General features: G+C 44.0%; 1 protein-coding gene, 3 long non-coding RNA genes and 1 pseudogene across 5 annotated transcripts; 1 reads left to right on the top strand and 4 right to left on the bottom strand.

Annotated features, from left to right (window-relative positions):
* Nucleotides 1–11,095: 11,095 nt before the first annotated feature.
* LOC145428404 (uncharacterized) lies at nt 11,096–12,235 on the bottom strand. The gene is made up of 2 exons (XR_013908698.1): nt 12,090–12,235; nt 11,096–11,531 (listed from the first exon to the last, which is right to left on the bottom strand). It is a non-coding gene; the product is annotated as an uncharacterized LOC145428404 (long non-coding RNA).
* Nucleotides 12,236–34,701: 22,466 nt separating this feature from the next.
* Nucleotides 34,702–35,354, bottom strand: LOC145428403 (uncharacterized). The gene is made up of 2 exons (XR_013908697.1): nt 35,199–35,354; nt 34,702–34,964 (listed from the first exon to the last, which is right to left on the bottom strand). It is a non-coding gene; the product is annotated as an uncharacterized LOC145428403 (long non-coding RNA).
* Nucleotides 35,355–42,476: 7,122 nt separating this feature from the next.
* On the bottom strand, nt 42,477–50,760 carry LOC145428401 (uncharacterized). 2 transcript variants are annotated; one of them, XR_013908695.1, is made up of 2 exons: nt 45,089–50,759; nt 42,477–42,535 (listed from the first exon to the last, which is right to left on the bottom strand). XR_013908695.1 is itself a non-coding variant. In XM_080300544.1 (2 exons), exons 1-2 carry the CDS (start codon nt 50,213–50,215, stop codon nt 45,236–45,238), a joined length of 4,764 nt encoding a protein of 1,587 aa, XP_080156670.1. In that variant the 5' UTR covers nt 50,216–50,760; the 3' UTR covers nt 43,428–45,235. The 2 variants fall into 2 exon arrangements, 1 of the variants encoding a protein (XP_080156670.1); XM_080300544.1 differs by lacking the exon at nt 42,477–42,535 and having other exon boundaries at nt 43,428–45,252; nt 45,469–50,760.
* A 2,993-nt stretch (nt 50,761–53,753) lies between these two features.
* On the bottom strand, nt 53,754–56,491 carry LOC145428402 (uncharacterized). Its single transcript, XR_013908696.1, has 2 exons — nt 56,336–56,491; nt 53,754–54,063 (listed from the first exon to the last, which is right to left on the bottom strand). It is a non-coding gene; the product is annotated as an uncharacterized LOC145428402 (long non-coding RNA).
* A 9,071-nt stretch (nt 56,492–65,562) lies between these two features.
* Nucleotides 65,563–68,745, top strand: LOC113017329 (uncharacterized; annotated as a pseudogene).
* The last annotated feature ends 3,344 nt before the right edge of the window (nt 68,746–72,089 follow it).

The raw sequence follows: 72,089 nt of genomic DNA, 5'->3' as shown, positions 1-72,089 counted from the left end.
TAACTGGCTTCACTGTGTTTGCTGTGCTGCTCACATGTAAAGTGGAAACAAATAAATCTCCTTTCTGACAGTTTCAGCACATTTCTTCTTCTCTTAGCTGCTCCTGTCTGTATGTTTCAGCCTGTATTTTTGTAAGAACTATAACAGTGTGGACAGCAGGACCCTATGATTGTCTGTTATTAACAGTATTGAGTCTGAACTCTGTGGGAAGAACATTGTTATTCAATATTTAACCCCAGTGCGTGCATTATGATAGAAATGGACAATGAACAGGACGCTGGACGCTCCTTAGAGGCACAGGCTGACACTCGATGATGTCTCAGACAAATCTGTGCTATGGAAACAAAGATCGGCATCATTCACTTTCAAATCAGCACATTTTTGGAACATTTCCTCCGATTTCAATGTCTGAAAAAGGACTAAAAGTGGGTGGAGGGACCATTTTAAAAACATATATAAAAGTATTTAAAGCAGAAAATTCACATTGTTATGAATATAAACATTTTCTACCGTATAATTTTCCTACCATGTTGGAGCAGGAGGGTGGGTGACCCACCATCCTGTATTTGGACCTACTACATCAGAGCATCTGCGTTAAAATAGTGATGTCGCTCTATAATGAGTGACTTTGAGTTTAGTGAAAGAAATGTTCATTCTAATTGTAATTATGAACTATGTGCAGATATTCTTGATGCCATTACAACTGCTGAGCAGTACAGGCAATGTTTAAATCGCCACGCCTCACTGGAAGTGTTTTATTTGTGTTTTCTTTTAAGTGCTTCACATGTTAACTGTGTTGTGTTTCATACATGACTTCTGCTCTTTTGTTTCTTAGAGTTCTCGTTTCTACACTGTGAAGCCTGCATCAGCATTAAAGGATTTCTTCAGCCTGCTCGAGCTGCAGGTTCTTGCTTGGCAATAATAATCTTATGGTCGCCCGCTCGCTGTGTGTGCAGTTTCTTTCTCACAGCTCATCACTGGAGTGAATACTCACTCACTACTTAAGTGCATGGACGGCTGTTTATGTGTATCATAGCTTTCAGTTATAAACCACAGACTCGTTTATAATGAAGCAGCTTCTCTGGTTGAATCCTGTCATCCTCCTGAGGTATCAGATTTCTCCAGAGAGCCGCTGTCTTACAGCCTCCGACTACCTACGTGGTCTCCGTTAGGGGGGGCAGAAGAGGCCCCAGCCCTCCATGCACCAACAATCTGCAACAGCTGATCCCGGGAAAAACAGACGTTCCCAGCATAGAGACAGAATCTGTCCACTGTGATCTTAGTGTGTGCAGTAATGCATATTGTGGGATAGATGTGATACCAAGTAAATGTATGGCCAGTATTGCTGATACCAATGCTGATACTATAAAAACAGCTTATGCAGGGGAGAGCAGTGTATCATAACTTATGACATGAATCATAAGTTTGCAACTTCTGCAGACGTTTTTAATGAATCACTGTGATTCTGCAACACTGAGTTAATAAACACACCTGTGAGCTTTTCATTTTAAACTTTTTGTAGACCTGAAAGGTCCGTGTGCCTGTCTGCAGAGCACAGTGTATGAAATGTGCCTGAGACCTGAAAATATTGCCTTAACTGTTCACCAAAGCCTGCTGTATGTGACAGTGAAAGAATGATATCGATGCTCCAAATAGATTTAGACTTACAAACCGTTGTTTGAGGGCAAGTCAAGGCAGTTCAACTCTACTCAGTTATGGTGCATTATAAGCCATATATCTTTAATAATTTATATTTTAATTATGAACTATCAACACTTGAAGATTCCCCCATCTCCTCTGAACAGAACGGTCTAAGAATGACCGCTCCAGCCCCTACGGTTAGGAAATTATGGCCAGTCGTTTGACAGGAATCCATAAAACCAGGAAGATTCAAATTGAATATTCAGAGTGGTTGACTGACATCCTGTGTGTCTCTGTGCATTTGTGTTTCCATATGTGCTCATATTTCTAATTGTGTGTATCTGCTGGCTGTTCTTTCGTGCGTTTTTAACATTTCTGCCAGTTTTTCACAGTTGAACAACAAGTAGTTTTGAGTGAACGTCACCTTATTCAGCTTTTTTCAGCTGCTCATTTTCCAATATTTCTGCTTAAGTTGTTACTTTTCTGCTGAATTGTCGTGTTTCTGCTCTGTTTTAGTTATTATGTTTCTCTTAAGTCACAATATTTTTCAATATTCAAAATGAGCAGATCCAGTTTCACTGGCATAGATACACACAGGCCACACGCTTAATAAGATAAGATAAGATAAGATAAGATAAGATAAGATAAGATAAGATAAGATAAGATAAGATAAGATAAGATAAGATAAGATAAGATAAGATAAGATAAGATAAGATAGAACTTTATTAATCCCTCGGGTGGGTTCCTCTGGGAAATTCGACTTCCAAAAAAAGCACAGCAACGACCGAAGTTACAGTTACAGAACTGTTATATATATATACACACACACACACACACACACACACACACACACACACACACACACACATATATATAATACAGAGACAAATATAAATAAAATATACAAAGGGGATAAATAGAATAAATAGGAATAAAAAATAAAAATACAAGTGAATTGCACATTTCAAGTATTGAGTCTATTGCACTGTTGACTATTTACAAAAAGTATTGCACAAAAGGTATTGTACAGTGAGGTGAAGAGGCACTACAGCTTAGTTGTTCCCCCCTCCTTTGTCCTCCTGTTTCCCCTCCCTCTCCCCTCCAGAGAGGAGTTAAACAGTCTGATGGCGTGTGGGACAAAGGAGTTTTTAAGTCTGTTAGTTCTTGTCTTTGGGAGAAGCAACCTGTCACTGAACAGACTCTTCTGGTTGTTAATGGCCGTGTGCAGAGGATGCCCAGCATTGTCCATAATGTCCAGCAGTTTCTTTAATGTCCTTTTCTCTGCCACTGTCACCAGAGTGTCCAGCTTCATGCCGACCACAGAGCTAGCCCTCCTGATCAGTTTCTCCAGCCTGGATGAGTCTGTAACCCAACTTGTGAATTATTATTAAGAATGACCGAACTCCCACTAGCCAGTATCAGAAGATCTAGGATCGGCAGGAGCCCAAGGTATAAACACCAATAAGAAGAGACCACACCACAATATACTGTTCACAAATTTGTTATATTTGACACACAGCAGCTGCAACAATGTAATGAAAAAACAATAAAATAAAATACAAAATATTTCCCCCAAAATAACAAACTAAATAAAAGTGCGCGCATACAGCTTTCTCTGAGTCAATTATATGAGTGGATAATGTCTGATAACTGATGGATCGTTGGGGCCCGTTCAGTTTGTTTAATGTTTGTCCTACCACACTCCGATGAAGGAAGAAAGTTCGTAGTCCTGCAGGTATCTGAAGCTTCAATGGGAACGAAACTTTGGCTTCAATAAAACCTTGGCAAATCCTTTTCAATTTCGGGTTGGCTCGCCATCCAGTTAACTGGAACTGTGGAATCACTGCTCCTCGATGGGGCTTGCTTCAGACTGGGTCCGTCTGTCGAGTCATCCTTTTACCAGATAACAAAAAAACCTGACCTATAAACAGGTCACAGGTCCATATAGTCACATTCACCGTTGTGAAACAGCCACACTTACTTAAAACATTCAAAAATGAACAATAAGTATTAGTGTAACTCTATATCTTAATTCAGCTAGCTCTGTTGTACAACAAAATTATATCACTGCAGCATCATATCCTCTTAGATGAGCTATAATTTTATCAACCTGACGGCTGACAATGTTCTCAAAAAAAACACAGCTTCTATAGTTAACACTGTAGCTGCAGTCAGCAACTCACAGTAGCTCACCAGACTTGTGCATTATAACCAACTCAAAGAACACAACTGAAAATCTGAGAATCGGCGTACAATTGGATTAACTTGTTAAACATAAAACTGATTAGCACCATTTCTTTTGTTTTTTTTCTTAAACGTAATATGATTGCAGTCACTAGCCATTTCACACACAGAACACAGTCAAATTCTGCTAGCGTGAGCGCTAGCAGTTAGCTTAGCGGCTAGCGGACTCGCCGTCCCGTTAAGTCTGCCCTTTTTATCCTTAACAAATTAGGTTTTCCCCACTTTTCGTACTCACCGTTGACAGGGTGAAACTCTGAACAACCAAAAACAACTGCAGCAGACTTGCTTTTAACTCCTAGCGATTCGACTTCGGGAACATTAGTTTCTCTGGCACATGGCATTATATGAACAGGAACGAAATGGCAACACAGGAAATCATGTGATCAAGGTCAACAGCAAGGGTCACTGGGAGCTCATTGCTGATTGGCCAAGTTAAATGACAACAGATAATCTTATTGGTCCACATCTTCCTTTAAACATAAAAGAAAAAAGAAATGACTAAATTCTTTACATTATACATGAAAAAAAACTACTTTCCACTGCTCTTTTTTTCTAGCTGGGCTACAACCTCCCCCACTGAACTCATGCACGCCCCGTTGCATGGCAATGGTTGGGTAATTACTGTCTGATGGGTCTGGACAGGGCAATCTAATGGGTGATAACCCTCATCCAAAATGTCTGTAAAAGCCGTGGTTAAACCCTGGAACAGAGATTGCACCACCGCTATAAGTGGATGCCCAAGTTTCACATACTGAAGGCGTTTAGGCGGTTCTCGCTCCCTATTTGATCGTCTAGCAGAACCAGGTTGGTCTTGGCTTCCAATCAGTGTCTGGTCTACTGAGAGCTCCTCAGGAGATTCATCTGTTGGTGACTCATTTGACAATCCCATTTCAGTTCGACCTGCCGCCTCAACATCCGTAGACAGGTTTGGAGCAAGAGAAGATAACCCGGGATTCAAGTCATGACAATCACTTCCAGGTGCAATCCTTTCGGTCTCCATCTCTGCTGGTGGATTTTGGTCATCGCTCACGATTTCTGTGTCATGACAGTGACTCTCAGACACTGGAAGAGTTGCTGAATCTGGACTGTCAACAGGTAAGTTACATAACTGGTCAGTCTGTGGATTGCAGCTTGGATATCGAGCAGTAGAACCTTTAACTGAGGGACAAAATTCTGGAAGTTGTGCATCTTCCCCAGAAGACACTGATAAATAAGGGTGCGTTTCTTGATGAATGGTGACCGTAGGTATCTCAGAACTGGGGGCGTCTCTGAACCAGTAATTGGGGAAAATCTCATCCTCAGCCTCTGAGAATTGATCGGAGTCTGCAACTGGACTGAGACGTGTTGCTGGCCTGCGTCTTTGTGTCTGCCCTACAGGCTTGTCACTACTCTCGTTGGGGAGATAGCCACAAGGGAGTAATAGGTCCCTATGCAATGTCCGCAGTGGACCATCTTTCTTCTCAGGTCTCACAGTATACACTGGAAGGGATCCTGCTCTGCTTACGACTATGTAGATGGCTGCCTCCCACTTGTCTGCAATCTTGTTTTTTCCACGAATGCGGACATTTCTGACTAATACTCTGTCCCCTACCTCCAGATCTGAAATAGTCACACGCCTGTCAAATCTGGATTTATTCTTTTCTGCTATCTTGGCAGCATTTCCAGTAGCTACCTTGTAACTCTCTTGTAAGTGGGATTTCAGATTTTGCACGTACTGTGAGTGTGAAATCTGTTGCTCCTCTTTCACCGGCAGCCCAAAAGCCAAATCCACCGGCAGGCGAGGCTGGCGACCGAACATAAGCTCGTACGGTGCAAATCCAGTCACCTCATTCCTGGTGCAATTATAAGCATGAACAAGGGGCTTCACAAAATCACGCCAGTGAGACTTGTCTTTGTTTTGAAGAGTGCCTAGCATGTCCAGCAATGTGCGATTGAACCGCTCCACTGGATTTCCTCTGGGATGGTAGGGAGTAGTTCTAACCTTCTGTATGCCAGCCATCTGACAGAGCTCTTTTATTGTGCGAGACTCAAAATCAGGTCCCTGATCACTGTGCAACTTTTCTGGGAACCCGTAATGCACAATAAAATTGTCCCATAGGCACTTAGCTACTGTGCGAGCCTTTTGATTGCATGTTGGTATAGCAATTGCATACTTAGTAAAGTGATCAGTGATCACAAGGATGTCTTTAGCTCCACTTTTGTCTGGTTCGAGAGAGAGGAAGTCCATACAAACCAGTTCCAGTGGCCTTGTGGTACTGATGTTGACTAACGGTGCAGCTCTGTCAGGCAACGCCTTTCTGCGCACACATCTACCACAGGTCTTTATTTTCCTCTCTACATCCAAGGCCATTCTGGGCCAATAGAATCTGGCCCTAACGAGATCTAATGTGCGCTCAATGCCCATATGACCTATATGGTCATGCAGACTGCTCAAAACAGTCTCTCTGAGCTCTGGGGGCAGTACTAGCTGGTGAGATACCCGAGACCCGAGCTGGCGTCTCCGGTATAAGATGCCATTTATAAGCTGAAACCGACCAACCTCTCGAAGTAGGAGTGGAAGATCTGGAAGTTCACCCCTTAAAGTAGGCGGTGGGCTTACCCCATGCTCAAGTTGGGATATGACATGCCTTAGACATTGGTCAGCTCTCTGTTTATCCATCAACTCAGCCTCAGTCAGTTGAGGAATAACAGGCAATCCTCCAAACTCATCTTCTTGTCCATAGCAGTCAGGCACAGCATCAGAGGACATAGCAAGAGTTTCAACAAGAGTAACACAGCCATCCAAACTCGGATTAACAGAGCTGGCGCTATACACTGACTGTCTTTCACAAATGGCTTTCACAACCGCTTGGTTGGCTTCCTCGAGATTTTCAAGATCAGCGAGATGACCCTGAGTGAACTGGAAAATGCGCTCCCTCTCTTTCTGGGATTTCAGATCATCCACAAGAGCTCCGTGGGGTCTACGGGATAACCCATCCGCATCCCAGTTTTGCTTCCCAGGACGATACAGCAGCTTGAATGTGAACGTAGACAAAGCTGCGAGCCATCTGTAGCTCGTTGCATCAAGTTTTGCAGTCGTCAATATGTACGTCAAGGGATTGCTATCAGTGACAACAGTAAAGTGATTCCCATATAGGTAGTCACTAAACTTTTCTGTTACTGACCACTTAAGCGCCAAAAACTCTAATCTGTGCGCTGGGTATCGAGACTCGCTATGCGACAGCCCTCTGCTTGCATAGGCTATGACACGTAACTGCCCTTCCTGCTCCTGGTACAAGACAGCACCAAGGCCTGTAGTGCTAGCATCAGTGTGGAGCACATAAGGCTTTTGAGGGTCAGCGAACCCTAGGACAGGGGCAGTTGTCAGCTTTTCAATAACTGACTCAAATGCCTGCTGGCAAGCTGATGTCCAACGGTTCCCAAACGGCTCTTTGGGATGGTGATAATGCTCTTGGCTGTCTCTTGATCTACCCCTTTTGGTTGATTGAGGATAGCCCTGAGTCAGATCATTGAGGGGCTTCACAATGCTGGAATAGTCTTTTACGAACCTTCGATAATAGCCAGCGAACCCAAGAAAAGATCGCAATTCCCTGAGGGTCTGAGGAACTGGCCAAGTACGAAGGGCAGAGATTTTCTCTGGATCTGTCTCAACTCCATTTCTGGACACTATGTGTCCCAGGTACCGCACTGAGGTCTGGAAAAACACACACTTTTCAGGTGATAACTTTAATCCAAACTCTCTCAACCGAGTGAGCACCTCCAACAACCTTGTTTCATGTTCTTCCAGGGTCTTTGAGAACACTATCAAGTCGTCGAGGAAAACTAGCACCTCTTTCAAATGCATATCCCCCATGCACTTCTCCATTAATCTTTGGAATGTGCTTGGCGCATTTGTCAGGCCTTGCGGCATGCGGTTAAATTCCCAGAAGCCCAAAGGGCAGACAAAGGCCGTCTTGGGTTTATCCACTTCATCTACCTCGATTTGATAATATCCAGACTTTAGGTCAAGCACAGAAAACCACTGGGAACCAGAGAGAGCCGCGAAGGTGTCTTCAAGCTTAGGAAGCGTGTAAGCATCCTTTATTGTCTGAAGGTTGAGTTTTCTGTAGTCTATGCACAACCGGACCTGGCCATTCTTTTTACGGACTACCACAATGGGCGAAGAGAAGGGAGACTCGGACTCTCTGATTACACCTGTATCAAGAAGCTCTTGAATGTGCCTACGGACAGCCTCAATGTCTTGAGGGTGTAGCGGACGAGCACGGTGTTTGAAAGGAGCCTCGTCTGAGAGCTTGATGTGGTGAGTCACCTTGTCGGTTCTTCCAAAGTCCAAGTCATGTTGCGCAAATACATCTGGCATGTTGTTAAGGAGTCGTGTGATACGACCCTTCCACTCGGGAGGGATTGGGGACTCTCCAAAGTTGAAGTTACAATTGGCCTCTTGAGTGAGATCTGCCTTTTGCAAGTTAACCACACTCTGCTCCTTTGACAAAATACATTGGTAAGCGCTAATGTCAGCAATTTGACATTTAGCAGGAATGACAATGTCATGTTCAGATTGGTTGGTAATCACAACTGGAAGCCTAAAGGGTCGTTGTTTGGACAGGTCAACCAGACAAGTGTTCACTAGCAGACCACCAGGTAGAGAGGAACTGGAAGGCTGCTCAACAACAACTGATTGTTCATGCTGAAGACCGCTGGCAGTAGAGACACCCTCCAAAACCACTGTGGCCCCTGCTGGGACAACCTGAGAGATTCTGCCCTTCAGTTTTACAACACCATGGTGACTGACGTTAGACTGATTGTGTCTGAGTTCAAGCACCTTAATGACCGCTTTGTAGCCGTGAGGAAATGTCTTGGGATCTCCTGGATTAGCTTTGCAATAAATGTCATACAACACATCAAGTGTATTTGTCCCTATGAGTAAGTAGGACCCTGAGGTAGCTCGAACGTCAGGAACTATGAGAGCTAATGTGGGCACCTCAATAGACATACCAAGAAATTCTTTTGGAAAAGTGACAGTAGTTTCAATGTAGCCCAAATAAGTTACAGCCTGTCCATTCGCCCCTTCAACCTCCAAGAGGTCATAGAGAGGCTTGATGTCCTGCACTGACATGTGTTGTTCATAAAAGGATTGGGGGATAGTAGTCACTTGCGAGCCGGTATCTAGCAGACAACTAAATGTTTTACCTTCAATTATCACTTCAGCAGTGCTCCTGGTACCAATCAGACCCTTTGGAAGCCTGAAGGATTGCTTTTCACTACTGGAGTGCTCTAGATCCACACACTTGCCTGCTTTGCTGACAATCTTTACGTCTGTGGGACGCTGCGCATGTTCTTCAGCCTCTGTCTGTCCCACAACAGAGACTGGATCTAGTTTAAAGGTGAACTGGAGTCGCTGGGACAACTTTGACTTTCCCACGCGTGCTGCCTCCTCTCCAACTGCTTCTTCTTTTCAATAACTAGTGCAGAATTTGCAGGGTTTGTACAAGAAGTGGCAATATGCCCATCTTCCCCACAGTGAAAACAATACCAAGGCCTGGGCCTGCCTGTCTGTTTTACTCCGGCTAATCGATGCACTTCTTGATGTGTGTTGTCCATTTTCGATTTACAGGTTGTCTTTTTAACCGGTTTCTTGTTGGCACGCTCACTTAGCTTTTCCTGTGATGCAAATGAGGCTAGCTGACTCTGCAAGCTAGCTATCTGCTTTTGAAGTTCCTCAATAGCTTTCGGACCACACTGTGGGCTTTCTCTTACGCCTGCACAAACACAGGAACTCTGAGCATGGACAGATACTCGTTTTGATGAACCAATGTGCTTTTTCATCCTATCAACCTTTGCAGCTTGTCTATCTTCTTCGGTACGCAACATTAGCAAGAGCTCTGAAAATGACGGTGGACAGTTTTTCTTGTGTTCAAGTTGCAGACTGGAGAGCAATCCACTATCCCAACACCCCCTACAAAACTGCTTGAGGAGATGTTTGTCTACATCATCAGGTGGAATACCCCCCCTTTTTACTGCTAAATTTAGTGCTAGCTGTAAACGATGGAGGAAAGCTGATGGTTTCTCGCCTGGGTCCTGAAGGGTATTCATGAACTGAGCAAAAAGCTCCTCACCATCCTCTACAGCGCCGAAGGCTGAATCGAGCAACTGCAGATAGGCTACTGGGGGTGCGCTGGGACTCAAGCACTTCACCACATCAACTGCAGGTGGAAGCAAATTCTCTAAAATCTTCCTGGACACCTGCAGATGGGTCATACTGGGGTCACTTAAAAGCAGCTCAATGTGTGAGCGCCAAGTCTCATAGTCTGTCTCATTGTTAGGCCTGGGAGTTTTCCCTGAGAAGGAACGGATGCGCATTGAAGAATGGATCTGTGATCCAATGTCATCCTTCCTTAAAATATGCTCAACAACGACCTTCTGAACTTCAGGGGGATTTACATCACTAATCACTATTGAAGGCTTCTGTACACGCAAGGGTGGAACTGGAGTTGAGACACCTTGGTCACTGCTTACCCTTGAGGGACCTGAAAGCAACTGGGGCTGTGGTATTGGTGTCTCATCAACAATGCTATCATGTAAGACAGAAGGTGCCTCATCTGTATTCTCAGTTGTCTCACAGATTTGTGATATCATCTCTTTCAATACTTCCTCATAGGTTTTGCCACTGAGCTTAGCCAAGCCCTTTAATTCAGCCAAGTATGACTTCGTGACACCTTCACCCACCTTAGCAGTGTAAACGCTTGCCAAGGCCCTCACACAGTAAGAGACATTTGGTTCACCCTCTGCAACATACTTGTATGGCATAAGAGGCTCTAAAGCTTCTACAGCTGAGCCACTTGAGTACTCAACAATCAGGTTTTGATGAAACTCTGAGGTAGCATCATCCACTGGCAAAAGGGTTTTAACACCACCATACTTTTTCAAAAACTCTAAAACTTCTTCATCTTTCTCTGATTTCGTGATCCCACTCACAATAACTGCATTGGGGATTTTTACACCTGAGCGCTGGACAAAATCCATGTCAGACACAATTTCTCATTACTGATGTTTAAAAATTCTTAGGCTCCTGGCTGGCTCGCCACTTATGTAACCCAACTTGTGAATTATTATTAAGAATGACCGAACTCCCACTAGCCAGTATCAGAAGATCTAGGATCGGCAGGAGCCCAAGGTATAAACACCAATAAGAAGAGACCACACCACAATATACTGTTCACAAATTTGTTATATTTGACACACAGCAGCTGCAACAATGTAATGAAAAAACAATAAAATAAAATACAAAATATTTCCCCCAAAATAACAAACTAAATAAAAGTGCGCGCATACAGCTTTCTCTGAGTCAATTATATGAGTGGATAATGTCTGATAACTGATGGATCGTTGGGGCCCGTTCAGTTTGTTTAATGTTTGTCCTACCACACTCCGATGAAGGAAGAAAGTTCGTAGTCCTGCAGGTATCTGAAGCTTCAATGGGAACGAAACTTTGGCTTCAATAAAACCTTGGCAAATCCTTTTCAATTTCGGGTTGGCTCGCCATCCAGTTAACTGGAACTGTGGAATCACTGCTCCTCGATGGGGCTTGCTTCAGACTGGGTCCGTCTGTCGAGTCATCCTTTTACCAGATAACAAAAAAACCTGACCTATAAACAGGTCACAGGTCCATATAGTCACATTCACCGTTGTGAAACAGCCACACTTACTTAAAACATTCAAAAATGAACAATAAGTATTAGTGTAACTCTATATCTTAATTCAGCTAGCTCTGTTGTACAACAAAATTATATCACTGCAGCATCATATCCTCTTAGATGAGCTATAATTTTATCAACCTGACGGCTGACAATGTTCTCAAAAAACACACAGCTTCTATAGTTAACACTGTAGCTGCAGTCAGCAACTCACAGTAGCTCACCAGACTTGTGCATTATAACCAACTCAAAGAACACAACTGAAAATCTGAGAATCGGCGTACAATTGGATTAACTTGTTAAACATAAAACTGATTAGCACCATTTCTTTTGTTTTTTTTCTTAAACGTAATATGATTGCAGTCACTAGCCATTTCACACACAGAACACAGTCAAATTCTGCTAGCGTGAGCGCTAGCAGTTAGCTTAGCGGCTAGCGGACTCGCCGTCCCGTTAAGTCTGCCCTTTTTATCCTTAACAAATTAGGTTTTCCCCACTTTTCGTACTCACCGTTGACAGGGTGAAACTCTGAACAACCAAAAACAACTGCAGCAGACTTGCTTTTAACTCCTAGCGATTCGACTTCGGGAACATTAGTTTCTCTGGCACATGGCATTATATGAACAGGAACGAAATGGCAACACAGGAAATCATGTGATCAAGGTCAACAGCAAGCGTCACTGGGAGCTCATTGCTGATTGGCCAAGTTAAATGACAACAGATAATCTTATTGGTCCACATCTTCCTTTAAACATAAAAGAAAAAAGAAATGACTAAATTCTTTACATTATACATGAAAAAAAAACTACTTTCCACTGCTCTTTTTTTCTAGCTGGGCTACAAGTCCCTCTTTGCTGTGCTGCTCCCCCAGCACACCACAGCATAGAAAAGTACTCCAGCAACCACCGACTGGTAAAACATCCTCAGGAGCTTCCTGCAGATGTTAAAAGACCTCAGCCTCCTGAGGAAGTACAGTCGGCTTTGGGCTTTTTTATACAGGTGCTCTGTGTTGCATGACCAGTCCAGTTTATTGTCCACCCACAGCCCGAGGTACTTGTACTTGTTGACCACCTCCACCTCCTCCCCCTCTATCTGAACCGGCAGTGGACCTTCTCTGGACCTCCCGAAGTCCACAACCAGTTCCTTAGTCTTTGAGGTGTTGAGTTGCAGGTGGTTTGTGTGACTCCATGCGACAAAGTTCCTCACCAGACTTCTGTACTCCTCTTCCTGATCATCCCAGATACACCCCATGATGGCCGTGTCATCTGCAAACTTCTGAATATGGCATAATTCAGAGTTGTAGCAGAAGTCAGAGGTGTACAGGGTGAAGAGAAGAGGGGACAGCACAGTTCCCTGTGGTGCTCCTGTGCTGCTGACCACAGTGTCAGACGTGATGTCCTTCAGCCTGACGTACTGTGGTCTGTCGGTGAGGTAGTCGGAGATCCAAGCCACCAGGCAGGGGTCCACCTCCATCCTGTTCAGTTTTTCTTGAAGCATACAGGGCCGGATGGTATTAAAGGCACTGGAAAAGTCAAGAAACAGGATCCTGACCGTGCCTTTTCCCTCATCCAGGTGTGAGTGGGCTCTGTGTAGGAGGTACAGGATGGCATCCTCCACTCCGACACCCGCCTTGTATGCAAACTGTAGTGGGTCCTGGGCATGTTGTACCTGTGGTCGGAGGAAGTTGAGGAAGAGCCGCTCTAGAGTCTTCATAAGATGTGACGTCAGTGCCACCGGTCGGAAGTCATTCAGCTCATTGGGCCGGTTCTTTTTAGGGACCGGGACGATGCAGGATGTCTTCCATAGGGCGGGCACTCTCCCCAGTCGCAGACTGAGGTTGAAGACTCGTTGTAGCGGCTCCCCAAGTTCAGCAGCACACGCCTTAAGCATCCTAGGACACACCTTGTCTGGGCCTGCTGCCTTTCTGGGGCGAAGCTTCCTCAGTTGCCTCCTGACCTGATCCACTGTGACACTGGGAGATGTTTGGGAGGAGGGGAGGGGGGGAGATGTCTTGCTGCTGATTGGAGGAGGGGGGTGTCATGGTGTCAGGAAGGGGGGGAAGCGAGGGAGGCAGGAGAGTGGGGGGAGGACTCTGTAGTGAAGGTGAGGGTGAGGGTGGGGGGGTTGTGGGCTGGTCAAACCTGTTGAAGAAGTTGTTGAGTTCGTTTGCCTTCTCCACAGTCCCCCCCCCCCCCCCCACTGTGCTTTTCTTGGTGTTGTGGCCTGTGATGGTTTTCACACCATTCCAGACCTCCCTCATATTGTTCCTCTCCAACTTCTGCTCCACCTTCCTCCTGTAGGTGTCCTTTGCTTCCCTCAGGCAGCGTTTCACCTCCCGCTGTGCTGCCTTCATCTCCTCCTTCACTTTGCTCCTGAAAGCCTTCTTCTTCATGTTGAGGACAGCTTTGACTTCCTGTGTTACCCACGGTTTGTTATTAGGATAACACCGTACCGTCTTAGCAGGGGCGACTGTGTCCACACAAAAGTTGAGGTAGTCTGTAAGACAGTGTGTCGCCCCCTCTATGTCCTCACCATGTGGGCTCAGGAGCACATCCCAGTCTGTGGTGTCATAGCAGTCTCTCAGAGCATCCTCCTTTTCTGGGGTCCATCTCCGGATGGAGCGCGTTGTGACAGGCTGCCTTTGGACGAGGGGTGTGTATTGTGGCTGTAGGTAAACCAGGTTGTGGTCTGACTTCCCTAGTGGGGGGTGGCTCTGTATGCACCTCTCACATTAGCATACAGTAGGTCAATTGTCCTGTTGCTCCTTGTGGGACAATAATAGTCCCTGTTCACTCTATGCTCTGTGTGTGCGTGTCCTAAATTAAAGGTAAGAACACACACTCTGACACACGGATGCAAATATAAGTCATCTTTATTCATATAGCACATTTAAAAGACATCAAGTGTCGGCCAAAGTGCTGAACAGAGGGATGATATGGTGAAAAGAATTAAAATAGATAAGATGAAAACATCATAGAAACAGTGAGACATCCGTATATGTTTGTAAAAAAATATGTGTACATGCAAATATGCACATCCATATACAAAAATGTACACATTCACACACAAGCACACATATGTGAACTTAAACTACACGTACACGTGTCTACACATGCAAACATCATCCAATGAGATAAAAGAGCAGAATAGCTGAAACACAATAACAGAGGTGTCAGAGAGATCCGTGGAAAATAGGAGGGGCTTCAGATTGGATTTGAAGACTTCCAAGGATGAAGAGGATTTCATGAAAGGGGGACGACAGCAATGGAGAAAGCTGTCACCTCTAGATTTGAACTGGGAGCGTGGAACTAATGACAGCATCTGACTGGAGGAGCGCAGAGTTCGAGTGGGGCGGTGCGGGCTGAGAAGACCTGAAATGTAACCTGGAGCCATAATAATAAACGCACACGCATGCGTCTTCAGCATTACTGGGTTTCTGCAGCTCCTGGTTTCCTGTTTAATACATTCACACAAGCAATTGTAACCTGGACGTGTGTCCCTCTATCTATAAAGAGATGATCTATACTGCTCGCCCAAGTGCAATGTCTACAATATCCGAATCTAGGTTTGGGAAGGAGATTGGCGGTAGCAACTCTGTAAGAGCAATGAGACTTCCAACCCACATAACACGCACGACCACAGGTTTATGAAACAAAGTTTGCTTTATATATTTCCTTTTGGATCAGTTCCCTTTGCTCATCCTCAATGTAGGGATATCTTCAAATGCAGTAACCATCTCAAATGCATCACAAAAATAATTGAAACAATCAAAATAGATGTAAGACAAGAAACACAATATTTCAACACCCCAAAGAAAAGGAAAAAGAAAAGAAAATAGCACGTGAGTGTCCAGTTCCTTATGGTGTCAGTTTATTCAGTTACCCACTGTCCTGGGTTAAGAACTGAAAACGACCTGAATCTCAGGCGGAGAAAAAGTAGCAAAGAAAATGATAAGGTATCTCTCAGGTGGGCTTCCTTTTGTTTTTTTCCCTACCGCCCTCCTGGTACGGCAGGCATCAACGTGTCGGCGTCCTGACACAGAGAAGGCCTCCACAGCAGCAACAGTGTCTTAGACCCACGATACCAGCTCCTCACTTGGCACCCATGGAACTGTACCTCAAAAAAAAACCAGTCTGCACACAAATATGCAGAATGTTAGATGTCCACATTCCTTAAATGTCCTTGTTCCTAATGTCCTTGGTTCTTTTGAAATATTAAAATAAATTTGCATCTTGTGACACATTAAAAGTAAATACACCGTATTACTGTGCATCACCCGCAGTTACAGTAACAGCACAGCTATTGCACGTGAACTGCGCATAACCACTTAGCTGGCCGCGGCTGAACTAGCAGGCCCAAGAAAGTAAAAACATTAGACACTCATAATAAACAAAACTGTCACAACATTGCAATACTATGAAAACACATCTTAAACATCATTAAACACATTTACTACTATTCTGACTGGTTAGTTATTTTTTCCAGTGCATTGAACTGCAATAGCGGTACTAAGTGAGCTAGGCTAACTCACCAGAATAGTTCAAAAAAGTTCGAAGAAATACTCCGGCTCCTTTCAGGTAGGTACCCGTCTGTGGTTCACCGCTAACGACAGCTCTCTCACAAATGTTAATTAAACCTCTTTCCTCTCTTTCAACTGGAAAAAACCGTGCTCCGCGGCAGCATGGAGTTTTTCCTTGCCGTCCTTTTTCCTCTACACCACACCTTCACGCGCACGGAGCTGCAGACGGTGCCTTCAGGGCAAGCCCGGAAATTAAACTATCAGACAAGGACTACGATGCATTCAAAGAACCCTGTACTTCTGATTGCTGTAAATCTTACCAGGGTTACATTCTCCCCCTCTAGACTGCATGAGTCCCAGCATGCATACCTGCCCCTACCGGTACAGACACATGTGAAATAGCAGCCCCTAAAGCCTGAAAGAATGAACTAATGGCCAAGGTTAAAGGCTCCCCCAGCTCATCGTAGGTGAGTTTCCGAGGCGGACGTCTCTCCCTAGTAGAACGCCGGACACTTGCGTTCTCGGACTCTTGACTCTCAGATACTACATTGTCAGTGTCTGCAACTACAGGGTCTGTGGTGATGAGATCTGTGTTCTCTTCATCAGGTGAGATTTGTGTCACATCAGGTTCAGGAATATCAATGACAATATGGTCCGGAGTCCTACAGTGTGAAGTAGGATGTGTAACTGAACCACTATTCTCAGAGCTAACATAAGGAGTTCCTGGTTGAAGCTCGTGAGTAGGTCTTTCAGGTAAGTGTGCGGAACTTTGGGGCAGAAAAGAAGGGGTGTCTGGGTTTAATACCCTGGAAACTGGCTGAGGCTCATTGAAGCCTCCTTCCCTCTGCAGGAAAGGACCCTTCATGATGATTTCTGGCATCCATGTATTAGGATACAGTTCATCTTCATCACTGTACGACTCGTCCTCCTGACAATCAGTGTCCCCTTGCACGCCTTTTGTTGTTTTGCCCCTCAGTCTCATTTTCCTCGATGCGTCAGTGGAAGAACTTTGCTCTCTGATCTCAGTTACAGGTAGGAACCCGCACGGCAAAAGAAGGTCTCTATGCAACGTACGGTGTGGCCCCTCCCCTGTCTCAGGTTTGACTACATAAACAGGACTGTCGCTAATCCGTCTGACAACAACATGGATTTTCTGTTCCCACCGATCTGCCAGTTTGTGTTTCCCCCTGATATTCACGTTTCTCACTAAGACCCTATCCCCTTCTAAGAGTTCAGCTGCCCTGACCTCCCTGTCAAACCTAGCCTTGTTCTTCTCTCCCATCTTCTTGGCATTTTTAGCAGCTAATGAGTAGCTCTCCTGTAGGCGTTGACGAAGGCCCTTGACATACTCTGAGTGGGTCTTGTGACTTGCCATATCAGGTTGGATTCCCAGGACAAGATCAATCGGCAGTCTGGGCTGCCTACCAAACATTAGTTCGTAAGGCGAATAGCCTGTTGTACTGTTTCTCGTGCAATTGTATGCGTGGACCAGAGGTTTGACAAAATCTCTCCAATGATATTTGTCTCTTTCTTCCAGGGTCCCTAGCATACCAAGGAGGGTCCGGTTAAATCGTTCCACTGGGTTTCCCCGGGGATGGTACGGGGTGGTACGAACTTTGTCTGCTCCAATCAGTGTGCAGAGTTCTCTGATCGTCTTAGACTCAAAGTCCCTGCCCTGGTCGCTGAGCAGACGCCTGGGGAACCCGTAGTGAACAATAAAGTTCTCCCATAAAGCCTTCGCAACAGTTCTGGCTTTCTGATCCCTAGTCGGCACCGCCACAGCAAATTTTGTAAAGTGGTCGGTGATGACTAAAATGTTTCTCGTGTCTCTATCATCCGGCTCAAGGGATAGATAATCCATACAAAGAAGTTCAAGTGGATAAGTAGCAGAAATGTTTTCCAAAGGCGCAGCCCTCTGAGGCACAGCCTTCCGCCTGAAACAGCGTTCGCACTTTTTGCACTTCTCCTCGATGTCTCTGGCCATTCTCGGCCAGTAGAACCTGGCACGAGCAAGCTGAAGTGCACGCTCAGAACCGAGATGGCCAACATCATCATGCACTACTTGCAGTGCCCTCTCTCTGAACTGTTCGGGTAAGACCAACTGATACACCAGTTCGCCTCGCTCAGACCACTTCCTGTACAGGACACCATCCCTGAGTTCAAGTTTTTTCCACTCCCTAAAAAGAAGTTTGACATCGGGATGTTCAAGGTTTGTCTCTCTGAAACTGGGTTTTACAGCTCTCCTCACAAAGGTGATGACACGTGAGAGAGACGGATCATTATTTTGAGCATTACACCAGTCAGAGTTAGCCATGGATGGTAAAGTGTCCTCATCGAAAACATCAGGCACTACAGCAGGGTCGACAACAAGAGACTCCGCAATGACAGGCTGCTCTGAATGAGGGTGACGTTCATCTTTAACCATCACAAGATGACGTTGACATAATGCAGAGAACACCTCATGATCCATGTCATCTCCTGCTTCCATGAACCGTTTTTTCATGTCCTCTATTCTCTCTCTTTCTTTAGTGAAAGCTTCATCCTCAAGAGGCGGACCTTGAGGCCGCCGGGATAACCCATCTGCATCGCGGTTGGCCTGCCCTGCTCTGTACTTGATGGTAAACTGGTAAGTAGAAAGAGCGGCTAACCAGCGATGACCAGCAGCATCTAACTTCGCAGATGTCAAGACGTATGTGAGGGGGTTGTTGTCGGTAAGCACAGTGAAACTTGACCCATAAAGGAAATCACTGAACTTTTCACAAATGGCCCACTTTAAGGCCAAGAATTCGAGTTTGTGCGTAGGGTAGTTTCTCTCGCTCTTGGAAAGACCTCGACTGGCATACGCGACAACTCTGAGCTTCCCCTCCTGCTCTTGATAGAGCGCTGCCCCCAATCCATCGCGACAAGCGTCAGTATGTACAACATATGGTAGTTGTGGATTCGCAAAAGCAAGGATGGGCGCAGACGTCAGTTTCTTGATCAGGGTTCTGAATGCACTCTCACACTCTGAAGTCCACTCCTCACCGAGCGGTGCATTAGGGCTCACAAGAGTCGTGAAGCGTTCCCTCTTGTACACTTTGCCCCTTTTCTTTGGTGGATAGTAGCCTGCTGTCAGGCTATTAAGAGGTTTGGCTATCTGGGAATATCCTTCGACAAACCGCCGATAATACCCAGCGAAGCCTAAGAAACATTTAAGCTCTTTCCTATTTGAAGGACGAGGCCAGTCCCTCAAGGCGGATATCTTGTCAGGGTCAGTATGAACTCCTCGTGCATCCACGACATGACCAAGATACTTTACTGACGTCTTAAAGAAGTGACATTTCTCCGGAGAAAGCTTTAGACCGAAATCTTTAAGACGGTTCAGCACCTTCATGAGTCGTGCTTCATGTTCTTCCAATGTGTCTGAAAAGACAATCAAGTCGTCCAGAAACACCAATACCTCATTGAGATGCAAGTCACCGACACACCTTTCCATAAGGCGCTGAAAAGTGCTTGGTGCGTTCGTGACACCCTGAGGCATGCGATTGAATTCAAAGAAGCCGAGGGGACACGTGAAAGCGGTTTTAGGCTTGTCTTCTTCGGCCATCTCAACCTGGTAATAACCAGATTTAAGGTCCATGACGGAGAACCATTTAGCACCGCTAAGGGCAGCAAAGGTCTCCTCAATGTTCGGAAGAGCGTATGCATCTCTGATGGTTCGAGCATTTAGCTTCCTGTAGTCAATGCATAACCTGATAGAACCATTCTTCTTCCGGACCAAGACCACTGGGGATGCAAAAGGGCTCTGTGACTCTTTAATGATTCCTGCATCAAGCAGTTCTTTAAGATGCTCCTTGACTGCCTCCCTGTCACTGGGATGAATAGGCCTTGGCCTCTCCTTAAAAGGAGTCTCGTCATGTAGCCTGATGTGATGTTTCACTGCAGTGGTGTGACCATATGACAGGTCATCCACAGCAAAGACTTCTGGAATAGATCTAAGCTTGGTGGTGATACGATCTTTCCATTGTTCAGATATTGGTGAATCATCAAGATTGAACTCGAGGTTGTCACTGTCAGGCTTATTGTGATGAGAGTCACCTTTCACTGGTCCAAGTGATGTGACCTGCTGAGCTGCACATATTTGAGCAATGATGCATTTTGGCTGCAGCGTAACATCATGGTCACTAAGATTGCGCAGGACGACCGGGACCTTGCAGCTAGACTTAAATGGAATGTCCATCAGAGCAGCTTCAAGGAACACGCCACCTGGCAACCTGTGATGTTCATTGGGTTCAAGCACAAATGTGGTCTGACTGTTCCTTTTCAACCTGACATCACCTGTGATGCAGCACTTTTGTTTTGCAGGGATGGTGATGGGGTTTCCACCATGTAACCTGACAGGATGAGCATGGTTGTTGAGGTCATGGATCTGGGCAATATGCTGGAAGATCACTGCAAAATCTCTAGAGAAGAGTTTGCAAACAACCTCTGGACCATCCTGTTCAAGTACTTGTTCATAAAGTCGTAATAACACATTGGTACCAATCAACAGGGGGGTCCTGCTGTTGAACTGACACTCTGGCACCACAAGTGCTAACACGACTAGCTCCTCTTTCCTGCCAGGAACAGACAGCGGGAAAGTGACACGCGCTTCTATGTAACCAAGATAGGGGACCTGCTGTCCACCTGCTCCTTCGATTTCAAGAAGGGCATGAATTGGATGTATAGGTAAGTGAGACAGATGGTTCCTATGGAAACACTCGGACACTGTTGTAACTTGTGAGCCGGTGTCCATTATGGACTCACACTGCACACCCTCAAGAAAGACAGAAGCCGCACAACGAGGACCTACAAGCCCTGCAGGTATAGATCGCTCTGTGCAACGGTAGGTTTCAGTCATTGTGTGGGTTATGACTTTCTTCTGTGTTCCAGCACCATCAACTGATCTGTTGGGACAGGGGTTATCATCAACTACAGCTCCTGGACGTCCCACTACAGGAGCTGCTACTAGTTTAAAGTGAATGGGGAAGCAGCCTGCTGAGCTAAAAACTTATCCTGCCTCTCCCGGAGTTCTGCATTTTTCTTGCGAACCAGTGCGGGGTTGGGTTCATTCGAGCAATGAGCAGCAATGTGGTTGTCTTCCCCACACTTAAAACAAAACCACGGCCTCGGCATTCCAGGCACCTTAAGGCCCCTCTTCATGTTACTACTACTGATTGCAAAGCAGTCGGTCTTTTCAGTACTCTCTCTCTGATTTTGTGCTAGTTTTTCAACTTGCTTTGTCAGTTCAGCTATCTTGTTCTCAATATCAGAGGTTTCATCTCGCTTTGCTTTTACCACTAGGGGAGGATTACTATCATGAGTGAGGCTCGGTGGCTTTTTGTTTAGCTTTTCCAACTGTTTAGTTAGCTCGTTTACTTTCTTTTCAAGCTTTGATGTCTCATTCGGCTTTGAGTTAGTCAGTGGGACAGGCTCACAGTCATAAGAGGGCATATCAAAAACATGGTGGGCATACATGTTAGCTTTCGAAGCACCTAAATGCTTTTTCATCCTATCTAGCTTTGTGGAACGGCGGTCTTCCTCAGTTCTCAGCATGAGGAGGAATTCAGGAAATGTTGGTGGATTTCCCTTTTTGCACTCTAACTGTAAGCCGATGATGATGCTCTGATCCCAACAGCCCCTACAAAACTGTCTGAGCAAATGATCATTGGAATTTCCAGCTGAGGCTCCCCCTCTAGAAATTGCTCTTGTGAGGAGGCTATGGAGCCTGTTCAAGTATGTTGATGGCTTCTCTCCACTATCTTGGTTAGAGCCGAGAAATGCCGCAAACAACTCCTCTCCATCCTCCACAACACCAAAAGCAGAGTCAAGTTGAGTGATGTAGACACTTGGTGGTGAAGAGATGCCAAGAGGCTTCACAACATCAGCTGCTGGACTCAGCAAGCTCTCAAGAATCCTTCTCACCTTGTGAGCATCATTCAAGGAAGGATCGTTAAGGAGAAGATCAACTTGGGTGTGCCATGTTTCGTAGTCCACCTCACCGTTTGGCCTTGGCATCCGCCCAGAGAAGGTGCGCAACCTTATTTGTGGGGATGGTGAAGTGGTGGACTCACTTCGGATGACATGCTCCACAATCACTCTCTGGATCTGGGGGGGGGTTAAAAACATCCTCACTGATGTGGACTGGGCTCGTTGGTAAACTAGCAGATGCACTATAAACATGTGTGGGCTCTGCAGGCTCATTTTGATCATTATTAGGTGTGTTAGCATTTTGAGCTGCATAGGGCTGTGTAGCATTACTGTGTACGTCATGTGATGTGCCCTGGTTCCCATGCAGTTCCTCCTGAAGCACATTCAAGAAACCTTTCCTGCCACTGCCTGCGACAGACTTTAGTTCGTCCAGGTATCTGCAAGCTATCTCCCTCCCCACCACTTCCTGACAAACATCTCTAATGGTCCTCGCAAACCACATCACAGCTGGGTCCTTTGGACTTGGTACGGTACCCAAAGTAATGGGGTCGATTCTAGAGATAGACCTGTCAGATGCATACTGGACCAGGGCTCTACCCTCTGGTTGTCCTGATTCGTCAGGGATCCTCACTAATTTAGAAATATCTCCATTAACTTTGAACACAGCAGTTATTTCCTCATCTGTGTATTCTGGTCCTATACCTGTTACATACAGGGAGTTTTGACCATTAACCTCAAAACGATTGCAAATATCCATACCTGACTCAGTGGAACAAATCTCAAAAATCTCAAACGTGCGTAGTGTGGGGTGGAAGATCAGAAAGCTACTATTAACCAATCTCCTGGCTGGCTCGCCACTTTTTATGTAACCTGGACGTGTGTCCCTCTATCTATAAAGAGATGATCTATACTGCTCGCCCAAGTGCAATGTCTACAATATCCGAATCTAGGTTTGGGAAGGAGATTGGCGGTAGCAACTCTGTAAGAGCAATGAGACTTCCAACCCACATAACACGCACGACCACAGGTTTATGAAACAAAGTTTGCTTTATATATTTCCTTTTGGATCAGTTCCCTTTGCTCATCCTCAATGTAGGGATATCTTCAAATGCAGTAACCATCTCAAATGCATCACAAAAATAATTGAAACAATCAAAATAGATGTAAGACAAGAAACACAATATTTCAACACCCCAAAGAAAAGGAAAAAGAAAAGAAAATAGCATGTGAGTGTCCAGTTCCTTATGGTGTCAGTTTATTCAGTTACCCACTGTCCTGGGTTAAGAACTGAAAACGACCTGAATCTCAGGCGGAGAAAAAGTAGCAAAGAAAATGATAAGGTATCTCTCAGGTGGGCTTCCTTTTGTTTTTTTCCCTACCGCCCTCCTGGTACGGCAGGCATCAACGTGTCGGCGTCCTGACACAGAGAAGGCCTCCACAGCAGCAACAGTGTCTTAGACCCACGATACCAGCTCCTCACTTGGCACCCATGGAACTGTACCTCAAAAAAAAACCAGTCTGCACACAAATATGCAGAATGTTAGATGTCCACATTCCTTAAATGTCCTTGTTCCTAATGTCCTTGGTTCTTTTGAAATATTAAAATAAATTTGCATCTTGTGACACATTAAAAGTAAATACACCGTATTACTGTGCATCACCCGCAGTTACAGTAACAGCACAGCTATTGCACGTGAACTGCGCATAACCACTTAGCTGGCCGCGGCTGAACTAGCAGGCCCAAGAAAGTAAAAACATTAGACACTCATAATAAACAAAACTGTCACAACATTGCAATACTATGAAAACACATCTTAAACATCATTAAACACATTTACTACTATTCTGACTGGTTAGTTATTTTTTCCAGTGCATTGAACTGCAATAGCGGTACTAAGTGAGCTAGGCTAACTCACCTAACTAACTCACTAGTTCAAAAAAGTTCGAAGAAATACTCCGGCTCCTTTCAGGTAGGTACCCGTCTGTGGTTCACCGCTAACGACAGCTCTCTCACAAATGTTAATTAAACCTCTTTCCTCTCTTTCAACTGGAAAAAACCGTGCTCCGCGGCAGCATGGAGTTTTTCCTTGCCGTCCTTTTTCCTCTACACCACACCTTCACGCGCACGGAGCTGCAGACGGTGCCTTCAGGGCAAGCCCGGAAATTAAACTATCAGACAAGGACTACGATGCATTCAAAGAACCCTGTACTTCTGATTGCTGTAAATCTTACCAGGGTTACACAATCAAACGCTATGAATCCTTCCACAATGTTTGCAGTCACTTTGTAAAAGTTGTACAAAGGCAGTCACGGATCAGCTCATGATCTGGATTCATTGTGGCTGCTACACAGATACTTCTGGGTCACTTCTCTCAGTTAGGAACCTTCCTCACCAAACTGACTGTTGGACCACACCCCTGGTTTCATGAGAAATTGTTTCAGCCATGATTTCTCTTCCTGTATTTCAGAGTAAAGACTGAAGTGACAAATGGAAGCATGTTTAAAAAACACAATGTGAGAGAGACGTTGAGGTCCTTAGAAGTTACCCTGGGTTTTTCTGTCACCCTGCTAGATGTTACACACCTTGTTATTGGACTGATTTCTACTGCTGGACTACTCCTGCGGAGAGTAACAATACTCTTACTAATTAGCTCCCTTTCACACCTTTGGGGATATTTATTTTTGTGTTTGCAGCGCTGTGAGCCAGAACAGCGAGAGAAAAATCTGCAGCAGCGACGAGCCGAATGCTTACGTGAATCGCAGCAGCTGCTCATGTGCTACGCTGAATTAGAGGATATCTTTGCTCTGGATTTCTATTTCTACTTTTTCATTTCTATATGATTCTTCTTGCATCTAAACAAAGATGATTCAATTTGCTAAATGTTGATGGCTCTTCGTGCTCAGGTGTAAATGAGACGTAATATTTGCTCTTGGTTTGGTTCTCCTGTACAGAACCTTGCAGTACAACAGAAACCTAAAAACATTATTTGTAGTTGTTATTCTTAGTTGTTCTGCTGCCTAAATACCACAGGGTCTGATTATGAAGTTATTGAGCTGCACATACTTTATGACCTGCTTAAGTTCGAGGTCACAGCGTCTGTAGAGCAGCTGGAACATAATGAAGTCTACAAGGTTAAAGTTTTCTCTTCAGTTATTGTTCTTTCTGCTGCTTGGTTTGATGGATCTGAGAGCTTTTGTTTTTATTATTGTTATTATAATTGTCATTAATATTTTACTCTCTAGAAGCTTTAAAATAGTGTTTGTGTTTGAAAAAATTGATTTAAGAATTGAACAGAAACATCTGTCCTTCTGAAAATGGCCCAAAGGCACGGAGACAAAGTCAAAGGATGCAACCTGTAACTTTCTCTTCCTTCATGTCAGGACCATCATCCATGATTTATATAAAATGCATATAGCAACAGTAGCACTTTAGTTTGGACTTTATGATTTCTGTAACTGGAAAATATTATTTTGTTTAAAGACAGAAGTGACCGCATAGTTGCAACATCAAAGGGAAATATTAATTAATTAGCATCAAGTATATTTGTTGCTTAAGCGTTTGCACTATAACTTAAGTAGGATTATAACTTTTAAGGAAGGAAAGATTTCAGATATTTAGTTCACTGCTTCAGTTATTTTATATGAAATTAAAACATTTACGTTGGTCAAATATGATGCTCTAAATCCAATAAAAGTTTGAAAATAAATGATGTATTTTTAAATGCTGCAACAAATGTTCACAAAAAGTAACTATAATTAAAACCAGTTAAACAAAATCAAATGTTTGAATCATGCTTAACCAAATGCCAGGCTGGAGAGCTGAACCTAAAGTATACGTAGAAAGATTTCAACATGTGAGCAGTTTTTAATGTTTTTATCACATATAAATGTCACAGCAGTGGGTCCTGGCCCAATGCTTTGTGTTTTTGCTTTTCTTTGACTCTTGTTTTTCTTGGTTTTTGTTCTTCTTATTTATCAGGCTCTCAGTAATCTTAGTTCTCCCTCCCTCAGTGTTCATTTCAGCCTGTGTTTAGTTTCTGTTCCCGTGTCCCACGTTTCATCGTTTCATGTCGAGTCAGCCCTGTCTCTCTGTTTCCTGTGTCTCCCCAGTCAGCCCCGCCTCCCTCGGGCACTCATGTGTGATACAGAGTAATAAACCTGACTACATTTGCTACACTCTCTTTATTACCTGTTACTTTAAAATTCATACACTAATTATGTCTGCCCATCTCTCTAATGTGAAGGTCAAAGGTCAACATCCCAGTGACATAAGAATAATCCCAAAGGGGCAAAGGCAGCGGTTAATTTAGCATAAATAGCATTAAGGGTACAGCAAGGATATACTTTTACCAACCCGTTCTCACTCCCGACGCGTAAAATAATGACGATTTGTCACGTCCCTTAACTTCTCATGCTGACGCCTAAGGTACCCTTCCACCTTTTTATGTGACGCTGTGGGTTGTCAATTCATTCCAATATGAACGCGCTCGCGGCGATCAGAGACGCTTCGAGCAGAGGCTCCAGCCATCCATTTATTCCAATAATAACCCCGTCACGGCGAAACATGACGTCGTGTAGCACAATCTAACTGGAGACCCGGGGACCCTCTCCGCGAACGGGTTTTTCTCCCTAATTTAATGCTTTCTTTTAATGACATCGTTAACATTTCTCAACAAAAACACGTGAAAGTATCACTGATAATTCAACAATAAAATGGCTTCATGTTGTGGCCATCACACAGTGTTTTCCAAACTGATTCACGATCTGAAAGTGCTCAGATTTAACGTACATAATCCTTTGTTAGGTTTATTATTTTCATTTCACACGTAAAACACATTTATAGATTCATTCACCACTCCTGTTAGTTTTGGATGCGCTCGGCTCCAGCCAATCAGACCAATTTACGCAGACGCACTAATCCCGTAACTGCACACTACCCATAATCCTCGACCGCCGTCGCTATGGGAATGAAGATAACAACAGCTTGGTGCTACCCGTTATTCCTTTATTTACTCTAAAATAATAACCAGCGATAATACGAAATTAAACTGGCCCAGTGTTTAATTATGTAATTAAAAATTGCAAATTTTAGTATTTTATTTTTTACAAATTGCAATATTTATCTACAGCGCGCCTTTAGCGACACGTCAACAGATCTTAAGCAAGGCGATTGGATGGTTTTTACTGCAATGCATCTTGGGAGTCGCAGTAAATGTATCTTTCAACTCACGGTCCTGCAGCGAAGTTTTCGACTGGACACGAGGCAGATCCTAGCTAAGTAAGTTGTGATAAACTGTGGGTAATTTGCATGTTCACTGAAATATTAATTTCAGTGATATTAAACTGATATTAAACTTGAAATGTTTTCACAGAGCAGTCTGTGTACCAAGAGAACTACTTCTGCAAAAGTTTATTTAATTTTTTTTGTGATGTATTCTCATGTGTAAGACACTTGCTTGGCCACCCAGCTAATGTTAGTACTGCTCTATTTTAGCAATGTATCTTTTCTGTAATCAATTCAGGTTTTTTTTTAACCCTATTCACGTAATTAACTCAATATTAACGACTTTAATCTCGTAATTGATTTTTTTTCTAAATATGGTGTAATACTGCCTCGTAACATAAGTTATTTCTTTGGTCATAAATTATTTTTGTAATCGTTTCACCAAAACAGACCTGAAATAATCCCTACATGTTCCATTTTCATTTGCAGAAATGACAAAGCCAAAAACCAAACCATGCCCTTCCTGTCAGGCCCCAAACACCTGCAACAGGAAGACATGCAGTGGATGCCTGGGCAGCCTGAACCTAAAGGAGGGATTGAAAAAGAAACAAGAACAGTTTAAAAACAGTAACTGGGCTGCCTCTGTTAAAAAAAACAGAAATGCGAGCAGGGTGGTTAATTCAGCCCAGTTGTCAGTAAGTTTAAAAGTTCTGATCTAATAAGTGGTTGGTCTGCTAGACAATTCTTTATTAATCACAGTTGTCAATGTTTTCTTGTATATCATGAAGTAAGAAACTAACAAGACATGTATATACACATAAAATATTAATTTATAAAAGAGCATAAATAAAAAAGTTATTCACATCAGAATAACATCATCACACTAAAGACATCCAACTAGAAAAAACTTGTTAAAAACTATTTTTATTCAAGCTACTTCTGATTTTTAATTTAATCGGCTATTAACTGAGAGACAAAACATTTCAAGATGGATTTTATCATACATTTACAGGTTTGGTCACCATAAATACTTTTTAACTATCGACAACAATAAAACAACAAAGATGTGAAACTTAAAGGTTTGTTATACATCCGTTTGCTTACATGAAAGACTGGCTGCATGTTTTTCTTTGTTGTTCTTGCAGGTTTCAAAGCTACATGCCCTGGGCTACCAACCAATTCTGTTTCTTGGACAGTTTGACCATAAGGGCCGTATAGTAGGGGACGTGATCACTCAGATCGAACCAGCGGAAGGTGCTGCACGTGACATCCTCATGAAGATGAGGAAGCTTTATGAACACCTTCTGAGAAGTAAGATGTGCTTTGTCCATTATCTGTAACCAGGTGTCCTTATCAGGTAGCCTATCCTAGCTGTCTTTGGGTGATACTCATGGTACACCCTAGATAAGTAGGCAGATCATCACGGGGTACATAGAGACAAACAAGATGGTGAGGATGAGGATAGTTAACAGTCACCAGCTATTCTATTCTACTTACTCTATTCTGTTCTGTTCTATTCTATTATTCAGCCAAGTTTCAGACCAGTAACCTTCTTGCTGTGAGGTGACAGCTGCCCTACATGTCCTGTTGCTAACATGAAAATAGTGTTATATCTGCCTTATTACCTCCCCATGTGTCGGTCACATCACCAAAGCTAGCCATACTGAACCTCTGGTGTTACCCACCTGAACAATTTTGTATGTGTGTGTGTGTATAGTATGGTCTTTCACACTCATGTATATACAAATGTAATTTTAAAAATCTTCACAAAAACCAGACCTGATAATTCTCTTCGAGACTTTCTAGTATAACAAATGTTATAATGTTACCAATATGAACACCAAGATTCTTAAATAACTTATATACTTCTTAAGAGGTCACCTGATTACCTCCCTGAGGTAGTTAGCATCACCATTGTACAAAACTCCTAAGTCACAGTACTAGCTTGAAGTGTCAAATGTTATTCACTACAAAGTCAGGAAAGTAGTGTCATCAGAGGAAAAAGTCATTATCTATCTGGATTTATAGTCACACTCATTAATTTATTAATGTACAATGTAGAAAAGCACTACAGATGTCACACTACCCCCGAGGGCACTTGTACTGAATGATTTGGGTCAGTGAGTGTGTGAGATGACTTATTTGATGCCAATATTTACCAGTTGTATCTTTAGTAAAACTTAACTGAAAACATGCAAATCACTACTTATTATGTGTTTATGTGTACTGTACATTTTTTCAACCCATTTTAATGAATGTTTAATATTTAAAATTTTTCAGAATTACAAGCTTCACCTCCTGCTAAACGTTCTACACCAGCAGCTGGACCATCCTCTGCTGACAGTGTCGATGCTGGACCAGTCCCAGACCCAGAGGCTCTAAACGAGGAATTTATTCTTCATTTAGAGCCTGAACCAACATCTTCCCTCTGTCAGCCTCCTGCATCCTCCTCTTCATCTCTGCTTCCTCCTGCATCCTCCTCTCCAGCTCTGCTTCCTCCTGTATCCTCCTCTCCATCTCTGCTTCCTCCTGCATCCTCCTCTCCATCTCTGCTTCCTCCTGCATCCTCCTCTCCATCTCTGCTTCCTCCTGCATCCTCCTCTCCATCTCTGCATCCTCCTGCATCCTCCTCTCCATCTCTGCTTCTTCCTGCATATTCCTCTCTGTCTCTGCTTCCTCCTGCATCCTCCTCTCCATCTCTGCTTCCTCCTGCATCCTCCTCTCCATCTCTGCTTCTTCCTGCATATTCCTCTCTGTCTCTGCTTCCTCCTGCATCCTCCTCTCTGTCTCTGCTTCCTCCTGCATCCTCCTCTCCATCTCTGCTTCCTCCTGCATCCTCCTCTCCATCTCTGCTTCCTCCTGCATCCTCCTCTCCATCTCTGCTTCCTCCTGCATCCTCCTCTCCATCTCTGCTTCCTCCTGCATCCTCCTCTCTGTCTCTGCTTCCTCCTGCATCCTCCTCTCCATCTCTGCTTCCTCCGGCATCCTCCTCTCTGTCTCTGCTTCCTCCTGCATCCTCCTCTCTGTCTCTGCTTCCTCCTGCATCCTCCTCTCCATCTCTGCTTCCTCCTGCATCCTCCTCTCCATCTCTGCTTCCTCCTGCATCCTCCTCTCCATCTCTGCTTCCTCCTGCATCCTCCTCTTCATCTCTGCTTCCTCCTGCATCCTCCTCTTCATCTCTGCTTCCTCCTGCATCCTCCTCTCCATCTCTGCTTCCTCCTGCATCCTCCTCTCCATCTCTGCTTCCTCCTGCATCCTCCTCTTCATCTCTGCTTCCTCCTGCATCCTCCTCTCCATCTCTGCTTCCTCCTGCATCCTCCTCTCCATCTCTGCTTCCTCCTGCATCCTCCTCTTCATCTCTGCTTCCTCCTGCATATTCCTCTCTGTCTCTGCTTCCTCCTGCATCCTCCTCTCCATCTCTGCTTCCTCCTGCATCCTCCTCTTCATCTCTGCTTCCTCCTGCATCCTCCTCTCCATCTCTGCTTCCTCCTGCATCCTCCTCTTCATCTCTGCTTCCTCCTGCATCCTCCTCTCCATCTCTGCTTCCTCCTGCATCCTCCTCTCCATCTCCACATCCTGCATCTCCCTCAATTTCTACGGTGTACACCTCGGATGTCCCAAACAAAAAAAGGACAAGGAAAGGTTAGACGTTATGGTATTGTAAATGTACGAAACACATGACAGGTTCGTTAAGTTTGTTAAGATTTCTTTTTCTTAATTTTTGCATTTTTTCCAGTTTTACAGAACTCATGTAAATATTTCATTTGTTATTTTTCAGAATGCCGAAAACACCGTACACAGAAGATTTTCAAATATGAAGAGATAGTAGACAGGAGAGTTGTAAATGTAAGTAATTTAGCCTGCTGTTGTGCAGATTTGTTTGCGTCTTTGGACTTCCCAGATTTGAACTGTGCCTGACTGACTATCCATAAGCTTTTGTATTTGATGAATCTTCACTAATTCAGCCACTGAGTCAGGATTTCGCTCCAAATAGGAAATTAAATAAGAACAGACCACCTGATACGACCTGGTCATGCTGCCTTCCTGATGTTTACGTTCTTTAAAGTCCTCCTGACATCATGCTCATTATGAGTTTTGGAGGTGGACATGGTCAACACTTTTAAGAGTAGGCATAAGACTTTACTTCTTTATAGAGCTTATAGTTAGGGCTGGTTCAGCTCAGCCCTTAGTTATGCTGTAATAGGACCAGACTGCTGGGGGTTAGTGTCCCCCCCCTCTCTCTCTGTCTCTTTCAGGGTTATGCAGGCTCAGTATTGGTTGAAGATGCAGTCACGTCTCCTTTTACTGAAAACTCTCCCCCTCTCCCTCACCACCATCTGTAAACACACATGTCTCAGTAATGCAGTTCATGCATGTTACTAACTAAACTTCTTCCCTGGAGTTTCTGTGCTCTCTCATCCAGCAGGTTCCGATGGATCGTGGCTGCTGCTGTGGTCCTGCTTGACGTCTGCTTCATATATTAATACTCTCTGACTTGATTTGATTAATTTATATTACAATGAAGGTGTATAAAGCATGACATGAATATAGAAGATATTTCATCCTAAAAAATTGTCATATGTCACAACCTAAATTGTCCTATTTTGTGTGTGGTTGTTGTTTGTTATGTTTTTCTCCTGACAGTGGCAAAGTGTGGGATGACACATGGGAACCTGCGCAGTTTTACACACAGTAAACCAGGCACCACAGGTCGCAGAGATCGCACAGTTCACAGCTTGTAGTTCAGCATAAAAGTTCAAAATAAAATATTTACTATACATTTCAACCAGTGTCTCTGTTTCACTCTCTAATTGTGGCTTAAGTACCTAACATATTCATGAATCTGATCGATCAATAATATCTTCCCTGCACTCGACATCTCATAGTTTTACATATCAGCCAACATTATTGTCTACATGCTCATAAATATAGAAGTGACTTGCTTATTATAACATATTACTGCACGTATAGTAAGTAACACCTACTGTGTATGGGAGCCTAAAGCAAAGTTAACTGCACCAGTACCAGCTTCAGAACATATTGTATATTATATGTTTCTACCTTTTTGTAATATGTCATGTTTAGATGCAGTGACAATTGCACATTTGGAGTTGTGGTCATATGTGGTTTTTATATACAGGGTATTAAAAAAATTGACATTTTTTGCTATTTTTCTTGTTTGTTTGCACAATATTATTGTGTACATATTACATATGTAACATTATGGTTAATATTATTATTAGATATCAAAGATACAATTTGATTGAGGGTTTTCCTGTCATAATTTCAATAAAAATGCTATTACACACGTAAACAATAGGATCAAAATAAACTTTTAAAAAGTCTGTTGATCAAATGCTGATTTTCAAAACATTCTAGAGGAAAACAGAGATAAAATAATCTGAACAGTAACAGTGATCGTGGATGATGATGGAGGCTTGAATGGATTATTCTGTTTCAATCAATAGGTTCGTATCTATGACAATAATTTGATAAGTTTAACAGGTTGGTTTAGGCCTGGCAAAAAAGCAAATATTCACAAACTTTTGTTTTTGAAGAATGTTGATCTTTTTTGGGATGAAGCTATCTGGCAAAATGAGACAGCCCTTTAACCTCATCTGTACGTCTATCATGTGGCTGTGGTACTGGATTTTGGTTAGATGCATATGCAGGTTACAGCTGGGGAATGGCAGTATGTTGTGGATTGATTTGGCATGTTCAACCACTGTTACACCAAACTCTCTCACTTATAACATGATCAAGGCCTCTTACCCAGTGTCATGGATTCTCTGTAGTTTTGGGGACACGGGGCCAAAGTCTGAGGCAATAAGTCAGATCAAAGAAGGCAATGATTCTAAAATGGGAGTTTACTTATGTCATTGTATATATCCAGGAATATGTGCCTGAGGATAGTTGTGATGAAATCAATATTAAATCAAAGTATTCCTTAATTACCACAGCTGACACGAGTTCTCCATAGCTGCCTGCTGTCTCAGGATCTGTCTCCAAAAAGGACCAGGGAGCGCTAACATGTTATGTTCTAAACTGATGAAGAAAATGCACATTAAACATAGTATAAACTTATTGAGTGAAGTAATGTCAAGAGGATTCCTTTAGCTCCTATTGGGTTGGTTCCTTGATCAATGCAATACAGAATCATTAATCTGGTTTTATGTAATGTCCTCAAAACATGTCAAAATGAGGCTCACTAGTCTGTGTGGCCTCCACATGCCTGTATGACCTCCCTACAACACCTGGGCATGCTCCTGATGAAGTGGCAGATGCTCTCCTGATGGATCTCCTCCCAGACTCCAGGACTAAAGCATCTGCCCACTCCTGGACATTTTGTGGTGCAGTTGGTGGATGGAGCGAGACGTGATGTCCCAGATGTCCTCAAATGGATTCAGTTCTGGGGAATGGGCGGGCCAGTCCACAGCATCAATGCCTTCGTCTTGCAGGAACTGCTGACACACTCCAGCCACATGAGGTCTAGGATTGTCTTGCATTAGGAGGAACCCGGGGCCAACCGCACCAGCATATGGTCTCACAAGGGGTCTGAGGATCTCATCTCAGTACCTAATGGCAGTCAGGCTACCTCTGCCGAACACATGGAGGGCTGTGCAGCTCCCCAAAGAAATGCCACCCCACACCAAAACTGACCCACTGCCAAACTCATGCTGGAGGATGTTGCAGGAAGCAGAAGGTTCTCCACGGCGTCTCCAGACTGTCACAAGTGCTCAGTGTGAACCTGCTTTCATCTGTGAGGAGCACAGGGCGCCAGTGGCAAAGTTGCCAATCTTTGTGTTGTCTGGCAAATGCCAAACATCCGGCACGGTGTTGGGCTGTAAGCACAACCCCACCTGTGGACGTCGGGCCCTCATACCACCCTCATGGAGTCCATTTCTGACCGTTTGAGCAGACGTGCACATTTGTGGCCTGCTGGAGGTCATTTTGCACAGCTCTGGCCTTTCTTTCCTACCCCACAGTACCTTCCCTTACCATTTGTTCCCTACTCTTTTACTTCTTCTTTGATCACGGTTGTCTTTCTAGATAAGCAATTTCATTTGCTCTGGGGCGAGTCACTGGCTCGGGTGCATTCTGGGACTGTCAGTTCACCAGTGTGCTGGCATGCTTCTTAACAAACACACCACTACAGCAAACATCTCAGTTGTACTTGTTGATTTCTTCGACAAAACACTGAACAAAACATGTCCTTGTGAGTGTGCTGCCTGGTGCTTTTAAATTTTGTGATAATTTGAGCAGCCCAGAAAGCATCCCATAAATTAAATTATGTTATCGTATCTGAACATGTACACTAGTCATTAAATTAGATGGGAAATAATGATTCAGGGTAAACAACTGCACCAAGGGAATTCCATTTTTCTTCTCAAAATGTAAAATGTCTGTTGAAAAATCACATTGAACAGAGATGTGATTAACTTTTTATTTTACCAAACATAACATCAATGATGACACAATCAGTCTTCATCAGAAGTGCTCAAATCACTCTCAGTGGCATCGTCTGGAATGTCCTCCTCCTCCTCCGAGTCCATTTCCAGGAGTGGTTGGTGGCTGAGGATTCTCTTGTACACGTCCTTTACTTTGAGCATTTCAGCTTTCAGTTCACTTTGTTTTTTTAAAACCAGGCTACAGAGTCCCTTCTGTGCATCCTCCGACATGCCAACAAAGGAGGCTGTAAAAAGAACAAAACAAATAAATATGAGAAAAGTAAAAAAAACAAACAAAAAAAAACATCACCTCATAAACACAAGGAATTAGGATGCTGTAATTAAACATTTTTTTAAAAGGGAGAAGGCAGTGTTAGCTAGCAATCTAGATATAGGTAAAAGATCCAGTAAGACTTTAGCATCTGCTCTTATTTTCAATCGATTCATCAAAAAAATTTATAAATAAATAAAGTGCTTACAGTCTGAGGAGATTGTCCCCAACACCACAGAACGCATTCGCAACACTGTCCAGTGATGCTGCATCTCCCTGCAGAGCATCATCTCCTCCTCTCTCAGGCGCCTCACAGCCATCACCTTCTCAAAGACCTTTCTCTTTGTCCGGAGGTCAGCAGCAGCTACAGTTTAACAACATCAGATGGGAAAACATAGCAGCATATTATGATTCAAGAACAAAACATTCAACTACTGCTCAGATACTGGGAGTTTGTTTAAAAAGGATATTTAGAAATCAAGAGCTTACGTTCACTTGTGCTCTGCCAGGGCCAAATATCGGTCTGCATGAGGGCATCACTGGATACGATTTGCTTTGTTGGTTCAGCGAGCTTGTTGTAGTCGTCAACAGCAGCCGCCAAGCGTTTCTTCTCAACTAAGATGACCTTGCGAATTCTGTGTCGCCTCTTGTTGCTATCTGTAAATAAGCATAAAAAATTCACACCTTCACATAATGTATATAGTTACATTTTAATCTACACTCATCAATTTGTTTGCTGGAACAAATCACATCCAGCTCAAACAAACCTGGATCTGATTTGATTCTGTTTACAAAGTAGCTGCACAAGCTGTACAAACTCAGCATCAAACGGTCCGTTTCAAAGAAACTGGGACACCATTTTGTCTGTAAAGACTTTGTGTTCGCACTCTGATGATGACGACAAGCTCCTCTATTCGTGCCTGCAACGCTCCAAGGCTGCCATCAGTTTGATCACTTTCTAAGTGAGAGGAATATTAATCAGAGCACAGGATGAGTAACAGTCACCAAACTACACTGGACTCTGTAATCACTGACTTGATGACATTCATTATAAGACATCTGGAGCCTTCATGTGCTGCCATCTCATGATAATCATGAGATAACAAGTATGTTGGTGTTCAGGTTTATAAAACCAACTAGTACGACATTATTTCAACCCAGGTTCTATCCAATTTGATGAAACGCAACAACTCTGCCATAAATTTGCTTTTCCAAGGCTTATTTTTCATTGTTTGTTGACACTGTCAGAAAGATCTTAACTCTAAGTTCTTTAATGAGGCCATGGTGGGTCCTATTGTTATACATGAGTGCATTATATTGAGACTCACCTTCAGCCCATTGCTGCAGTGTGTCGTCATCCACACCCAGCTCATTTCTGCTCGCATTCAGGCTCCACTTGTTCTCTAAGGATCCTTATGATCTAAGAATGCATTCATAAATGTCATTCATATTGACATTAAAAGAGTACTGGTGTTTTCCCCCCATTACCACACACATTAAAATGGGTGTTGAAAAAATGACCTTTAGATATCGCTGGCTCAAAGTGCGGCCCAGTTGTTCCACTTTCCTTTTGTTCCACCCCAAAGCCAGGAGGGTCAGCATGTCTGTTCGCCCTGCATTTCAGTTAGTATACAAATAAGAATGAATGAGCAGGAGACTGAGTGGAATCTCAGACACGGACACACACCTGCTTTAGACATGTACTTCGTTGTGATGGCCGCCCTAGACAGGAAACTGTTTACTTGTTCCACCTCTTCTCCAACTGTTGAACCGGCCCCATCCTGAAACGCACCTCCCCATTTGATCTATAGAAAGGAGGTCACAATACATGACTGCTGAATTCATTCAACCTTATAACAAAATGTCTTAAACGTATCCAAGACTACAAGCTGCAGTATACCTCGCATTTCCAAGTGTGAGCTTTGCATGCATGACGGAGAGAAGAGGAAGCATTGACAAGAGGTTCCTCAGCTCAGGGCACTGCTGAGCCACCTTGGTTAAATAGGGGAAATATTTACAGGCCACATCGGAGCAAAGGAACGTAATATGTCCTGGGACGCTAGCTGCCAACTTCCTCTGGAGAAAAAGGGGGTAAGCAAAGATCTCCCCTCGAAACATGTTCAATGCAGCTAAGAGGACTCCGTGGCGACAAACAGCTATTTCCATGCCCTCCTCATCCAACTTCCCAGTGGACTTTTTGGACGACTCCTTTGCTGCAGTCCAAGATGAAGATCCGCACAACCCTTTCCCCGGGACCTATACACTCAAAGATTTTAACATAAAAGACATGACATGATGAAGCCCTATCAGGGACAAACTTTTTAAAACAAATGCATAACAATTAGCTGAATTAGCCTCGAGTCACACAAGACCTCAGATCTCCCCAGGACAGCACTGATAACACAAAATAAAAATCACAGGCAACAGCCGAACTAACATTAAAACACACAATATATATAAAAAGAATTAGAAATTAACTGATACACAATAAATATACAATAACAGCACCCACTCATACTCATACATAGCAAGAAATGCACAAGACTTAAAAACTGTACCTATTGGCTTGTGAAACTCTGATGAAGGCTGCAAAAACCCTCCTGTTACTGCCTCTCTGCTGTGCAGGACAACGCGTGTGTGAACTGCAATATCACAGTCAGCACAAAGGAATGGAAGAGACAGGCAGTCCAGGCACCTCACAACTACTTGTTTGCCACACTGACACACACGGTGTGACTGTGGATCCAGAGTAGCTAACATACTGTCTATAAGACAAGGCCTGGCCTCTTTCCACTTTTGCGAGGACACCATATTTCTGATCGCCCAGTGAGTAGCAGCTGACTCAGACGACGTCTCACAAGTCATGGCTGCGTCCTCTTCTCCATCCTCCAACAACTGAAGGAGCTCCTGACGAAGCACCTCAGTTCCACACACTAACAGAAAAAAAATAAAGAAAGGAAGAAACTCTTCCACAAAGTGAAAAACACTCTGGGCAGTATGTTTCTTAGGACTCCACAAAAGCCCTGCATAACTCAACTATAACAACAAATATAAAAGTAAACAGAAATCACAACATATACAAGAAGGTAAAGTACCTTTTGTTGGGTTGACACTGGCAACATAACCAGGTTCTTCACGTGGACATTGATGCTGCTCTCTGGACACTGGGGGGGGGGGGGGGGGGGGGGGGGGGATGAAGAATATTTACTTACTGAAATTCTTCGGTGAAAACAAGTTGTGAGATAAAATCAATGGTTGTGTGAACACTGACCACGTGGCATGCAACTAGTACTTCGACTGGTTGATGGTCTTTGAGGAATAAAAGCTCCCTGTCTGTCACGTGTTTTCCAGCGCACTGGTCTTGGCTGAGGTTCACTCCGTGCATCATTCTACGCAATTAACAAGGAAAAAAGGGAACACCTAAAATACAGTCCATGATTAAAGCAAAGATTATCAAACATCTTAAGTTAACCAACTTAATTTGACATAAACTTTAAACAACAATTCAAATAACATAACGTTTACCTCTGTTTGTTTGAAGCGTTTATGAAAAAACAAACTTTGAAACACACATCAAGGTATTATGTTAAATATATGTATTTTTTACATACCTGCATTAGAATCAATCAGTTCCGCCTCATTTTCTTATTCTTATAAATGGGTCTCTCCGTTCTCCCGTCAGCCTTTGCTTACACAGGTTGCGTCTGATTGGCTGGAGCCGAGCGCATCCAAAACTAACAGGAGTGGTGAATGAATCTATAAATGTGTTTTACGTGTGAAATGAAAATAATAAACCTAACAAAGGATTATGTACGTTAAATCTGCGCACTTTCAGATCGTGAATCAGTTTGGAAAACACTGTGTGATGGCCACAACATGAAGCCATTTTATTGTTGAATTATCAGTGATACTTTCACGTGTTTTTGTTGAGAAATGTTAACGATGTCATTAAAAGAAAGCATTAAATTAGGGAGAAAAACCCGTTCGCGGAGAGGGTCCCTGGGTCTCCAGTTAGATTGTGCTTCACGGCGTCATGTTTCGCCGTGACGGGGTTATTATTGGAGTAAATGGATGGCTGGAGCCTCTGCTCGAAGCATCTCTGATCGCCGCGAGCACGTTCATATTGGAATGAATTGACAACCCACAGCGTCACATAAAAACGTGGAAGGGTACCTTAGGCGTCAGCATGAGAAGTTAAGGGACGTGACAAATCGTCATTATTTTACGCGTCGGGAGTGAGAACGGGTTGGTAAAAGAGGGAATTTTACTTCAGCCACAGAAATCCTAAACAGGAAGGAGGAGCAGAGTTACAGTGGATCACTATCCAGCAGGGAAACAAGGTTTATTTCAATTTCTTGGCCATGAGTGAGATTTACTGAGTGGGCAAATTAGGGAGACGACACCATCAGATCCCGAGCCCTCCATGTGTTAATCAAGAGACGGCTGCTGTGCTACATCCATAAATAATGAATAAATTAGGAGCTAAAGCTGAAAGGACAGTTTATTTGTACCATCTTCACGTGAACACATTCAAGAACATCACAGATGAAGAAACATTAAAAACTTCCACACTACATAAAGCAAGAAAAATAGTTTTTCTTTCAGGTGGTTTCAGAAAAACAGAAACATCAAACATCTCCAAGACTCTCTTTGAAAGAACTAAAATCCTTTGTTCTCATGGTCCAATCATGAGTGAACTCCCCGATGAAGCCTTGTGTGCTAAAACATGTCAGAGTTTCAAAGGTTAAACATGAGTTTCCAAAACGTTTTGCTGGAGAACAATGAACTATTTGACTGAGTTTCAATCATTTACAGACGAGCAAAACCAGGACAGAGAAAAAAGGACAAAACTGACTCAGTAAAACAACAGAAAAGAAGATCCCATGTAGATCTGTATTATGTAGAAGTTCAGCCCAGCAACCAGTTCAGTTCAACACAAGTTTAAATGATTCTATCTGAACTCTGTGGAGCCTGATCTCAAGCTTTTTGAGTCTGACACAGAAACCAGAGGATCTTTCTGTGTCTTCAGATTCACTGTGATCCAGTGATGGGAGTGATTTCAGCCCTGAGTGATCGCGCTGATGTTTGCACAGAGCAGACAATGAGGTGAATGTTTGGGCACATTGGTAACAGTGAAACAGTTTATTAGTAACGTGGGATCGTTTGTGTGCAGAGTATGAACTGAGATTCCTGAAGCTCTTGTCACACTGGTCACAGCTGTAGTTTCCTTCCATGTGCGTACGTTCATGCCTGTTACGACCATGTGAATGTGAGAAGCTTCTCTCACAGTGTCTGCACTTGTGTGGTTTCTCTCCTGTGTGGACTCGTTTGTGTCTTTTAAGTTCACCTTCAGTGGTGAAGGATGACCCACACTGATCACAGAGGTGCTTTTTAACCCCACTGTGAATCAGTTCATGTGTTTTTAATCCACCTGATGTGGGGAAGCTTCTCCCACATTCTTTGCAGTATTTCAGTTTGTCTCCAGTGTGTCTACGTTGATGTACTTTTAGGGTATTTTGCTGACTGAAGATTTTTCCACAGAGGTCACAAAGAAAGTCTTTCCCACCACCACGGTGATGACAGGGTTGAGAACTGGATCCATCTGTGTCGCTCTGCTTCTAAACAAAGACACAAAGACAGTGTAAGTCAGTCCTTCAACATTTGTATCCTGAACGTCGCCTGAAATAAAGAGCATCTCTGCAGACGTCCAACTACATTTGACTGTTTCAGTTAACACACTCAGTTTACTGGGCTGCAATAACTACAATACTACCACCATAATACTACAGTAATACTAAAATGATAACTGAAAGGAAAATCTGAATAATCACTCAGAGCTGCTTTTCCATGCAGTAGAATTGCTAACATGCTAACACAGTTTAATGAGCAGAGTTGTTCCAAACAGTCAGGCTAAAATGACAAGATAACAATATAAATACATACCTCACAGTAGCTGCACTTGTAGAGTCTCTTTCTGGTGTGGATCTGTTGGTGTTGTCTCAGGTGACGTGGAGATTTAAAAGTCTTCTCACACAGGTCACATTGATAAGGTCTCTCCTCAGTGTGGGTAAACATGTGTTGTTGTAACTGTGCGTCTGTTGTAAAGTATTTGCCACACTGTTCACAGCAGTACACATGTCTGGTGTGAATGCGTAGGTGTTCATTTCGGTTCCCTCTTTGGCTGAAAGTTTTTCCACAGATGTCACAGCTGTATGCCTTAATTCCAGAGTGGGTAACTAGATGCTTCTGTAAGCTGCTACTGCGAGTAAAAGCTCTGCCACACTGATCACAGCTGTACGCTTTAACACCACTGTGGATGAGTTGGTGTCTTTTTAGGGAACGCTTCAAGGAAAAAGACTTTCCACACATGTTACAGCTGAACGGTCTCTCTCCAGTGTGGATGACCTGATGATGTTTTAGTGAAGCCTTCTCAGTAAAACCCTTCCCACACTCGTCACAGCTGTATGCCTTAATTCCAGAGTGGGTAACTAGATGACTCTGTAAGTGGCTACTGCGAGTAAAAGCTCTGCCACACTGATCACAGCTGTATGCCTTAATTCCAGAGTGGGTAACTAGATGACTCTGTAAGTGGCTACTGCGAGTAAAAGCTCTGCCACACTGATCACAGCTGTATGGCTTAATTCCAGAGTGGGTAACTAGATGCCTCTGTAAGTGGCTACTGCGAGTAAAAGCTCTGCCACACTGATCACAGCTGTATGCCTTAATTCCAGAGTGGGTAACTAGATGACTCTGTAAGCTGCTACTGTGAGTAAAAGCTCTGCCACACTGATCACAGCTGTATGCCTTAATTCCAGAGTGGGTAACTAGATGCCTCTGTAAGTGGCTACTGTGAGTAAAAGCTCTGCCACACTGATCACAGCTGTATGCCTTAATTCCAGAGTGGGTAACTAGATGCCTCTGTAAGTGGCTACTGCGAGTAAAAGCTCTGCCACACTGATCACAGCTGTATGCCTTAATTCCAGAGTGGGTAACTAGATGACTCTGTAAGCTGCTACTGTGAGTAAAAGCTCTGCCACACTGATCACAGCTGTATGCCTTAATTCCAGAGTGGGTAACTAGATGCCTCTGTAAGTGGCTACTGCGAGTAAAAGCTCTGCCACACTGATCACAGCTGTATGCCTTAATTCCAGAGTGGGTAACTAGATGACTCTGTAAGCTGCTACTGTGAGTAAAAGCTCTGCCACACTGATCACAGCTGTATGCCTTAATTCCAGAGTGGGTAACTAGATGCCTCTGTAAGTGGCTACTGCGAGTAAAAGCTCTGCCACACTGATCACAGCTGTACGCTTTAACTCCACTGTGGATGAGTTGGTGTGTTTTTAGGCAACGCATCCAGGAAAAAGACTTTCCACACTGTTCACAGCTGAACGGTCTCTCTCCAGTGTGGATGACCTGATGCTGTTTTAGTGAAGCCTTCAGAGTAAACTCCATCCCACACTCGTCACAGGTGTGTTTTTTCTCTCCCTTTCTTCTGTGAGGTTTGTCGGCCTCCTGAGAGCGCTGACTTCTGGCTCCATGTTGGTCCTGCAGTGACAGAGATACAAACAGAGGCAGTGAGTGAAATGCAGTCGTGGAACAAACTCAACCTTCAAACTCCATTAACACTAGTTTTAAACCTGAAGGTGGAGCGTGGCACCAAACACCTTAAAGGTCTCTTATCCCCACCTGCTGGTAGTTCTAACACATTACATCCAACCTGCTGTTAAAGATAATTCATGACTGTTCAAACACTAAAATCATGCACACACACACACACACACACACACACACACACACACACATTATTTTATAATTTAGATTATTTTGTTGTTTCCTATTACATATTTCTATAATTTGTATAGATTTATACAGAATTATTCAGTGATAATAAATCCTATGTTTGTTTATTCTAAAGGAACCCCGTTAGCTTCCACAACAGATGTTGCTCGTCTTCCGTCAAATACTCACATAAAATATTACACAATAAAGTGGATTCAAGATATCCACATAATTGCACTCTTACATCCACAGTGAGGTTTCACAATTGTTCAAATATAAGCAATCAATAATAATAATATCAATAACATTGAGGCACATTACACAAATTTCAAAAACAAATCATGTCTTACAATATTTACAACAACTAAAAGCTCTGTAAATCGGCTTTTAAGTGTTCATTGAAGTTTTGAATAATTCTCTAATTTTTTAAGGCAACTTATTCCACTTAAAAGTTGCTCTAAATGTAACAGTTTTACAAAACGTTACTTTTAACTCGAGCATTTACTAAATTGCAGCTTGTTGAAAACTGTGTAATATGATGATGTATTTCATCTGGATACTGCAGCTGAGCAGAATAAATGTGGTGTGTTTAACAGAATTGCTTTCTTTAGAACTACAAGTAAGCCATAGAATATTTTAGCCTGTACAGGAAGCCAAGAAAGGTTATTATGCATTTTATCAATATTAGTATAGTATGAACATCTTCACACTAATCTGGACGCCTTATTCTGGACTAACTGAAGTCTGTTAAGATCTGTCTTATTAGCTGCTGACCAAATGATTGAACAATACTCCAGATGAGACATTACTAGTGCATTAATGACATCTTTCATAATGAAGAAGTGATACACAAAGAGCATTTCATAGCCATAGCTATGCCTTGTCGGCAGAGTTATGTGACATTAGTGATGTTTGTACTTTCAGCGTTAACTTGGTTTTAAAGCCTTTAAAATATACGCCGTTCAATAGTCGACCTTAATCTGACAGAGAATCTGATGATTTTGTGGATAATTAAAGTCAGTCATATATCCACAAACACAACAAGCTGAAAGTCAGTGATGCTGCTCGGTTTGCAGTCCTGAACATCACGGCACAAGCAGGATCCACTGCACTGTTAATGTTAGCTGTGTTATATTGCTGCCTCTGTTCGGTGGTGTCGAGCCAAACGGACTTTAACGTGTGTTTGAACGAGCTGACGGTTCACTCGTTAAGCTGAAAGAAAGATGCTTTAATCACAGCAGTCACACATGTGTCCACTGCACCATCTGGAACTCTTCTTGTTTACACTCGTAATAACACAAACACTAAATCCTCCTGTTTGTAGCAGTGTGTACACCTGAGACTGTCACCTGTCTGTCTGTCCTGCACTCTCTCTCTGTTTCTTTCTCTCTGATTGTGGAATAAAAGTATGAACATGTGTTTATAAGTTACACTTGTGTTTGAATCCTGCAGCTTATCACACATTTGATTTCCATGTGTGACGACTGCAAGTGTCCAGAGTGAGGACAGACTGAGGGACCCACTGCTGCACATCATCTGTGAGGCTTTGCAGCCCTGATGATCCACCAGGACAAACTCAGCAGTGTGTGAGGAAGAGGAGGAGGAAGAGCCAGCAGCAGCTGACAGATGGAGAGAATAGACAGACTGTTCCCTGTTTGTGAAGGACTGCTAGGAAAGTTTAACATAACTGTCTGTGCTGAATCAGTCTTATTAGGTAATGTTCACATAATGTGATCATCCCAGTGTTTCCAGTGTGGGAGAAAGTACTCAGAGTACTCAGGGCCTTCAAGCTACACACTATGAAAGGCAGCAACAAGTTTAATGTTCAGAAACCTAAAGTCTGTATCAGCAGCAGAATGGAGCTAAAATAAATGTTGGTTTCAGTTCTATGAAGCTTTGAGTATTTTGGATCAGTAGCTGCTGTGTTTGTTGCATCATATTGCTGTAACTGTTTATATGCTTTATATATTCTGAACTAAGTTGATCTATAGTTGTTACGTTCCCCCCGAAGGGGTCTAGGCATGTGAGAGAGGGGACCAGTAACAAATGAGTCTGGAATCAGAATGAAAAAGGAAAACAAACAGAGTTGTTCTGCATCAATAAAACTTTATTACAAAACGGTACAGGTTACCATTAACTTAAAGGGCCGGCAACGCCGTCTTACCAATAACGCCAAAGAAACAAAGAAAACGCTCGCAGCCACGAAAGGCAGGAGGACTACCAAACAAACACAATAAAAAAGGAGGCACTTCCCACACTTCCTACCCTACTCCCCACCACGGGGAGACACTCTCAGGGCCCACAAGCCCGTCTGCTCACCGGTCAGAAAGAGGCTGTCTGTCCAAAATCTAGCACAGAACCGCGTAGAGCCACCGAGGAAAAAGCCACCCTGCTCACAGCTCATCCCCAGTTTAAATAGCCTCAGAGGATGATTGCTGACTGGAGTCAGGTGGCAAACGAGGCTAATCAGCAGCAGCTGTGTCCTGGGGAGAGAGGAGAGTGAGAGAGACAGAGAGGGGTAGGAGTGGCAAGAGGGGTGGAGGCGGGGAGAGTGGGCAAACACCCCACCCACACACTCCCACAGCCTCACAGAACGTAACATTCCCCCCCCCCCTTACATTGAAGCCCTACCAAAATAACAACAACAACAACCTATTGCGAGCTGCGTGAGAGCGCATCAGCCACTATATTGTCAGTACCTTTCTTGTGTATGATCATCAGATTGTAATCCTGGGCCAGGAGTGCCCAGCGCATCAGTCGCTGGTTGTGATTGTACATCCGGTTCAGAAAAACAAGGGGGTTGTGGTCTGTGAACACGGTCACCGGGGAAGCGCTGGAGCCCACATACACTTCAAAGTGCTGCAGAGCTAGAAGCAGAGCTAAGGCTTCCTTCTCTATGGTAGAGTAGTTCAGTTGATGGGGTTTGAACTTTGCAGAGAAATAACAGACCGGATGGCACACACCTTCCTCATCATCCTGCAGCAGGACTGCCCCGGCTCCGGTGGCACTGGCATCGACCTCTAGCTTAAAGGGGCGAGAGAAGTTTGGAGCTGCCAATACAGGGGTGCTGCACAGAAGAGATTTTGCCGACTCAAAGGCATGCTGGCATTCAACTGACCATTCAAAAGGCACCTTTGGGCTACACAGTTTGGTTAGCGGGGTCACGACCACAGAAAAGTTCTTACAGAAACACCGGTAATATCCGGTCATCCCTAGGAACCGCCTTAGTTCCCGTCTGGTGGCTGGACTCGGGTAGTCCAGGATTGCAGCAACCTTCGCCTCCACTGGGCGGACCTGCCCAAACCCCACCTGCTTACCTAGGTAAGTGACGGTTGCCTTACCAAACTCACACTTAGCGAGATTGAGGGTCAACGAGGCCTCGGCTAGCCGCTGAAACACTGTCCTCAGAAGGGACATATGATCTGCCCATGTGTCTGTGTACAGCACCACATCATCTAGATACACATTGCACTGGGGCACATCTCCCAACACCAACTGCATCAGTCGTTGAAAAGTAGCTGGGGCATTTTTCATGCCAAAGGCCATTACTGTGTATTGCATGAAGTGGTCAGGGGTGACAAATGCGGAAATCTCTGAAGCTCTGGGAGTGAGAGGCACCTGCCAGTAGCCTTTAAGGAGATCGAGTTTGGTGATGAATTTGGCAGGGCCGATGCTGTCAATGCAGTCTTCCATACGAGGAAGCGGAAAAGAGTCAGAGACCGTTACAGCGTTTACCTTCCGATAATCTGTGCAGAAACGGGGTGTGCCATCAGACTTAGGTGTTAGTAGACATGGGGAGCTCCAGGGGCTACAACTAGGTTGTGCCAAGCCGTTTTCTACTAAGTACTCAACTTCTTCTTTCATGACCTCACGTTTGGCGAAGGGGCAACGATATGCATGCTGCTTGATTGGGACTGCGTCTCCAACGTCAATGTCATGCTCACAAACGTGGGTACGCGAGGGTACGTCACTAAAAAGAGACAGGTAGGAGTGCAGCAAGTCAAGTACCTCTTTACACTGGGACGGAGGAAGGTGAGATAGGTTGGCCTCGGCCTTAGCTAAAAAAACGGAATTTGACAACCGCCCACATTGCTGTCCCTCAGAAAGGGTACCCAGATCATCATCACCCTTAACTTCAACACTTAGCAGGGCAACAGGGACTGAACCGGGGACAGCCGTCCCAGCAGTGTCTGATGATTCTGTCATGCTGGTGTCTCTGGTATGGTATGGTTTCAACATGTTGACATGGCATAGGCGAGTCTTCCTTCTGCGTTCTGGGGTGTTGAGAATATAGTTGGTGTCAGACACTTTTTTCACTATCACATAGGGGCCTGAGAAACGAGCCATGAGGGCAGAACTGGGCACGGGCAACAACACAAGAACTTTGTCCCCAGGCTGGAACTGTCTTTCCACTGCTTTTTGATCACATCGTTTTTTCATGTTTGCCTGGGATACACAGAGAGCCTCTTTTGCTAACAAAGTAGCCCGTTGCCACCTGTCCTTGCATGTTTTTACAAACTCCATCACAGTAGTTTTAGGCACACAACCACTGAGAAAACTCTCCTTCAGCACCTTTAGCGGACCCCGCATGTCATGTCCAAACACCAGGGTAGCTGGGCTGAACCCCAAAGACTCCTGCTTCACATCACGTATAGCGAACAATACAAAAGGGACCCCTTCATCCCAGCTTTTTCCAGTGTCGTGGCAATACTTACTCAACATCGCCTTGAGAGTTTGATGCCACCGCTCCAGTGCACCTTGTGACTCTGGGTGGTAAGCACTAGACACAGAATGAGAAACTCCAAGGGACCGTAGAGTCCGATTAAAATCCCTGGACATGAAATTGGTACCCTGATCTGTCTGCACGGTTTTCGGGAGGCCAAAGGTGGTAAAGAATTTGACTAGTGCTTTGGTAATGCTTGCTGTCGTGATTTTCCGCAGAGGAATCGCCTCTGGGTATCGAGTGGACACACACATTATGGTTAACAAGAACTGATTCCCTGCCCGCGTCTTTGGTAAGGGGCCAACACAGTCTACCAGGATATGCTCAAAAGGTTCACCGACAGCAGGGATAGGACGTAGGGGGGCGGGGGGCACCGCCTGGTTCGGTTTACCCACAAGCTGGCAAGTGTGACAGGTGTTACAAAACTGCACTACATCTGCTTTCATTGCCGGCCAAAAGAAATGCTGCAGTATACGGTCATATGTTTTAGTGACACCCAAATGACCTGACCATGCGTGATCATGTGCTAACTGCAGCACATGCCACCGCAGACTGGTCGGAACCACCAACTGCCGCACTACGCTCCAGTCTTCTCCAGGCCTTGGGGTCCACTTGCGCATCAATAAACCTTCCCAAACGAAAAATGTCTGCCTCTTGCTCCCCTCACCTCCCTTATCCTGAGCTGCTGCGGTAAAACACTGAACTAATGAAGGGTCTTCTTTCTGAGCCGTCACAAGTGCTTCCCGGGTGAGCAGAAAAGGAGCTCCAGACACAGGAGCTGGCTCAACCACACTGTGAGCTAACTCTAAGGCTCCATTATCTCCCTCATTGGTGCAGGGCATCACATCCTTCTCTAGAATAGAGCCGATCACTGAATCTGACAAATCAACCCCCCCACCTTGTTGCTGGGCACGTGAACGAGTCAGAACGCTCACCGGGAACACATCCGGGTGCTGCAGGCTGAGGGCATCTAACACAGGCTCTATAACAGGATTGCTGGTCACCTCAGGGGTAGGGTAAACTTTCCCACCCGCGATATCATTTCCCATTATAAAATCCACCCCATTAATCGGGAGAGAAGGCCGCACACCCACTGAGAAGAAACCACTCACCAGCTCACTCTGTACCCAGATACGATGGAGGGGAGCAGGCACAAAACTCATCCCAACACCTCTTACAATGATGCTAGAGTCACAGTCAGACTTCTCATTAAATTCAAGCACACTAGCTAGTATGAGGGACTGTGAGCCACCAGTATCACGCAGAATGGTCACTTCACGCTTATCCTCGGTCTTACCAGAAAGCGAAACTATCCCCTTAAAAATGAAAGGCTTAAAACACTCATCCGGGGTCTCAGGGGAAGGGGGCCTACTGACAGGAGGCATGGTTTTAATCAGCCCAACCCCTTTTGGTTTACGTGAAGACGAGACTGATTGTTTCCGTCTGTAAGCTTCACAATCTGCGATCAGGTGGCCAGACTTAAAACAGAAAAAACACTTTCGGTCTGCCTTGGGACGAAACACAAGTACCTCACTCTTTGGGTGCTGTGCAACTGGCACCTCGCTAGCCTTCACTGGGGCATCGCGCCGGTCACACCTACCGACACTGGTTTTATGGACGAGCGCGAACTCATCAGCCAGCGTCGCAGCCTGCTGTAGCGAGGAAACCTTCTGTTCATTAATATATACCGCGATGCGCTCAGCAATGCAGTTCTTAAATTCCTCTATGAGCATTAGTTCCCGGATCGAAGCCAGGTCAGTGGCTTTGCAGGCCGCACACCACCGATCGAAAAGAACACCTTTTTCCCTGGCGAAATCAAGATAGGACTGACCCTGACCTCTTCTCAACCCCCGGAAACGCTGCCTATAGGCTTCTGGGACCAGCTCATAGGCCAGCAGGATAGCCCTTTTCAGCTTGTCATAGTCCAAGCTGTCCTCAGCTGACAACGAGGAACAAACTTCTTGAGCCTTACCCGCCAGCTTACATTGGAGCAAAATGGCCCATGAATCCCGTGGCCAGTGCAAGGCCGTGGCTATTCGTTCAAACGACTCGAAGTAGCTATCGACCTCAGTGTCACGGAACATCGGAACCAGACGACTGTTTTTCCCTACGTCAAACGGAGTGTCCGCCTGACGAATGGAGGCGGTCGGAGGAAGGGAAACCTGCCGGAGTTCCAGCTGTCGCAACCTCACAGCTGTCTCTGCCTCCACCTCCACCTTCCTCAATTCGACCTCTCTGGCTCTAGCAAGCTCTGCGTCTAAACGCCTAAGCTCCAGCTCTTTCTTTAGCTGGAACTCCCTCTCACGGTCCTCCTTCTCTAACTGGAGACGAGCCAGGCGTACACGGAGCTTAGCATCCTGCTTCGAGCCTTCACTTGATTCAATGGAGAGGGGTTCGAAGCGAGGCAATGTCATGGGTTTGTCCACAGGCAGCCCCTGACCAACAGGTGTCGACACCAATGGACCTACAGCTTGAGCTGACGCCTGCGGAACAGGCTGAGACGCTGCACCATGCTCAAGTGGACTGGCAGATACTGGCAAGGCCACTATCCCTTTCTCCACCAAGCCAGCCACAAGAGCAGCTTTCAGCTCAGCCTTACGCAGAGCTGTGGAAACAGAAATGCTATAACCTGATGCCACCTCATGCAAGTCCCTCTTCCTACAGGCGTCCAGTTGGACAAGCGAGGGGTTTTTATTAAACACGGCAATATCAAAGGTAGCCATCAATTCTAAAAACAAAAAAACTACCTGAGGCTAACAATAACAACAAAGAAGCACCACCTCCAATACACAAATGAGAAAACAGGCGGGAAAAGTGTGGCCAGAGGTTAACCAATAAATAAAAGTACCGCCGACCCTCTCCCCAGACCTGCCTACTAAAATCTTAGCCTAGTTAGCTTCTGGAGTGTACCAGGCTCGAGGCAACTTTAAAGGCTAAGCATCAAGTGCACAAAGCACCGACAAGCCTACCCCCGACAGGGAACTAATCCCCACCCGGGATTACTCCGAAAATAATAAAGGAAAAATAAAAAATGAGTGCCTGAAGGAGGAGCTTACGCTCAGCTAGACACTCCCCTTTGCTAGTGATGGGACGTTCTGTATCGAGGCTTCGGAGCGTGTGTCGAGTACTGGAGGGGGCGTTTCCGCGAAGCGCGTATCGAGGCTTGCTTCATTTATGGGAGGAGCTGAAAATGATGACGTCCGAAGCCTCGCTGCCCGGCTGTACCACGTGACTGGTTCATGAAGTGGTTCGAACTTTGCCGCGAGATATGACAGCAATATAAACCCCTCAGACTTCAATCAAAATGTGGGTGTTTGATGGAGAGTTGTTAGTGAGAGTTTGGAGACAGTTTGGAGGTTTATGAGAGTGAGGAGAGAAAGTCAGGAGAGAATGGAGCCAGCTAAGAAGAGGAGGATGTCCTCCCCTGTGTGGGAACATTTTGATCTTATTCCTCCCAACAAGGTATGTAAATTTCTAAAGAAGATGTATTGTCATGATACTGATGGTGCAATAAAACCTATGTTAAGCTGTCTGTACTTTTGTACAAGGTGAAGTGTTTGCTATGTGCCAGGGAGCTGGGATATAACAACAACACCTCATCCATGCTTAGGCACTGCAGAGCTTTGCATGAGAATAAGGGGAACAGCGATTGTGGAGCAAGACCAGGTGAGCCATCAAATGCAATGATAATATAGCATGCAGTAATGTTACTAAATGATATAACAATATTATACAACTGTTATAAGTTACGTGTGTGATATTTATATTTGTGCTTTGTTTTTGTTGTCTTTCCTCAGGAGAACAATCTCAAATAGATGAAGACCTGGTCAGCATGGTGATTGAGGACTCCCAGCTATTTAGCATTGTGGAGGACAAAGGATTCAAAAGATTTGTTAAATCATTAAATCCTAGCTATGTTCTCCCCACTAAAGGTTATAAAAGCAGTGAAAATTTAGTTTTTACAGAATAAAATGTGAACAGGCAGGACTGAGGCTCAAAGCCTCAGTGTGTAGCTGTCCATACCTCAACGTTACAAAAGCACAACTACTGTCCACACCCCAACCACACCTCACCTCACAGTAAATGATCATTTCCATTTCAAGCATTTCCAAATAATCATTTCCCCATACTGCCACTATAAATATACACAGTGTACTGCCATCACTACAATATACATGTTTTACACACTCCTTTTGTTGTTGACATTTACAGGCTGTGTGCAAAATGCCACACTCTTCAAATTCATGCCAGCTATTATTTTTACGTCCAGTAGGTGTCCTGCTAGAGCAAATGAAGCTTCATGAAGCTTCGCGTTGGGGTGAACCAATTGGATGAAAAGCTTCAGTGCTTCATGGGGCTTCATCTGCCCATCACTACCCTTTGCTAACTGGAGAGAGAGCGCAGCAGATACCATACAACTAAACAAGCCACCGGCAAACAACTCACTAAAACTCAATTGTTATTCCTTCCATTCATATCCCGGACGAGCCCCCACATTGTTACGTTCCCCCCGAAGGGGTCTAGGCATGTGAGAGAGGGGACCAGTAACAAATGAGTCTGGAATCAGAATGAAAAAGGAAAACAAACAGAGTTGTTCTGCATCAATAAAACTTTATTACAAAACGGTACAGGTTACCATTAACTTAAAGGGCCGGCAACGCCGTCTTACCAATAACGCCAAAGAAACAAAGAAAACGCTCGCAGCCACGAAAGGCAGGAGGACTACCAAACAAACACAATAAAAAAGGAGGCACTCCCCACCACGGGGAGACACTCTCAGGGCCCACAAGCCCGTCTGCTCACCGGTCAGAAAGAGGCTGTCTGTCCAAAATCTAGCACAGAACCGCGTAGAGCCACCGAGGAAAAAGCCACCCTGCTCACAGCTCATCCCCAGTTTAAATAGCCTCAGAGGATGATTGCTGACTGGAGTCAGGTGGCAAACGAGGCTAATCAGCAGCAGCTGTGTCCTGGGGAGAGAGGAGAGTGAGAGACAGAGAGGGGTAGGAGTGGCAAGAGGGGTGGAGGCGGGGAGAGTGGGCAAACACCCCACCCACACACTCCCACAGCCTCACAGAACGTAACAATAGTGTTACATCATATTCTATAAGGATGTTATGTGTTTGTAGACTTTCTGCCCAGTTTGACCCATTTAGTAGACGTCAGCCTGTTTAAGGCTCTGATATCTATTCTGTGTGACTTACAGCAGTTATGACATGGTCTGATTTTCTCACCCAATAAAGGAATATTTCATATATCAGTCTACTCTTCATTCTATCAGACACAGTTATCACAGCTCCTACATTTGCTTTTACACATATATGTAAGCACTGAGCCAAATTTAGTAATGACAACATATTAAATGAACAATATTTGTCTCTTATATATGATACATCTGTATACACACTGTCACAGATACTTGTCTGTGAGTGAAGTGATTAATATAATAACTATAATATTGGCCATATTATATTTACATTACCACAGTGAGATGACTTTAGTCTCATGAACAACATCAGCTAATTGTTATTTACAGCTAATCTTAAACGACTGTTCAGCACAGAAATGAAGCCCAACAATCATGTTTCACAGTCCTGTGGTCTCAGCCTCAGATACTCATCAAATCACACAGAGCTCATGTAGAAACAAATGAACTAAATATGTTCTCCTTCATTTCTGTCAAACAAAGCTGTATGAAACGTTTCCAGCTGTTAGTATCATGGTTGCTAGGCAACCTGGGCAGCGCGACGGAGGCTAGACGTCCCATTTCACGAGCCTACGAGCCTCGCACTTCGGCCTTAGCGGCCTTTGAGTACGCGGCCCTTGAGGACTTTAAAGCTGCAGAACCTGAATCGGGATACAGCCATGATGATCTCCAGCCTCGTGCTCGCCAACATTCTCACCTGAGTTAAGAAGACGATCACTGAAATGGTCTCAGCAGGTCCTTTGATGACAGCAATGAAATGCAGTGGTAAGGCTTTTTGGGGATTAAGTTCGTTTTCATGGCAAAGAAGGACGATGCAGTTCATCTGATCACTCCTCATAACATTCTGGAGTGCAGGCAAAATGCTATTATAAAAACTTAAGCAGCAACTTCTCCAGGTTCCAATATTTATGCAATTCTCAAACCTTTTGGCCACGACTGTATAACCTCTTCTGAAGTTTAGTGGATGTTATACATGGTTATGCTCAGGATGTGTCGGCCAGTTTCCACTGGAAACGCCTTTTGGTTAAACTGTCAGCGAGGAATTTGCATTTGCACTGTTACATTTTTATATAACTTTAATGCACATAAACAACAGCTGCTTGTTTCAGTGAAAATACATTGATGGCTTTTTAATAAAGTTGTGCAGCTGTAAAGTATTTTGTCTGGTGTCAATTATATCGTCAGCTACATCGTTATGGCAAATGTTCAAATGTATATGGTGATAAATATCTTTGGTCATATGGTCCTGCTCTGTCTGTCACCTTCTGTGTTGAGCTCATTGTTTCCTCTGTAGTGGCTGAGCTGAGTCCAAGTAGCTGAAAATGTTCCTCTGCTGCTCCGTCAGACTCTCCTCCTCCTGCTGATCAGCTGGGACACAAAACAGATCTTTGTTAGGCTCCACACTGCACTGAAGAGTCAAAGTGTCTCATATGTTCATCTGACAAGTAAAAGAACACATTTTTGTTTCCCGAGGTGGGCAACTTGTTGGAAACAAACACAAAAGCTTTGAGCACTGATACCTGCCATTGCTGGCATTGAAAGATGCAACGCCAGCAATGTGGATTGTCAAGACTCAAACCAATCATCAAGCAAAGACAACAGGGATCATTTGTTTCTGTTTATTTAGCATTCACAGCATTTGTAGTTGCCTTCTGTGCAGGGGAAGTCCACGCACACTGTGTGGTACCGCCATCCGCAGAAGGTGCATTCAACCTCTGTAAGAGAAACGAGGTTGTCTGAGACTGAAATGATATTCACTAAAGAAGTGGGGATTTGTAAAACTTCAAGTGTATGATAAGGTGAAAACAAATACACAACTGCATGTCATGTAGTTGAAGGTTTTTTTTCTTTTGGAAGACCGGAAAACACTGAAAGTTACAAATTAGTCCTTTATTTATCCAGGTAAAAAAAAATCTCATTAAGATTAAAAATCTCATTTCCAAGAGAGACCTGGCGTCATGGCAACACAAGTCACATACCACACAGGTATATAACATTTAAAACAAACACAATATCCCAACATGTGTAACAAATGTATTGTGCTTGAAACAAATTCAGAATAGGTGATAAAGCAGCTGCACATGTGTGTCACGAGTAAATCTGGCTGTATAACAAACAGAAACAAGTGATCCTGCTGTCTTTGCTCAATGGTTGGTTTGAGTCTTGACAATCCACATTGCTGCCATCTTTCAATATGTTGAATGCACCAGTGTAAGTGCAGCCACTCAGACTCAATGTGTTCATAGAAACAGGTGCAGATGTGTCACGAGTTCATCCAGCAGTAGCTATGGCACTTGGCCACAGGGGGCAGCAGTGGACTGACCTGCATTTGAGACTGCTCCAGCTGCTGTGACAGTCAGTAGATCTGCTACAAATTGCAGATCATATGCAAGTTTTGAAATGACATTATAAATATTCCTAACTTAGCCACGGCAGCCATGTTGATGTATTACCTATGTTGGCTGAAAATGTTCATTTGCAGAGAAAAGACACAGGCAGACTGTGCTTACAGGATGTTACATGTTATTATGTGATGTTACTGAAATCATCATGAATAACAGGAGTGGTGATTCCTGTAACTTTGTGTATATAATTTGGCATTTCTTACTGATGCAGGCCAAAAATAAATACATAAACTGAGCACCTGATGGCTTTGAACTTTTGTTGTCCATCTTCCATTGGTTTGAATTTTGCGCTCCAGTACAAACACAAATCCCCCAACCCGAGGATCAGCACAATTAACCTAACAGACCTACACCTTAGTTCACAGATTCACTTTGTCTAAGGTTGATTTCTGGGATTTCACACAACCCAGGATTCAGATCGTGAATCCATGATGGGCTTGGATTTACATCATTATAAATGAAATGTGCTCTACTTGGAAGCAGCCGGCCCCGCCCCTTTTGACGGGTTGTGTGAGACTTTAAATCATCAAACTGTAAATTATAAATTTAAATTGTTATTGATCCTTTACCCCGAGTCCTAAAGTGTAGATTTATTTTCTTACTCTTCTTATATTTGTTGTTTGTTTACTTGCACCGCTGTAACTGCAGCCTCGTCGTCTCGTCTCTCTATATGCTGGACTGTCTGTAGCGGAGATGACAATAAAGTTTACTTTGACTTCAGCAGCGCGCAGGCGCACCGAGGGCTCTCGCGCTCACTTTATAGAATGTAGAAAAAACATGGGTGCAGATTATAAGTCTGTATCATAATATCTGTTTGTTGTTTTTATTTTGTTTTGCGAGTTGGTTATTAGATGCCGCTCCAGCCAGCCAGAGACTCCCCGCCGCCCCGCCCTCTCCTCCCTGTGCCGCCAGCAGCAGGCGCACCTCGCAAACGGAGGGCGCCCTTACTCCCAGCAAATGGCTGATAGAAAACCGATCGGTGCCTACGAATTTCCCAATATGCGCTGGCATGACGTCGGGGAAGCATGGGTACGACCGATTATTTTATTTTTTTCTTGCCCGTGATGCCCCCCCCACCACGATGCATTCTATTGGTTTGCACACTTACACACACCCAGCTGTGGTTTCCTGTTTTGCTGGACTCTGGAGAGCCCCGCCTTTAACGCTCTTCTCTCACAGAGAGCAACAGAAAACTTGGAAAAACTCCAGATTGACTGAACTCAGTTCAAAGTTACCTTGACACCTTTAGATGTGAGACGTAGTGATGGTCCGCTTGAAGCTGACGCTCCGGTGCGTGTGTCAGAAAGATCAACGCGCTGCTTCAGAAGCACCGTGTCGAGGCTTGATTCGTTTGGCCGGAGTCACGTGATCAGTGACGTCTGAAGCTTCCTTTAGAACGTACCTTTTTTTAAATCGAACTTTATTGAAACACAATGAGTATACAACATACAAACAGATGAAGTTTACAAAAGAACAGAACATGAACATACAGAACCAGGAGTAAAAAAATTATGATATGAGTAGGCGAAAAAAATCTACATATAAATATTGTTCTGAGAGGCTTTTTGTTGGTTGAGTCTGAAATTGATTGTATGTACAATTCATATCCTTATAAAAAGGCAGAAATATGGTGTTTTATTAATAAACTTACATTTATGGATATAAAATAGCTAAAAGTATTAACAAATATTTTATAAAAAAACATTTATCATTCTTCCTGGGGAACTTAAAGAAACAGAATAAAACATTTTCCATCGTAAAGAAAACTCCCTTAAAATATAGACAATAACAAAACTGCTAAATTCTTCCAGAATCTCTGTGTAGAGGAACCAAAAGACATGTGCCACAGTTTCTGGATGATCCCCACAGAAAGTTCAATTAGTATTTATGTCTCTTTTAAATGTTACCATATAGTGACTGGCTGGGTCACATTTAGGAAGAATTTTATATGAGATTTCCTTCACCTTGTTCACAATTAGATATTTATGGGATCATCCAGACTGTCTTCCAGGTGATATCTGGAACATGTCGGTTCCAGTAAGATATTCTATATATGGGAGAGACATGATATCTTCTTGGAATAAACTACGTATTCTCTTATTGCTGTTACCAAGTTCCTGTGAAAAGCAGATTTTTCCCACTGCTGACTCAGCTGGATCAGGGAGAGTGACTGAGGCAGATATTGAGCTGTCAGTGTTTTTATATAACATTAAAGTCCCTGAGGGTATGGCACCAAGCACCATTGAGAATTCCCCACCACCACTTCCCCTGCCAGTGGCGGACTCCCTCAGACATCGGTGCATTGGTGGTTCTTTGTGTCTGGGGGTGGGCGTCCGGGTACACACCGGCTCACTCCCTGGTGACCGCTTATCGGGGCCTGGGGCCTGGGGCTCGCTCGGGCCACTTTGGAGGTGGGGTGCCCCCGGCCTCTCGGCCTGGGGCTCGGTCACTCAGGCACAGCTGGCTGCCGGCGGAGCTCACGGGCGCGTCACTGCGACTCCCCCTGGCTTCTGCTCCGCGGCTGCTGAGTGAGCCCTCATCTGGGACTCTCCTCAGCTCTTACTGGGACAGTGGCGCGGCTGCCCCTCTGTTGGTCTTCCTTGGTCTCTTGTGTTCTGGGGGCCTCTGGATGTCTCGAGTTTTGATCTCCTCCATACCTGCTTCATGCCCTGGAGGACGGGGCTGTGGCCCCCCCACACCCTCTAACAGATCATTACATGGAGAAACCTTTGGAATGCAAGCATGCTGATCCACACAGGTATGCACACAGGTGTACACACGGGTATTCACAGACGCGGACTACAGCTTTCTTGGCTGCTGCCTCAAAGCACATTGTGCGCTGTCTATCTTGCGTGCTGCACAATATCGTTTATTATTTAGTATCTACTGATATCTACTGCTAGCTAGTTTATTGTGATGGTGCTGTTTTTTATTATGTTGCTCTTTGTTGTTTGCTTTCTCTTCTGTTTTTTTTCTCCATACAGGTGACCCAGGTGTTTTTTTTTTTCTTTCTTCCCCCCTTCTCACCGTCTCTTCTCCCCTTTGGTTTTCTTTCTCTCCCTCTCTTTCTTTCATTCTTTCTCCCTGTCCTATCCCCCAGTCATGTCTGTCCCGTTTGTAGCAACTGAAAATAAAATAAATTCATAATTATAATAAAGGTCAATCAAATGGACCAATATGGCAAGGCCATGATGATCCACTTGGTAAAATAAATCCGCTTGGCATCTTTCTTGGCCTTAAGACAACAATTCTGATGCTAAAGATCCAAACGGGACAAAAAAAAAAAAAAAAATCAAGCACATTGTCCTAACCTTAACACCATAATGTTTAACAGTTAATACCCTCAAGTTGAAGGATAACCACCCAACACTAGAAGTACCCACTGATGTTTTCTAGAGACCTTTGAAAGATACACTCTCAGAAAAGATGTCTTACCCACTTTTTGTGTTCATGTATTTTAAAACGCACACACACAAATAATTGAGCACATTATTCTCCAATCACGTTGCAATTTGTGTGCACCATTATTCTATTTTTAACTGTCATAAAATGATCATTGGTTTCTTTTGGTGTGAGAGCTGAGGCGAGGAATGAAACGAAAGAAAAAGACAGGAAAGTCAGTCATTCGGTTAAAGACATTCAGCAAAATAATATTCAGGTCACAATTTCTAAAAATGTATTCAGTAGAAAACAGTAACTAGCGCATCCTAATGTGAGACTTTCCCATCCCCTTATTGAAAGATAAAAATGATTTACTGATGTTTTCCTGCTTTATATAGATGTGTGTTAATCTTAGCAGAGTTGTGTTTTTTCTACTGATGATTTTTTTACAGTTAGAACTGCAGTAAATTATTTTAATTTACTCAGTTTTCATGCAACCTTTGGAAGCTTTCCATGCCACATCACCTTGTTTGAGTCTTTCTGTTGGAGCTATTTTATTTTTTTCAAGAGGTGCAGTAGTGAAGGGAGAGGAGTCGGATGCTGGGGGTCTGGGAGGATTTGTGGCTCCCAGAGTGGAGGAAGAGAGGAGGTAGGTCTGTGGGCAGGCTGGGTTCTGGAGCAGGGTAAAGAGCATGGTGGTTTGGGTCCAGAGCATATTGAGTCTCACAGAGGTGGGGAGCAATGTGGAAGGTGCAGGAAGCAGGGCCAGTTGAGAGTGGGAAAGTGAAAAAAAGAGAAACAGGAGAGTTCTTCTGGTGGTTGAGCAGGTGGATCATAAATTCATGAAGGTAGGTATAACAGTTTGCCAGAAAATCACGGCCACAACCGGTCCTTAAATATGGAGGTCTCTAATGAATTATTACTTCCAGATGCAGGGAACAGAAAGCCCAGGAAGGTAGCTCCACCGGAAGGAACCACCCAAAGCTTCCTGGAGAGAAAATGGTACAAACCCCCCAGCCTGCCCTCAATGCTGACATAATAGGTTATATTGTGGTTCTAAACTGATGTGGTGTGAATGTGAGCATGAATGGTTAAACCTGCAACTGCTAAGATTGTATGGTGCTTCTCACCCTGTGATAGCTGGGATAGACTCCAGCAACCATATGTGGGTTAAGTCCCAGTTGGACATGTCTACTATGGCTGATAAAAAAAGAGAAATTACGATGACTGTTTAAAACGTATACATTGAGAAATAAAAGCATTTCTGATCGTTAAAAAAAAAAAAAAAAAAAGAGAATTCCCCAACACTGTTTGACAAGTTTGACGAGCATCTTGACTTTTGGTCTTTGGATATTAACAGTCCTGGTTGTGTGACTTCTTGTTTAACAGAAATGTTACAGAGAGCATTTGCAGTGCAGCCTTTAATTGCTAGTAATTCACATGTTTTTAAGATTTAGACATAAAGCAGATGCCTCAGAGAAATCACTAATAACACTAAGGGCTGGACGGATTGTTCTTAGAAAGGTGTCTGTTTCTCATAAAGCCTGATTGTGTCTCATCCATAATTGTGTCCAAGAACTCTTTCATTCTGTTAGCAAGTACTAAAGTCATAATCTCATAGTCATCATTGAGCAGAAAGATGGGTCTCCAATTATCAATAAGAAGTAAGTCTTTGTTTGGCTTTGGAATAAGTGTTATGAGACCCTGAGTAAGAGTAGGAGGGAGGATGTTATTCTCTACACTTCCTATGAAAAGCTGCAGTAAGAACGGAGCCAGGAGATTAGAAAATGATTCATAAAACTCTGCAGTTAAACCATCTGTGCCGGGAGATTTGTTGGCCTTAAGTGCAGAAATAGGATTACAAACGTCCTCCACAGTCAGAGGGCTGTCACAGTGACTTCTATCTTCCACAACAATAGTTTTTAGGTTTTTAATATTATTGAGAAACAGCGTTGAGACATATATATATATTCTACTTTTCTAAATGATTGACTATTTCAATGGAGAACCTAAATGACACGGACCCGTGTTTGTTATTACATATCTCTATTTTGAATGTGACAAGTCTATCATTGCCTGTTATTCATAGGTATTAACAGAGTTTTTGGCCTTTTTTTCCTCTATAAAAGCTAATTGACTCTTTACAGTGGCCTGCTATGGTTAATAATAACATGTTCAGTCATGAGTGAAATCAAAGCTTTTCTTCACTTTAGCATTTAACATTCCCAACAATATAATGTGATACCTTAATTAAAACACAGCTAATAAAACACAATTTTCTTAATGCAAACATCAGTGACTCAACATTAGCAACCAAAGGGTTCAGTCTGCAGCTCACACTCATGTGAAGCTACAGCCTCCCCCTTTAGTCTCTGTCATCCTTCTGCTCCTGCAAACACAAAACAAAGCAAGACAAAACCTCCACCCTTCTTCTACAGGCTGGGTGAATTGTTGTGGACATTCACTAATCCTAAAGTCGGCACCGTTTTTGTCTCAGTATCAAGTCTAGATCCTGGTTACCATAAAAATTGAAGGGGTCTACAACAACTACCATCCTCCTATCTTTATCCTGGTTGCAGCAGGGCCGGGAAATAACCCTGAAGTGATAGGTTACCAGGCAGGGTACACCCCGGACAGCTCACCAGTCTATCAGATAGAAACACACAGCCGTTTACATTCATGGATAATTTAGAATCATCAGTTAACCTAGCTCTAATAACTGCCTGACTTTTCCTCTCACACTGGAAACCAGAATACCCAGAGAGAAACCACTGCAAACTAGCCAGACTGTGGCCTTGAGCCCAGGAGCTTCTTACTGTGGAGCAACAGCACTAACCAGCATGCCAACAATGGAGGAAATACAGGAAAGCTATGATTTCCTGTATTTGATGCAATGAAGTTGAATTTCGTACAGATCTTTAAAGCCTGAGGCAATCGTGTTAAACACACGCGAGATGCTCACGTAAATCCAAGAGCTGCCCTTTTTTGTTCCTTTTTTTTCTCAGTGTGTTCCTCCTTCAGTTTGTCAATATAAAATTGTACTTAGCAGTCAGTATAAGCTTTGAGTGATATAAGTTTGCATGTGACAGAATACTGCATGATGACCTTTTGATGACTTAGATTTGATAAATTCTTCCTCACAGCGATAAAAGCTGAACCAGCTGTGATTATTTCACTCCTGCCAGGAAGAGGAGAGCTGGACACTTTATCTGCACTAACAAGAAGAGAACCACACACACACTCCCTACACACTAACATCCCTCTGCCTATGAATAGATGTATTCACTGTTGTATTACGTTTGTATATAAATAAAGACAAGTGCAAGAACAGAGCGCACATCACAGGCCCCACTCTGGTGGGAGCATCTGTGATCATGCCCTTGCAAGTAAAAGCTGCAGCGTCTGTGTGTTTCTACCTTTAGATTCTCAGCTGAAGAAGTGTCTTTAGAATAAATCTCTTGAGGAGTAAACATGACTTGGGATCTGATGATTTTTTTAGATATCTACAGATCAGAAATTATTTTAATCACAACTTAATTTGTAGAAACATTCTTATTACTAACCAAATCTGAAGTGCAAAGTAAAATTATTTCTAAATTATATAACAGCATCCGGCGGTGTAAAAACGACAGCACTCTGTATATTAAAGCGAAGTGGGAAAAGGAGGGTAATTTGACAATTACAGAGAAGTGTTGGGCTCACGCATGCAAGATACAGTGGGCTACCACTGGGTCTAATGTTTGGCATGAATTTAGCTGGAAAAGCATCATGAGATTTTTCATTACCCCTGCTCAACAAAGATATCGAGGACTTGGTGATAAATGTTGGAGATGTGGGGGAGACGGAGCTAACCATTTCCACATCTTTTGGGACTGTAAAGATATTCGCCAGTATTGCTCTCTAATCCATGATCATTTACAAAATGTTTTTTCATTTGTTTTTCCTTCAACTTTTGAGACCATGTTTTTGTGCAATGCACCAGTGGATAAACTGGATTCCAACGACAGAAGACTCCTGTACATCCTTCTGGCCGTAAGTAAAAAGCCTCTTACGAGAAGATGGCTTAAGCCTGAACCACCAACGATAGAAGACTGGATCCATTCTGTACAAGAGATCTATACGATGGAAAAAGTGTCATTTTCTCTTAAACTTCCAGGGAATATGGTCTAAATGGACAGACTATGTTAAGCATATGAGGTGTGATTTTGTGTACGATGTTACAACCCTGAGTACTACGTAAACCTGGCTGCCCTGCTGCCTCCTAACCCTAGTTTGTTTGTTTGTTTGTTTGTTTGTTTGCTGTTGTTTTTTTTTTGGGGGGGGGTTGTTTTTGTTTTTGTTTTTTTCTTCTTTTCTTTTCTCTTCTCTTTCTGTTTCTACCTGTGGCTCCCTATGTGTGTTTTGTTAGAGTCTTCCCAGTTTAGGTTTTGTAGAGTTTTGTGTTCAGCAATAAAAGCTGCCATTTTGAGTTCAGTCTTGTCTCCAGTGAGTTTGCGTTTGGGTCAAATTCCTGCCTGCACACAGCCGATCATGACATTATTGACCAAAGATAAGCTCACATGTCACCTCATGACACAGACACTTATTTCCACAGCATGCACGAGGACTGACAATAAGTGTCTATAAAGCCACTTCTATCTGCCACACCTGTGCTTCTGTCATGGTTGCTCTCCTCTCACTCTGTCATTTATCCACAGTCTGCCTCCCTCTGCTCCGTCAGCTGACGTCCTCTCTACACCACCTGCTGTGTTTTATCCTGCAAAAACACATTTAAGAAGCGTTGCACCGAGTAACGGGAGGAACTGCTATAAAATCCATTTAAAGGAGGTGGTGCTGAGTGCTGTGACTGGGGTCCCACCACTGACATCACGGGTGGAGGACATGTTGGAAAACTGCTACAAAGTGCTGTGCAGCCAGCAGAGCTTACAGTCTGTCCTGTGTGTCATACAGGCTCTCACACTTAGTGTTTCTGTGACACATTGAAGAGAAGTTTGTGTTGTTCACAGTTGTGCTTGTACTGAGTGACAGCTGACATGACCTAACAGGAATAATGTGTCTGTGCTGAATGAGAAGTAACACACAATGAAGTCTTGATGCATCTCAATCATCCAGGAAAGTGAGTCTGTTGCTTCTGTTCATCTGGACGCAGCGTTTTGTGGGAGAAACGTGTCGTCATCATCAGGTGACGTCTTCAGTCTCAGCTGCAGGTTTCAGTCTTACAAACAGGACATTTGCATAAAGACTGAAAGCAGCTGCAGGAACGATGGGCTGGGAGCTCCGTTCCTTCATCTTAATTATGCAGATTCTCAGGACCATTGATCAACAACCACTGATCCATGTCCATGAGTCCCATTCACAGAGATGTGGGAATGGCTGCAGTCACAGCATGTAAGATGGAAAGAAATGAGAAGTATTTAGCTGAAGTGGATTTGATTTATCTTAGTTCTTTTTTAACTTGTAGTTCTACATTGGAAGATTATTGTGATATTGAAATATAAAAATAAATTTATATTCTATTATTTTCTCAAAATAAGCGTCACACTCGTGGAAGCCGGTGTAGCCGCCGAAACGCCTGCATTTATGGAGACTTTCAGCCGGTAGAATCAAACTCTGTTGGTTCGTTTGCACGATAATGTTAATCACACACACGCGCGCACACACACACACACACAACAATTCTCACACTGGGGTTTTTGCAAATGATATCAGTGACCACAACCAAGACCACAAATAGCTTTTAAAGGAGATTTGAAGCTTTTCTGGCAGCAAGCTTCATGATTTATGGGACTATAACTGGAACAGAATCTACCTGATCACCAATGGTGACACTCCAGATCAAACCCTGATAACTCATAACCTACATGGTAATTTCAAGTGTGGGGGATGCATTAATTGTCAATACACCAAAAATGTCAAATCATTCAAAGACCCTATAGGTGACAAAGCCATTGCCACAAAGGGCTTTATCACATGCAGAACTAAAAATGTAATCTACATGATACAGTGCCCATGCAATAAGATATATATAGGAGAAACATCCCGCCCTCTTAAAGATTGAATTAATGAACACAGAAGTTCGATCAAGAGGAATGATTCAACCAGCCCTGTTGCAAGACACTTCAACGATAAACATCCAAATTCACCATTATTTTTCCGGCATTGAAGCCATTAAACTAAACCAAAGAGGTGGCAACATAAATTTTATCCGGAAAAAAAGAGAAGCATCTTGGATATTCCGTTTTAAGAGTCTGCACCCCAGAGGTATGAATGAGCATTTTTCGATCAATGAGGTTTTATGAACTACACCTTTTTTAAAAAGAATTATTTTTATTTTTTTATCCTAATTTTATCAGTTAAATTACTCTCACATGAGTAATGTTTATTCAAGTAATCTTGTTAGTTCAGCCAAAGAAGGAGTAGCGTGCTAGACATCTCACCTTAAGTCCTAATTTTAAGTCTAATCTTTAGAGACTTTACAATTTAGAGACATAAATAAGGTTCTTTTAACAAATGTGTTCCCATGTGATGATGTAATCTTGTTTTCTAATTCTAACGTGCTTTTACCATTAAAGACTGCCCCCCTGTTTTTGTTTTGTTTGTTTAAAATCTGTGTGTATATTTATAGCATCCTTCTTATGCATTTCATGCATGTGTTATTTTCAGACATATGGGGGTTATGTCCCCCCCTCCTCATCATTAATGATCTAGCCCAGTATTTACTTGGGCGGGACTTAACCAATTAACCAATACCTACCTATTATATGTCAGCTGACCTATCTATGAAGTTTTGACTGGTTAATTTGAATTTTTTTCTGTTTCCTGTCTTGTATTTAAGCAATTCTTTACAATGTTTTACTATGACCGTGATGAAGGCCACAAGCCGAAACGCGGTGGTCAATTATTAAAGTTGTTCTTCTTCCCTCAAGTGTTGCTGGAGTTCCTGCTTTTTTTATATACAAGTTATATGCCAGACAAAGGAGGAGGTGATCAGTGCAATATAAGGTGCAATGTGATGGGTGGTGGTGCACAGTGAGTGTCCAGGGTGCGAGGGGTCCTTGAGGATGACATTGCCAGTATATAAATGTCTCTGAGGGAGGTTAGTGTCGGGCCCAGGGCCGCTCTGCTGCCCTCACCACCCGCTGCAGTTTCCTCTTGTCCTCCACAGCAGCTGAACCACAGCGTGCAGCAGAAGGAGCTCCATGGTAGAAGTTCATTAGCAGTTTGTGATTAGCATTCTTGGACATACGTAGATCTTGTGGAGATACAGAAATTATTTTTACTGCAATAATATAACCTGCATTATTAACATTGCCTTAATAATATTACTTACAGGATTGATATTGTATCAAAGATGTTTGCCATCATATTAACCTTTTTCATTACAGGTGTAGCTATGATCATTTTATACACATTGCATATTTGTGCTCATTCAGAGTTGATGTTCAGTCTATTAAAGGTCTCAAGCTTTGTGAAGCGCTATGTCTTCACAATCCATTGTGTGGGTGACCTGGAACATAGAAGGCCGCGTACACGCTTGCAAACACATATAATCTAGAAACTTGCCAGGCCAAAGGTCTGGAATTCATTTAGCTTCTAACTGCATGTTAGTCTACTTGGTAACAGATGACAGGAGAGCAGTTAAGAAAGGGATCAGTCTTCAGGGACCATGTAGGCTTGAAATGTATTACCATGTATGGCAGGTGTTATCAAAAACTGAACTTTTGTATCTCTTTTTACACATTTAAGATGTACCATTGACTGTAATCGATGTATTTTAATCTGTAATTGACGCACGAGGGGGCGTAAAACCCTGATGCTATGAAATCATCATCTTGTGTATTCTTAGGGGGAGGCGTTTTGCTGATGTGATGCTGTATACTTCTTCTCCTGCGTGTGTTTTAATAAACTCATTGTCTGATTGCACTCTCCTGAGCCTCTGCTGGTGTGTTCTGTTGCTCAACATTTTTCGAACTCGAAACAATCTCAAATTAAAAACCAATGATTGATGCAAAACTCATTTGTTACTTTGGGTTTGCTAGTTTCAGTTTATTTAATATGAACTTTTAGTTATGTCATTTCTTCTTCAAGTAATGATTCAAGACAAAGAGAAGGTAATAAGGCAAAGACGTGGTATTGGCCACTAGTGAAGTGTGTGACTGTCAGGCTGCCAAACAAACCTCTTCTCCAGCACGTCACACTTGTGGAGCTTCCTGGAAACTGTGACTGTAACAAGAGCAGAGATCAGATGTGGAAAGGGCTCATTCAAGTTTAATTCAAATGTATCTGCACCTTTAACTTTATCTGCACCAAGTCTGATCTGTGTGATCATTCACATGATCTGAAAGCAACTTAAAATTCAAATATAGATCTTGGGGAAGAAACACTGACTCCACATTCACAGGAGACTGAAGACACAAAAATAAAAGAAATGAATCAGCCAGTTGACCAGTGTGCTTATTTTAGGAACTGTTTAATATTAGATTTTTCATAAACTCTGAGACATTGTAAGTACATTTGTAAATACACCCTCTAGTGTAAAATTTGTGTTGATGAAGATGAAACAAGGGTTGACATTTCAGCAAACAATGATCCCAAACACAGCCAGCTGGTTTCAGAGAGAGAAACTAAAGCTGATAGAACGGCCATTGACCTGAATCCTCACAGTTTATAGAAGGGGCCCTGTTGATGTGGAGAAACATCTGAGCACATGTGATGTGCAAGTTAAGAGCATTTGAGCATCTCATGGTGGTTACCTCAGAGACTATCTGTCACTTTGTGTAGAGCCACGCCCACAGCGCACAGAATACATGTGTTCGACTAATTTGTCCACCAGGAGGCATCTTGATGCTGTCATCATACACAAAGGCTTTTGTACAAAGTGTTAAACAAACTGCAGCAAGTGTGTTCAAGACTTTTTCCCTGTCTTATTTCTCTTTATTACACATAATCTATGGAAACGTGTGGTTTGATTACTTTGCATGTGTGGATTTGATGGGTTGTTGCCACATCTGGTGAGATTTTCATGTCAACAGAACCTTCTGAAATATATTTCTTTAGAAAATTGGTGACACTGGTGACATTCGTCCAATACCCGCTCTAGAAGAAGCCCTACAGTACAGAGATTCTAAAGACTGCAAGGTGGCATCAGCAGGTATTGAGGTAAGGACAGGAAGAAAGTGGAAGGCTGAGAAGGCAGTTGAGGTGGCGGAGTCACACCTAAGGCAGAAAACACTGGTGAGGGTCTTAGCAACAGGGGGAGCAGGCTTGGGGTACTTCCCAAAGGCCCAGGTCAGCAGGGCACAGGGAAAGGAGAGACACCAGCTACTCCAGGAAGAGGTCCGAGCAGGTGTGGAGGAGGGGCGAGTAAGTCGAGCTGTAGGCCTTAAGCGGCAGAGAGCATGGACAAGGTGGGAGAGCACCTTGCAGCGCAAGGTCACCTGGGCAAACATCATGCAGGCAGACTTCCACCGGATCCGATTCCTAGTGCAGGCAGTATACGATACTCTGCCAAGCCCAGCAAACCTCCATCTGTGGGGGAAGAGCGAGACACCTGTCTGTCCCCTGTGCTCTGGAAGAGGGACCCTAGAACACCTCCTTAGCAGCTGCCCAAGGGCCCTGGCCGATGGTCGGTATCGTTGGCGGCACGACCAGGTGCTCAGAGTAGTTGCTGAAAAGATTGCCTCAGCAATCAGCACCAGCAAGCATCATCATGCTCCGAGGAAGGCAATCTCTTTCATTAAGGCTGGAGAGAAACCCCAGGTGCGCCCGAATTTAACAACCGGCCTCTTCAACACAGCCTCTGATTGGCAGCTACAGGCTGACCTGGGTAAACAGCTACAGTTCCCTCAGAACATTGCAAAAACATCCCTCCGTTCAGACATGATAATTATTTCTGAGGCCTCAAAACAGCTGATCATGCTGGAACTCACAGTGTCCTGGGAAGAGCAGATCGAGGAGGCCAATGAAAGGAAACGAGGAAAGTACTAGGAACTAGTGCAGGAGTGCAGGGGAAGGGGCTGGAAGACTTTCTATGAGCCCATAGAAGTGGGTTGTAGGGGCTTTGCAGGACGATCACTATGCAAAGTCCTAGGCTGGCTGGGCGTGGCTGGGGCAGCCAAGAAGAGGGCCATCCAGGCTGTGAGTGAAGCGGCAGAGAAAGCCACAAGGTGGCTGTGGATCAAGAGGGCTGATCCGTGGGTAGCTACTGGTACGCAAGTCGGGGCCTGATCACCCCCAGCTGGGTCGCCTGGGCGAGGGTGTATGATGTTGTGAGACCCGAAACACCTGATGACCCCAGGATACATCACTGAAGATGCGTACCAGTGCATCCCGGAGATGTGTCTTTATAGTCTTTTATAGTTATAGGAAAGCTTGGCTGAGGTTGGAATCTGCCACACATGGAGTTGAAATGACAAAAGATGAGACTGAGAAAAAAATATGAGAAAACCGAAGCAAAAATCCTCCTTATATATGACTTTAATTATCCATAAAATCATCAACTACAACTATTGAACAGCGTATAAGTTAAAGTAAAAGCTTTAAAACCAAGTTAGTACAAACATCACTAATGTCACATAACTTTGTCTTGGGCAGTTAAAGGTGAGTCTGTCACGGTTCTTTGTGACCCAGCATTTTAACTTGTATTTTATATTGTGCTTCTAAGTCCTTGGTTGTGCTGTTTTGTGGGGAAACAGGAGGTGTATCACTCCTCCTGTTTCCCCACAGCGTTTACACTTCAACCTGCTGTTGGTGGCTTTTTTGCTGTGACATGTAAAAGTCACAGTGGTATAGTGTCTCTTTAAGACAACCCAAGTTGAGGGTTAATGTTGTCATCGGTATGCGCCACTGCCCTCTCTGTGAATGTGTGGACATGTGCTTGCACGCTAGTGCATGAGGAGGGACGGATTTTATGTTTTACCTCTCCAGACACCTTTCTTTTGCAACGTTATGGGTTGTACGAACACTGTGCTATGTTTGTAAACACTATGTTTGTTAAGCTGCAGCCGTTCAACCGGGCTTATATGGTTGCCGAAGAGAAGGTCGATCGTGGCTCAAGAGTTGGCAGTTCGTCTTGTAATCGGAAGGTTGCCGGTTCGAGCCCCGGCTCGGACAGTCTCGGTCGTTGTGTCCTTGGGCAAGACACTTCACCTGCTGGTGTTGGCCAGAGGGGCCGATGGCGCGATATGGCAGCCTCGCTTCTGTCAGTCTGCCCCAGGGCAGCTGTGGCTACAACTGTAGCTGCCTCCACCAGTGTGTGAATGTGAGAGTGAATGAATAGTGGTATTGTAAAAGCGCTTTGAGCGTCTCGAAAAGCGCTATATAAATGCAATCCATTATCAGGTGCATTAAAGGACACACTGTGGAATTCCCAGTGTGAGTGTGTATTCTCTCTGTACCAAAGACGCCTCGTCCCAGTGGCCCCCAGGATTACAGGCCCGTGGCACTGACCTCCCACATCATGAAGACCCTGGAAAGGCTCATCCTGGACCAGCTGCGACCCATAGTAAGACCACATCTGGATCCCCTTCAGTTCGCTTATCAGCCTCGTCTCGGAACAGAGGACGCCATCATCTACCTGCTCAATCGTGTCTACACCCATCTGGACCAGCCGGCGAGCACTGTGAGGGTCATGTTTTTTGACTTTTCCAGTGCTTTCAACACCATCAGGCCGACCCTCCTGGGTGATAAGTTAGCAGCGATGCAGGTGGATGCTTCTCTGGTGTCCTGGATTGTTGATTACCTGACAGGAAGACCACAATATGTACGTCTCCCACAGTGTGTGTCTGACAAGGTGATTAGCAACACAGGGGCACCACAGGGGACTGTCCTCTCCCCCTTCCTCTTCACCCTCTACACCACAGACTTCAGCCACTGCACAGAGACCTCCATCTTCAGAAGTTTTCTGATGACTCTGCGGTGGTTGGATGCATCAGCAGGGATGATGAGACAGAGTACCGGGCTGTGGTCGACTCCTTTGTCACGTGGTGTGAGCAGAATCATCTGCAGCTCAACGTGGCAAAGACCAAGGAACTGATCGTGGACTTCAGGAAGACCAGGAAACACTTGACCCCTGTTTCAATCCAGGGGGTCAGTGTTGACATTGTGGAGGACTATAAATACCTTGGAGTACACATTGACAATAAACTGGACTGGGCTAAAAACACCACAGCACTTTACAGGAAGGGCCAGAGTCGTCTCTATTTTTTGAGGCGACTGAGGTCCTTCAACATCTGCCAGAAAATGCTGAGGATTTTCTATGAGTCTGTGGTGGCCAGTGCGATCCTCTATGCTGTTGCATGCTGGGGGAGCAGGCTGAGGGTCGCAGATGCCAACAGACTTAATAAACTAATCCGTAAGGCCAGCAATGTTGTGGGGATGGAGCTGGACTCCCTCAAGGTGGTGTCGGAGAGGCGGATGCTGTCCAAGATAAAGACAATGTTGGATAACACCTCCCACCCACTCCATGACATGTTGGTCAGTCACAGGAGCTCGTTCAGTGAGAGACTGAGATTACCCATGATGCACCACTGAACGACACAGGAAATCATTCCTGCCTGTGGCCATCTCCCTGTACAACGCATCCACCTAACACACTGGTTACTGCTACAACTACACGTTTCTTTTCCAACTATTTATTTATAAGTGACTTATGTATGTATGTGTCACGGCTGCACAGCAGTCGTGTGGTGAATTGAGAAAAGGATCCAAGATGCAGGCACTGACTGGGGTGCGAGTGAAAATTTATTTGCAGAGGTGATAAAGTGACAAAACAGGAAGAGCAGAGCGGGGAGTAAACAAACCTAAACTGGGAAAACTAAAGAACAAAACTTAAACCAGACACTCACGGGAGGAGGAGCAAAATGCACAAAGAGAGATGGCAGAGAGACGCAGAATGAACACCAGGTAACAGAATAATGCAGACTGACATGGAGTTAAACAGACGACGCGACAGAGAGCACATGAAAACACAGGGCTTAAATACATGGGGAGTAATCAGGGAATGGGCCACAGGAGGGAGACACAGCTGGGAGCAATAAGGCTAACGAGACAGGGGAGAGGTAAAACTGAACACACTGACATGAGACATGAACTTTCAGAATAAAACAGGAAACTAACAGACACAGAGAACCAGACCGGACACTGAACTTGACAGGCAGACTCATGAGCAGACACAATAACACCATGGACAGACAGAGGGAACACAGAGAAGTGGAAGCAGGCAGGCAAAGAACAGAAACCTAACAAATGGCAAAATCACAACAGAATACACACTCTGAATGAACAAAAGCACAAGGAACACAAAACACTGAGTCCTCAGACTCAGGACCATGACAGTACCCCCCCCCCCCCCCCCCCTCAAGGGCTGGCACCAGACAGCCCAACAGAAACACAAAAACGGACCAAAGCCAAAAAAAACCCCCACGAACCAAAAAACAGAAAACGACCCGACCAGGGCGGGCGGTGGGGGTCCAGGACGGAGGGACATAGTCCGAAAAGGCCCAGACGGACAAGGTCAGGGGGCCGACCCGGAGGCCAAAACAGTTCAGTTCCAGGGGCCGACCGCGTGAAAGGCAGCAGCAGTGGGGCAGGTCCGGAGGCCGGCCACGC

Source organism: Astatotilapia calliptera, chromosome 4 (genome assembly GCF_964374335.1).
Source record: "Astatotilapia calliptera chromosome 4, fAstCal68.1, whole genome shotgun sequence".
Classification (NCBI taxonomy): Eukaryota; Metazoa; Chordata; class Actinopteri; order Cichliformes; family Cichlidae; genus Astatotilapia; species Astatotilapia calliptera.
This window is presented reverse-complemented; position numbering and strand designations above follow the sequence as displayed.

Excerpts from the sequence above, each read along its gene's own strand:
- LOC145428401 (XM_080300544.1), bottom strand. The coding sequence starts at position 50,215 with ATGGCTACCTTTGATATTGCCGTGTTTAATAAAAACCCCTCGCTTGTC.